Source organism: Phaseolus vulgaris, unplaced genomic scaffold, assembly GCF_000499845.2.
Source record: "Phaseolus vulgaris cultivar G19833 unplaced genomic scaffold, P. vulgaris v2.0 scaffold_15, whole genome shotgun sequence".
NCBI classification, from domain to species: domain Eukaryota; kingdom Viridiplantae; phylum Streptophyta; class Magnoliopsida; order Fabales; family Fabaceae; genus Phaseolus; species Phaseolus vulgaris.
Window position 1 is genome coordinate 63,369 of NW_027174084.1, and position 72,089 is coordinate 135,457.

Consider the following 72,089-nt stretch of genomic DNA (forward strand, 5'->3'; position numbering starts at 1 on the left):
ACAAGGTGCTTAATTAAAAGTGACATATTCTGAATTCAATGTATCTACCTGAGGATCATCACATGCGTTCTAAGTCATTACATGTGCATGCAATCTAAGAGGCTATGCTTTGTCAATTGTGTTTTGCACCTCCAAAGGTTTTCCCTCACGCAATATCTTAGCGTAACGCTCACAGTAACACATTCTCAGAGATATATAAAACTTTATCTAAGTAATCAGAAGACAAATTTCAATTTGTTATGTGCTTTTTTTTATAATCTATTGACTCACTCTTCTATATTTATCTTTTGCAATAAATTAATACAAAGACTTTTTTTTTATCTCTACCAATGTCAAAATTGGTCTGTCTAATTAAATGTCGGTTTATTCCACAACTTGTTTTTAGAATATGACTTATTTTTATCTAACATCACAATTCTCGTTAATTGTGAACAGAAGAAAATGTGATAATCTTTGATAAAATGAGAGAAAAAAACTCATTGGTGTTTTTAATAATCATATAATAAGGAAGGTGACATTTTATAGTCACTTAAAATGCTTAGTTCTATCATAAAATAATAAATTATAAACAAGATAAATGATTGATCAATTGTCATACTAGATAGTAATAAAATGTTGAAATTGAATGGGTAGATCAATAAACAAATAAGAAAGTCATTGAATCTAATGAAAAGTCTTGAAAAGGCTTTATACTATTAGATTTGTTTTTAATATTAATTACTCTTTTACGTCAACTATAATATTGGTGTAGATTTTTCTGATATAAAAAGTGAGACATGTTTTACATCAATTATAATATTAATATAAATTACACCAATATTAAAAGTGAAATATGATTTACATTAATTTGAAAATTGATATAATATATGCAAATATTACAACAATTATAAATACTCACCGAGGTTACAACCTTGATCAAAACAAAAAATAGAAAACGTTGACAATGACTAATGTTCGTTCTTGTAAAAAAAAATTGAAAATTAGATATCAATTTAGAATTTAAATAATTGATATCTAAAATCTCGGTAGCAAGTTAGATATTATTTAGAAACTATTTATCAATAATAGAAACTACTCTAGATATCAATAATTTTTTTAGTCTCTAAAATAATATCTAATTTAGTCAAAATAGTAATTAATTAGTTTTTGTCTCTAAAATTTGTTTCTATTTAATGGTTTTCTAGTAATGTTATATCATCAACATAAGTCAATGTTGTAAAATATATGTTGAAGTGAATTTCACATATAGTAAATTATCAACACTAGATTGCTTATAAATGATAGACAAAAGTATAGAAAATAGGGAAAACACAAGAATGGAGGGTTGAATTGTGTTTTAATAATTATTTTAAATTTTTCATAAATATCATTTGATGAAGATGATTCAGATCATAGTTTATATCGTACATGTACATGTAATCTATCATTTATTTTCTTAATAAGATGATATCTCATGATATGCATGAGATGTAACTTTTCATTTGAAAAATTCACTTGTATTAAAAATGATTTCTCAAATACATAATTTTCACAATGACTCCCCCTCTTACATTAATATAGACGACAATAACATGCAAAATAAAAAATAAAGAAAAGGAAAATGTATACAATATTTTATACTAGTTCATTTGATCAAGTATACTACATTTCATTCTCAATCAATAGATTGAATTTCACTAAGGATACTAATGCTACAAAGTACAATACAAGTATTTTTGGGATTATAACCAGTTATGACTAACTCAATGAATAATGTTTGAAAAAGGAGTTTTGGGCTAGGGTGATAGATAGAGTGAAAAGAAGACTGAGTAGTTGGAAAGGCAGACTATTGTCTATGGTAGGGCAAATTTGCCTGATCAAGTCGGTTCTCTCTTCTATCCCTTTGTTTTACCTATCTCTTTTCAAAATGCCTGTTGGGGTGACAATAGTGAGTGAAGGTGTGTGGGATGCGACTCTGATGAAAGAAAGGTAGTGTGGGCTTCTTGGAAAAAGGTGTGTGAAGCGCGGGAGGATGGAGGGCTTGGCGTCATTGACTTAAGGATTTTCCACTCGGCTTACTCGGTAAATGGATTTGGCGTCTGGGGTCGGATAAGGGTGGTTTGTGGAAGGAGGTAATTGATTCCAAATACGGGGGTTGGAGAAATTTGAGAGCGGGAAGGGGAGGAAGTTCAGAATCCCTGTGGTGGAAAGATTTAAGGGAGGTGTGGAGCTTAGAAGGGTGGGGTCAGAATTTTGAAGATGTCGTGGCTTGGAAGGTGGGTAATGGGAAGGAAGTTATGTTCTGGGAAGACAATTGGGTGGGTAAGGGGAGATGAAAAGTGTTTTTCCGAGGCTGTTTTCACTTACCCCCTGTTTGCTTCCATGGATGTACTGTTCAAGAGGAAGGATGTGAGTGGATGGATATCCATGGTTTGGATCAAGGGATGTGCAGGGAAGTGAAGGAGAGGATATACCTGTGAACAACAAATATCCTCTCCCCTCAAAATGAAGAGATGTAGAGGGAAAGTCATGTCAGCATCCCTTATTTCCAAATTTACCCTCATTTGAATGTATTAGTATTTTAAAAAATTTATTGTACAATGTTTAAAATATATATATATATATATAATATATATATATATAAAATGAAGAAACAAATCATAATAAATTTTAAAGAAGTTTTAAGTTTGTTTATTATTTTATAAAATATTATAAATCAGTGTAAAAAAAATATAGTTAAATAAAATCTTCCATTTATATATTAGTTATTAGAGTAGATCAGGTGATACCTATTTGTCAAGTTCTAATAAGATATTTTATTAAATGTGGTTGGATTTAGTTTTTTTTAAAGAAAAGAATATAATATATCTAATTAAAATTGAAAATATTACCTGGGTTGGATCATGGTCATCACCAAAAGATTATACTAAACATTTTTCATTTTATTTTATACTAAATGTTTAATTTATTTAATAAAAAAAATCCCTAAAAACAATCCATCACTTAAAATAATTTTATTCTAACTTAAATTATTCATTAAAAACTGAAAATATAATTAATATATTTTCACGTATTTTTACATAATGTATTAATAAAAACTACACTTTATTATAAATATTAGTTATTAAATAAATTTAACTAACACAAATATTTAATAAAACAAAATAATAATAATTAATTATTGAACTATATCGGATTATACTACTAATACGTTTTTATCCTTATTTTTTATTATAATTTTTTATGGAATCATTTTCTATGGTTAATTAAGTTATATTTTTGTTACTGTTGTATTTTTTAATTGCTTTATTGTGAGGTTTTTTAATATTAAAAAATAGTAATTTTTTATTTTTATAGGATGTGATTTATTTTTTAATTTTATAGTATATGTTTAATATTTAAAGAAATTATTTGAAATTCTGTTTTTTTATATGTTTATATTAATATATTTCTATATATAGTTATTATGTTTATGAGTTATAATTTATGTTATTATAATTTTTTATGAATTTTTTTTATTGTTAATTACGTTATATTTTTGTTGTTGTGGTATTTTTTATTTTTCATTTCTAGAGGGTTTTTAATATTAAAAAATAATATCTTTTTATTTATATAAGATTTGATTTATTTTTCAATTTATTACTTGTGAAGTTCTGTATTTATTTAATTTGTTGAATACATATTTTTTTTTCTAATTATAGTTTTTATATTATACATATTTACATTTAACATATATTTTTTAAATTATAATTTTTAAATCTACGAAATGTGTGAAAGTTTTTCATTTTTAAACAAAAAACTACTCATTTTATTATTAATTTTTTAATAAGCAAGGGTTAATCTGTAAAGTAACATTTCACACCTTTAAAAAAATTAAAATTTCCTCATAACCATCACATCACTCACAAACTCCCATAAACTTTCCTCACACATCCACCCTAACATACCCCAATCCAAACACCTTTATTTTCTTCACACTTTCCTCACACATCCTCACACATCCACTCCTTCAAATCTTCACACATCCCCTCCCTAATCCAAACAGAGCCTTAGTGTCTCAAAAGCTTCTACGGTGGCAGAGGTAGGGGCTTGGAACAACAATGTTTGGGTTTGGAAGTTTGGTTGGAGAAGGAATCTTTTTGAGTGAGAAAAGAATTTAGTGTGTCTACTGTCTCAGGAAGTTCAGGGTGTGAGCTTGAATTTGGAGAAGGAAGATAGCTGGGAGTGGAAGGAAGGGGAGGAGGTAGGGTATTCGGTTAAAGCTGGATATCTCCGTCCAAGGGGGGGCCGAGTAGGGGAGAGAGAGGGGGAGTTTATGAAGTTCTGGAAGTGTAAGGTTGTACCTTTTGCACATGTTACGACTTGGAAAAACGTGGAATCACGGTGGTAAGTTCTGTGTGTAGTTTTTGCGGGGTGGAGGAGGAATCTCACACTCATCTGTTCTTTGAGTGTAGTTTTGCGTGGCGAGTGTGGAACCTTTGTTGTGCTTGGTTGGGTGTGCAAAGTGTGTTTCATAATGTTCCACTGCTAAATTTATCTCAGTTTAAGTTGACCAACGAGTCTGTTTCGGTAAATGAGGTTTGGGGAGTGATTTGGATCGCGGTCGTCAACGAAATCTGGAAACATAGAAACAAAGTAATATTTAGAAGGGGTGTAATAGATGTATTGGAAGTATTCACTTTGGTGCAACTAAAGGCATGAGCTTGAGTTACTTCCAAGTTGCAGGATGCGATATTTTCCTTCTCTGATTGATGTGTTGATCCTTTGGTCTGTATGAAAATGATGTTTTGATGTTTTGTTTGGGTATAAGAGTGAGGGTTGTAGGCGGTTCTTTCCGGATTTATTTAAGTTTTTAGGAGTTGACAGGGTGTGTGTTGTGGAAAAGGTTAAAGGTTGTATGTTTTGTATAAGGGTTGGGTCACCCCTAAAGTGACTCACATTTATTCATTGTTGATTACGGATAAAACAAAATGTTTGAAAACATAATTATTCTAGCTAGGTGCTTGAATATTGTTTGAGAACATAGTCATTCTTGATTCACCTCTTGAATAATGTTTGTACCCGGTTATTGCTGACTAAAACTGAGTATTTTTTTAAGTCAATTATTCCTAGTAATGAATATATTATTTCTCAAATAATTAGTACTGATTAAAATAAATAAATTATTTGATTAATTCATCAACTTGATCACTCGGTCACTTAAGAGAGAGGAACAACATTTTGGATGTATATAAAATTCATTTATGTAAGGTTTGCTCTTTTGTTGTTGGGTTACATGTTATATAACTCAACATTTGTTAATAAATACAATGCACCCTTTTAGGATTTATATTCCAATTTAAAATCTACTAGCATCGTTAGAATAATTGCAAATGAATTTGTTAAATCTTTTTTAACTTCCATAATATGTGAGTGGAACCTAATCTATGGACTATGAACTATGATAAACAACCGCAGGCAGAAGCATTAAGCAAAGTGTTGTATTCGTATCCATCGGAATCAGAAAATGGGAACAAACGGGAAGCACAGTTAATTTTGCCAGCTCCCTCACCAACGGGTAACGACTTTACCTGTCTTACGTTACATTGTGACTTTAGTACGTGAAGTTGGATTAAGATTAATAGTGATATATAATATTGGCACAAATTTGTGTGTTTGTGTCGTGTTTGTACTATCGTTGGTGTTGTTGGTACAATGTTTTGCATGCAACTATAAACTATTGGAGGAGCAGTTGCAGCGATGTGATTATTGATGGGGGAGAGTGCACATGGCAATTAGGTATAAGTCACGTGGGAGCCCCGAGGACGAGACAAGTTTGGCGAAAACCTTAGTCAGCAAAACCAAAGACTTGCTAACTCACACAGACACACACACGCGAGCCTCGCATGGCCCTTCTAATTCTGGCTCGACGCTTGTCGTGTTCGTTGTGCATGCCACAACACATGTGCCAAGGTGCTACGCTATCAACATGCCCATTCACCTCTGTAGGTTCAACCACGTGGCTGCGACCAACCCCTTGACTTCAAGGAACCACGGTTTAGTTTAACTTTTGGTCCTTATATATATCAGTATCATGAATCAAAATAAAAACTTCAAAATTATTTATAAAGTGAAATCAGCATATGCATAACTTGTAGAAAATTCTATCAGATGGGACAGTGCTGATATAGAAGCATGACTTGCAGAGTGTGTGACACAATAAATGTATCCAACTTGCAGTTGTGGCTTGCAGCCCTTAGTTATTACTTGCTTTTAAGAAATGACAGAGACGTGGCACAAAAGAAAAAGGCTTCATTTGAAATTATGTATATCTAAGTGTGAAACTTTACAGTTAAATAGAGTTGTAATATATAGTTTTTACCATGGAATCGTAGATTTGTTTTGTGATTAGTCTACAAGAACACTATGGCTAGAATTAGAATATTTGTCTCCTAGACCAGAACATTTGGTGAGTGGAGCTTACGAGAGAAAGTTGATTAAGATGCCGAAAGTGGGTTGTTTAAATGCTATAGATGTGATAATGGCACCAACCAATGAAGTGTGAGGAAAGATTACTTTAACATTGGATCCTGAAAAGGTAACTGGAAACTGATTGACAGTGAATGTCTTTGTCAAAAAGCAAACCTTCGTTTTCAACATTTATTTGACCATATTTATACACATACGAAAAGTTGGTTGGAGTTCGGTTTGACTGAACCCCCAAGAAAGGAGGAAAAAGCAGCTACAAATATAAAAAAAAGGCTTAAAAGGGCTTGAGAGTCCAACATTTTGGACATCACAGTCACAGAATGATGAAAGTTTATATTTATCTTCTTGCAGAGAGCAACCACTAATCAGGGTCCTCTCACTGATGGCGAATGAGTAGGTGGGTGGCGGCAGAAAAAGAGCCGAGATTTTAATATGGTGTTGTTCCCTTCTCAGCAAGTAATTCAGTATGAAAACGAATACATAAACCCCTTTTCTGAAGAAAACAAATACTGCCTTTACAAATTACAAGTATTGATTTAGTAGGCGTTCACTGAAAAGGAAAAGGGGTCAAATTTTCAAATTAAAGAAGAAAAGAGATAATATGTATATGTTTCAACCTGAAGTTTATTGGAGATATCGTTAGGTTCAATCACCGCTTTGAAGGTCGGTACTTGGTCACAATTTTGTTCTTAAAAGATGATTTGATGGGTTAAGAGAGGAGGAAGTATATAAACTGTCATAAATTCCTGAACGATGTTTTTTGGCACAAGGGAACAGTTAAAAATGGAGTCAAACTCTTGTCTTTCTATACATGGAATGTGCAGTGACAGGAGAATTTGTAAGAGAGAATGAAATAAGTAAATCTGCACTATAATAATTGCTAAGTAATGATTACATTATTTTATTTTTACCTTCATGACTCAAAAGTACTCACAGTATATTCTTCTTGTTCAATCATAATAAAAACTTCCTGATACGTAGCTATATGTAACCTTGGTAGGTAAGATCACAAACTACTCATGACGAAGAATGTATTTGAGTTGCAAGATAGTCACTCTATCTTTAAGAACTTTCCAATGAAAACAGACCATTTATAGTAAATGAAAGATTTCAGTATCTATAAAACGTTATCATGTATAGTAAATTGGATCAGACAAACGAGTTTCCTTTCTTCTTCCTCTCTCTGTATATCAAAATGATGAATAGTGCTTAGGTGAAGTCAATTGTAATGGTTTTAGGCGTTTAATCAGTAAAAATGTACAGTATTTAATGCATATCATTATTGAGTGGAGTAGTTTGAACAAAATCTCCATCATAATGATTTGAACCAGTGTGCGATTGCATGGGGATGGTTATTGGTAAGGGTTTGTAAAGGTAAAAATGGAATCAAGGGAGACAAAAGCAAGAAAAGAGAGAGCAAAAAAAAGTAGATGATATTCTTGTATACACTTTTGTTTCCCCTTATTAATTGCTCAGACTTTGAATATTCTTATGGAATTCGGGACAAGTTTTTGAATGTAAAGAACAAACGGTGACCACGTGAAAGATTAATGATTACAACGGAACAAGCCAAACTATAAGATGTTTTTCACTCTTATTATCATTATTCTACCCATTCTTAGTTTAAATCGGTTTTCTGCGTCTTGAAAGGTAAAGTTAAAGATAAAAGTTGTATTTAATTTATTTTTAACCTTAACTCCTCTAAGTAATTTAGGATTATTATATATGAAACATTTTATATGTAGTAATTTAGTTACTTTTCTTTTTCTCATAAACTTTAATTAATTACTTTCCTTTTTTACACGATTCTTGATTTGTTTCGGTATAATATGGATTATTACAAGTCTAATATCTGTATGTAATCTAAGAGTTAATCTTTATTTTAAATCACATTTAGAATATGTGTATTACGCAGTATTTTTAAAAATTACACATAAAACAATATTTGAGGATATAAAATATACGAGCATATGATTTATTAATGAAAAATACTGTAAGCTATCTCTTGTGATAATGGAAACTGTTACTCCAATTTAAAATGAGGGTTTTTAATAAGTTAAAATTAGTTTAGATAACAGTTAATCTGAGGAACTTCACATATAAATTTTAAAATATTTTTTTTTTAACTTGTTCACGAGTTTGTTTAAATATACTATTAGAACAGTTACCCATGATATTTGTGTATTTCTTTGTTGTCCTAGATAGTGTACCTTGTTACATCTCATCAGAAATGACAAATTCTTTAGATAGTACACCTTGTTACCAAATTTATTCTTAGTAGTATATGTTAGGGTTGTGGTTTCAGTGAGTGAATTATTTTTTATTTTGAAGGTTGAAATTCAATGTGATGGATATTTGAGGTGATTCTTGGTGGTTGTGATTGGAGGTTACTCTCAAGGTGCTTATTTGAGATGATGAAAATTATTATTTTTTTCATAATTTTTTTCGTATTTTTATTTTCGTTTTCGTTTTTAGTGGTAGGTATATTCCATATCCAATAATTCATATCAAATTGTACATTATGTTATTCATTTTCTAATAACATACCAAAATGTATAATTCAATATGTATAGTCTAAATTCAGTAATACATATCAAATTGTACAATCGAGTATATTATTAGAAAATAAAAATCAAAATATACAATTCGATATGTATACCCTGATCATACATATCAAATTGTACAATGAAACGGTTGCAGTGTTAGGTTAAGAGAGAAGTAGGGTTTTAAAAATTTTAAATAAGGGCAAAATTGGTATTTTATGGAGATGTGTGGAGGTGTAGAAGAACCATTGAAGTTAGGGAGAATTTGTCCTTGGAAATTTATGTAATTTTGATGATTGTTTCTTCCTGCACCTTCATAGGTTCTTTTGCAACCCCGTCAAAATATATTTTTATTCTTCTTGTGCCACCCCATATAGTAGCTTCCAGATTATGTAATCCGGTCACACATTTGAAAAAAGACTTATGGATTATGTAATCTAAAAGCTAAAAAAGATTATCGGATTACATAATCCAGAAACTAATCATGCATCTGAAAAAGGTTTTCGGATTATGTAATCCGAAATTTTACAAAGTGGTATTTTTGGAAATATAAAAATTTATGGAGGTGAGAGAAGAATATATGGGAGGTGCAGGAAGAAGCAGTCATTTTGATCGACCCAAATAGCTAGCCCACTAGAGAGTGTTATGAATTTCGGGTTGGGCCCAGAAAAACCCATTGGGTTTGAGGGCGAGGCAATAGCGGAGGAGAATTGCAGGTATTAGATGTTGGAGTGTAGTAGGAACAGAGAGAGAGAGGAAGAGAGAGAAGTGAAGAAAAAATGAGGCTGTTCGATCCTTGGTCTGTTTTCTTCAAGCGTGAATGGAAGCGAAATTGGCCCTTCCTGGTCGGATTCGCCGTCACCGGAACTGTGATCACCAAATTTTCTCTTGGTCTAACTGGTAGATCCACTTTCTTCTTCCCTCATCACCAATTCTCCTTCTTTTTTTTCTGAAATTTATTTTGTGTTTTGAATCTGATTTCCCCTGGCTTCATTTTCACAGAGGAGGATGCCAAAAATTCAAAATTCGTCCAGGCACACAAGAGGTAACGCTCCCCTCACCAAACCCTAGCTTTGTTCTCACGCATTGTGCCCTTTTTATTTTCCCTTTTCATATGAATGTCCTTCTCGTGTGTTCGATTGTCGATATTCAAATTTCAAATCGTTGGAGTTCAATGCACATATCTGATACAATATAGCAGATTCTTCATGTGCTGGAAATCGGACATTCTTGTTTTTAAGCTATAATGTGTGTATGTTTTTTTTTCTCAGCAATCAGTTGGGTAGAATTGTGCATGAATTCTGGTAAAATAAGAGCATCAGTGGTTGAAAATATGCTTAATCTGGCCCACGTATTCATGATATTTGTTCAATTGACGTGGTTGATTTAATCTAAAAGAAAATGCCATACTATTCCAACCATGTAATGAACGTACTACAACAATTCAAATCCTCCCATACTCATTTTCATATTTTTTCTCAGTCCCATTTCTTTATAGAGGTTAATTACTGTCCATCCTCATCTCTAGTTTTGTTTATGTGGCCCTACTAATATACTAAAAGTGTGATGGCCCTTAAACTTGATTGACATGCAAATCTTATATTGTGGATGTGCCTAACTGTGCAATTTTCAAGTTCATGGATGCGAATTATTTAATACGCGGTTTATTTGTTGAGTTATTACTGACTCTTGTGATTCCGATGAAGATGAAAATGTGATATTATATATTTTTGAGAGATCATGAGGTGTTTTAGGTTTGGAATTATCATGACCTAAGAATCAATTTACAATAATATGAATGATTGGGTTTTCTTAGTAGTTGTTCTTGACCTTAACCGAGGAACTGAATGGTAAATATCTCTTTAAATATTTTTGGTCTTATTTTACAATGGACTTGATGTTTGAACCACACATAAATTTGTAGATTCAATTTTTAGGATTTAAGATAATTGTTTGTCTAGTTATCTCATAATTATCCACACATAAATTGGTAGATTCAATTAATTGGATGCCATGCTCTACCTATTTTTCCAGGTGACTTTGGATTGGAAGATTTGCACTGGCTTTGCACATTGTATTGGATGTGTTGAGAGAGCTTTGTTTGTTTTAGTTTTACAAATTGTAATAAAAGAGATGTTGTACAATCTCTCCATGTTCCTATTTCCATTTTGGTTGTTTACTTAAATGTGCTTGAGTAATTCATTCCAAGCAGTTATGACGAATGGTGTCACTCTATGATTACTTTAATGTGATAATTGTTTGGGACTTGGAGTTTTTGTTCTTGCAATGATGCTGAATTGCTAACACCTAAGGGAAAATAGTTGTATTAATCATGTGATTTTTTGGGACTTTCTGTAGTTTGTCCCTCAGCAGTTTTTAATAGTATACCGTAGTTTTCTGAAATTAATTATGTCAAGAGTGCATATGCTGAGCATACTCTTTTCTAAAATTTTCACCAAGTCTTTTGCATGGAACATTTATGCTGTTTATATTTTTCCAGGTGATTTGCACTGCCTTTGCACATCGTATTAGATGTCTGAAGAGAGCTTTGCTTGTTTAAGTTTTGCAAATTGCAATAAATGAAGACGTTGTATGTTATATACACTCCATTTTCCTATTTCCATTTCAGTTGTTTACTTAAATGTGATTGAGAAATCCATCCTAAGCAAATCTGAAAAACTCAGCAGCCTTTTGTCCTATAATTTATCCGAAACTAATTTGTCATGAGTGCACATGCTGAGCATCCAGTTCTGAAATTTTCATAGTTATTTGTTCTTATTCTCTGTTTAAAAGTTGATTTGATGCTCTGAAGTGTTGGGATGAGTCCATTTGCGGATTTGACCAAATTATGTTTTTAATCTGAGTATGAATTCGGTTATGATAATAAAAGTTATGGTTTTTTAAAATTTGTATTGTTGTTGGAAATACTTTAATCTTCAAACAATAAATTCGAGAAAATCAAATGATTTTTTGTATTGTTGTTAGTTCTTAAATAATAAATTTGAAGGAAGAACTATATGTTTTACTATATGTTTTCGTCTCTTTTTCACCTCCACCATGTTACTCAGCCATTTTAATTTTAAACAACTTAACTGAAAGATCATGCTTATATATTTAAAATAACCTTTATACATTTAAACAATTCTTTGATGGACTTGTTTGATGTGATAAATTTTGTAAAAATTAATTTAATACAGTAACTTTTACAATAACATATTTTTACAAATGTACAGTAATATATCAACGAAAACCTATTTATGATCATCATTAGAAACTGTGATTGATAAAATAAATAAAATATTACATACTTTAGATAACACACGTTAGGGGACTAGCTGGCTGGGTCGAAGTTGCAACATAATTGTGGATTAGTTTTGTTTAATCAGAAAAAGTGAATGCGACCTTGGATTAAATTTTTGGTCCTTTAAGCCGACCGTAATAATAAAGAAAGAATGAAAGAGATAAGCTTTAGAATTATGATAACTTAAATGCTGTACAGGAGTGGCAATTGGACAGGAATGTTTGAAAATACTTGTGGTTCCTGATGCATCATCATATTGGTAGGCAAATAAAGAACAGACGTAATTGTTTGATTACATTAGAGGCTCACATGGAATAGATAAGCTATACAAGTTTTGTCATTTTTTAATTACTTTTTAAGCAAATCAAATGGCCAGTTTTAGGCATCATTAGTTTCTTACAACCTATTAATATTTAAATATGTTCTTGGAGAGAGGAAACTTCTCTTAGTATCATGACTTTAGGTTGTGATCTTTCCTTTCTCTATTTTTTTTCGTTCGTAGAGATACTTCCAATAACACTCTGACATTTAAGTTAATTTTGGATACAATTTTTTTCACTTTTAACCTTAAGGTGTTACCTATTTATAATTGTGAAGTTGGATTTTCTAGTGTATTGGTGATTAATTCGGGTCCAATAAAACTCCATTGTTTCTTAATCGTGTTTTATGGATGTTTATCTCGTAAATACTACTAATTATTTTGCTTTGGATAACAATAATATGATAAAAAGAGAGACGCTTTAGTATTAGGAGCATAACAAAAAATGTAACCGTTAAATGATTAAATTGTCCATTTATAGACAATTTTAGAGTGCAAGACGCAAGAGCTCCATATTTCTTTCTTTAGAAAAAGGTTTTAGCCGTCAATAATCTTCAATCCAAGAAATTTTTTCATCCCTCAGCTTGGAATAAATCTGGCACACCTCCAACTTCACAACCAGTAAGCTGTTGGATCATTATTCTTGAGACCTTTCCTCTCATCATCTCCACCAAACACATGGAATTCATCACAATTAAGTTTAGGTACAAATTACTGTAGTATTTGACTCATTTCATAATCTTGAAAAGAAGAAATAATCCTAGAGAAAGACAAACATTTACTATGCTTATGAACCAATCCACCTAAATAAATTGACTAAGTGCATTATTTGAGACACCACTAGAAAACCATAAAGCCAAGTTTTACCTTATAAAAAGTCGTTAAGATGAGTCCATGACAGGCATTAATAATGAAACTTTGTTTGCAAAACAAATCAGTTGACTAGGATACTTAAGAGGGTGAGGTAATTAATTACGATGAATAATAATGAATCCAACATTATTGGGCCGGTCCGCATCACCGTCCAGTAAAAATTCAAAGGGTAGGTTTGGTCCAAAAGGTGCGAATTGATTGAAGGGCCCACAACGCCAGACGCAATTGGTCGGTGATCAGTGATTAGTCCACATCATGTTGTACACGTGGCATCACAAGAGCGACCTGGAGGCTCCTCTCTCCGCCACCCTAGACTGTAGACAGGTGGCAAAGTGTTTGAATTTTCTTCCTTTTTTACCTTAACTTTGTCCCTGCTGCCTTAAACTCTGCTAACTCTAATGTTGTGTAGTGCTATATAACAACCGTAACCACTACACAAAAATTCACAACCAACTACTTCAACTTTAGGCATTCATTCATTCTCTTCTATTCTATTCCAAACTCACAACAAGCATAGAGTCAGAGAGAGGAAGAAGAAAATGCCGATTTCTAGAATTGCCGTTGGAAATTCTTCGGAGTTGAGCCAGGTGGACGCGCTTAAGGCTGCTCTTGCTGAGTTCATCTCAATGCTCAATTTTGTTTTTGCCGGACAAGGCTCTGGCATGGCTTTTAGTAAGAACTTCTACTTAGTTATTAAAATTTGTGTTGGTTTGAACATGCATGTAGTAGTAGTAACAACAATAATTCTACAGACTATTTTCAAAATCATGCATATGTAGCATGTAGAACAGACATTGACACGGACACTGATACAACACGGACTCCGTTGGGACAGAGAATCCATTGCTGTCACGGCTGTGCTATCGAAGGCTCTGCTCTGGGAAAGTCGGGACACAAAGATACGTGTAATCTCTAAAATAAATGTAGGACACGAGAACACATATATATATATATTATATAATTATGAATTATATAAATTGACAATAAAGATTTATGTGCACAAATATGTTTCAGATTATTTTTTGAAACAGAAAGATGTTTTTTTTTTATGACTGATTCAAAAGTAGTTTCTTATTTTTATAATTATAGTAAAAAATTATACAATAAATTTGAATTTTTAGAAAATTAATGTATTTTTTTTTAAATTGTGTTAGAATCGTACTAGAAGGGTCAGAAATTCAACAAATACTTTTTGAATTGGATACTTTACGGATACGTATCCTATAAGTGTTCATACGAGTGTCGTGTCCGATATAAGTATCCCTTACTGACACGTCATTTAAGAGGAGTGTCTTAACTTCGTAAGCATATCATAGTTTATATATAATTGTTTATATATAATTGGTTGATGGTATTCTCAACAATGAGAATGCATGAATATTAAACATGTAATTCTATTCTACATATCACTCTTACTCACCTTAATTGTTATGGTTTGGCAGATAAACTCACAAACAATGGTTCAACAACACCAGCAGGTTTAGTGGCAGCGTCACTGTCACATGCATTTGCACTTTTTGTTGCTGTCTCAGTTGGTGCAAACATTTCTGGTGGTCATGTGAACCCTGCTGTCACTTTCGGTGCCTTTGTTGGAGGCCACATTACTCTCTTCAGAAGCATTTTGTACTAGATTGCTCAGTTGCTTGGCTCTGTGGTTGCTTGCTTGCTCCTTAAATTTGCCACTGGTGGAATGGTACATAACACAACAACAACTCTTTTTACTTTGTTCAACATCATTCGTAGCTGTCTTTTTTCTTTGTGTTAAATTTGAGACATATGTTTTGTATGTTACATTGCAGGAAACATCTGCATTTGCACTTTCTTCTGGTGTTGGAGCAGGGAACGCTCTAGTGTTTGAGATTGTGATGACTTTTGGTTTGGTTTACACGGTGTACGCAACTGCAGTGGATCCAAAGAAGGGTGAGATCGGCATAATTGCTCCAATTGCAATTGGTTTCATAGTTGGTGCTAACATCTTAGCTGGTGGTGCATTTGATGGTGCATCCATGAACCCTGCTGTGTCTTTTGGGCCTGCTGTTGTGAGTTGGACTTGGGCTAACCATTGGGTTTATTGGGTCGGCCCATTCGCTGGTGCTGCCATTGCTGCTGTTGTCTACGAGATTTTGTTCATCAACCCAAACACTCATGAACAGCTCCCCACCACCGATTACTAGAGTTAACATTCCTGTGTTCTTTGCTTTGCATTTGCTTGTGTTTCAATTGTTGATTCCCGTGAACTTTGTAACACGCATGAACATCTTTCTTTTTTTGTGCTTATCATTATGTAATGTTCATTTCATCTTATATACTAGTGTTAGCAAAACTTCATTGCCAGTTAAAATTTATGATTTGAGAAATATCTGGTCTCCACATAGGCCAAAGCCTCTTTCAGACAAGAATGGCAAATGCTTAACCCGTATTCTTTATGATGGAAATTTTTGTTTGTATTGAATAATTACGTATTTACATTTCATTGTATATAAGTAGGTGTAATCTCAACGAGCCGCTTTTATGGATTAAATTAGACTTAAAGTTTATTTTTTAATAATAAATTATATATTTAATATTTTTATTATTTTTTATAATTATTTTATAATATTTTATATTTATTTAATTGTTATTTGATATTTTTATTTGATATTTATACCATTATAATTTTTTTCTTTATATTAGATATTGAAGAAAATATAATGTGTATAAATTTGACATTAAATATTTGATAAACTCGGAGTAGAAGAATAAGTAAATAAAATCTATAAAATCTCAAAAATTGAATTTAAAACAAATCATATTTTATAATACAAATAAACAAAGTGGTGATAAAATTGGAAATAAAATTCAAAAATCTAATATATATTATTATATTTATATATAAAGTGGGTCGTTGAGTGAATGGAAATTTTGTATAGAGTGTCAAAGAAACATTTTTCTTTGTCGTTATACAAAATGTTATCATGTAGTGGCATCAATTTTTTTTATCATGCCGATATTGAATAAGTATTTTTTTATTTAAAAAAGTGAGTTATTTTATGATATAGAATTGTGTTTATTTTAAAATAACATGGAAATGTTTTCAAAAAACTTTTTAATATTTTTAAATAAAACACTAAAAAAGTAAAATTTGAGTGTGTTAAACATAGTCCATTATTATGCAATCATATTCTAATCATATATTTATTTGATAGGTGAGTCGAGACAGATTCATGGGGTTTAAAAATCATAAACCATGTTCCTATAGTCGACAGTTTTGCTCAGAAACAGATATATAGTTCCTGGACTCTTTATATAAAATTTTACTAAAAAACATTTTTTCCACAAAAGAAACTTTTTTTAATATTTGGCTTTTTCATGATAATTGAGAAGTCTTTCTTTTCTTTCTTTTTTCTATTTTTCCTACGGTGTTTTCGTGAAAATTAAGATTCATCAGCAGTAAATCATAGTTCTATACGTCCTCATTATTAAGCTTTATTTTAGAGTTTGTTTATCATTCCCTTCTCCTTGTGCATCCAAATCAGCACATATTTGTGTTGACATCACGCACGGTTTGTCGTGTGCATGTAATTGATTTTGATATATTCATATTATTTAGAGGTGAATTTAAGTTTAACTTAATTATATGTTTATAAAATGAAGTTTGGATTCATTTATCTGTACAATTATATATTATGGATGATTAATTAGTAATTTCATAACTACAAATTATCATTATAATAGATTTTAAATGATTTTGATATTATTTTATGTTGAAGATTTCACATCAATTGGAAATAAGAATATTTCATTATATATAAGTGGATTAAGAATATTTCCTTATATATAAGTGGATGCAAACTTCATCCTATGAGTCGGTTTTATGGGATTGAATTAGACTTAAAGTTTACTTCGTAATATGATATTAGAGTTATTTTGAACTTATCTTGTTAATCTTATATAAGGTCGGGAAGATACCCACTTATATTATATATAAAAGAATGAATGAAGCATGAGATGTTGGAGAAGGTTGATGAGATTGAGATTGAAATTAAAACTAAAATTGAGATGCAAACAAGTGGTGGATATTTTACACTGAGAAGTACCAACTCGCTATCCTATTGGATCTTTTTGAAAGTAAAAGCACTGAAACCAACATTGACATAGAGACTACAGTTATGCCTAATCTGAAATTATTACAGCTGGGTCACACTCACTACCTAATGTGAATGAACCCTTCCAAAAGCTTAAAGACGCAACGCAATGCTATACAGGTTAGACTTTAGCTGCCACTGCCACACATATGCTATCACCAAAATATTGGTTGGAAAAAAATAATAGAATATTATACTGTTAACCGCTTAATGCATAAAAATATGGCTCACTCATGGGGCAAAACAAACTTTCCTCATCCATCACCCACAGAGGCTCACAAGAACAATACTCCCATGATGATGGAGATGGAGAAACCACTTCACCGTTCCCATGAAGAAAACTGTTGTTCTCTTCTGACATGTCAATGTCTTTCCATATATCATCCATAGAGAACTCACCTTCACCTTCATCTTGGCTTGATCCTATCACACTAGGACCTCCAGTGTCATAAAAGCTCTCTTCTCCTGCCTTCTTTGAACCATGTGGTTCCACTGCATGTTTCTTTGAGGATACTGATATTGAGGAATGAACACTTGAAGAAGGTGTCGGTGTGAATGAAGCAGCTTCTCCTCTCTTTTTGTCCTGAGCCTTTTTCCTCATCAGAGTCCTCCAGTAATTCTTAATCTCATTGTCAGTGCGCCCTGGTAACTTGCGAGCAATTCTTGACCACCTGCATGTCTCAAACTACCTATCATTAGACTTTGAGACAAACTTTGAGTCAAAGGGTAGATAATGCAAAGCACAAAACTTAGTCATAGTGGTTTCAGACTGTTGATTCGAACTTTTACCTGAACTGAACATCTGCATAATAAAAGTTTTGTATCAAAAACCATACTTAAGTTACTATACATTTATCTACGTTTTGTTGTAAAACAACATGTCAGAAGACACGGCAACTAAGTAAAAACTAGTGAAGTTCAGATAGATAAAAAATAAATAAATATGAATTAATTTTAGGGTAGTTTAACCTTTATACACAGAAAAATAACTCTTGTTCTCCTCCGAAACAGGCTGAAAACTTCTCTGATTAAACTCATACACCTATTATAGTGCTAACCAACAATATATCAAGTATATCAAGTAATCTTGTATGAACAAAGGATCAAGATAACAGTTAGAATAAGAGAAAATAAGAGAAAGAAACAGACTGTGACTTGAAAGTAATAGTATTTGCTTATGGTCAAACCTATTTCCCCATTTTGAGTGAAGCTCGAGCACAAGGCGTTCTTCCTGGGGTGTCATCTTTCCACGTTTGAGACCAGGATGAAGGTAATTAACCCACCGTAATCTGCAACTTTTACCTGTTCTATTCAAACCTACAACAAAGTCATGAGGTGGTTAAAGCTAGGGTGCTTCTTCCATAATGCCTAATGCCTATTTTTTACTGTCTCCCGCCACCTTCAAACCTGATACCTTAGCAATAAAGTCCCATCTACGGTCTCCAAACAAACCAACAAACGACACCAATTTGAAGTCTTCCTGTTCTGTCCATGGACCTTTACGCACTTCCTGTTGAACCATTTTCAAAGCACACACACACCACTACTTCTTCTGGAAATGGAATATTTTCTCTCCAGGGCTCTTTCTTTCTTTATCACTTGCGGGCTCCTATGCAACCATTACCAACATTTATATACGCCTTCTCACGTATTTTTTATAAGCCATTTTGCATATCCACCGTTCATTTGGTCATTTTCTCATGATGACATCATCTGCTACGTGGAAATAATCAGAGTAATAGATCAGTATCTTCATGTAACTTTCACCTTTTTTATTTTTTTTCTCCTACGCACTGCTTAATTTTCATGTTAAACTTATCTGACAGATGTTGTTCTCCCCCACTTCCACCTTACCCTCTAGATTTCCAAGCCCAAGTTTGTGATTAATTAATGATATCTTGTAATTCAATACTTGGAGTTGCCTTATAGGTGCCTCAAAGTTAACACAAAGACAAAATTAATTAGCAGCAAGTCTGTAATATTGTATATATTTTATTTCTATATAGTATATATATGGCCCTTTAATCCTTTATGAATAGTCCAAAAGCATTTATTATCATATACTGAAGACTTTTTTGAGGGGAGAATGATGTCTTGGCCTTTCATCGGGGGTGTTGAACAGTTGCCTAGCCTAAATCTCCTCTCAGCATGAAGAAAACAAAGAAAAAAAAATAACTTAAGATTTTTGAGATTGCATGTGTTTTATTTATCAAAATAAATGAAAATAAATAAATAACAACTCCAGGTAATCTAATCCATATACATATCAAATGTATTAGTTAAAAGAAAGAGTTAATAACTTTGTCAGAATCATCTAACACAAAATTAACGGAAACACTTAAACATAACACTACCATCACAGCACTTGAAAAGAAGGTTGCACTTGAAAAGAAGGTTGCTTGTAGAGTTAATTTGGAGATACGAGATATTGGGGTCGAGAGTAATTTGTGTTGCTTGTGCACGAGGTTAGAGGAGTTGACAAATCATTTGTTCTTCAAATGCAGAGTTGTTTGGCTAATTTATAATCTTTATTATGACTGGTTAGGAGTGAAGTCAATGAACTTTATGGATCATGGTCTCATTTTGAACATTTCAAGATTCTGGATGCGCCCACTTCAGATAATCTTATTATGGGTAACGTGTGGATTACGTTGGTTAGCAAGATTTGGAGGCACACGAATAATTGTTTATTTAATGGTGGAATGGTTGATTACACTGGAGTTTTTTCTCTGACACAAGTTAAAGTTTTGTCCTGGATCTCATCAAAGATACCGTCAACTAACTTCTCATTCTCTGATCGGTGTCTAGAATCCTTGGTATGTATGCATTCGATTTAGTATTTTCTAACCCTTGTTATATTTTTTACTCTTTAATAGGTAGAGCTAGGATAGATAGTAGGAAGTCATTTTGGTTGATATGTAGATGGAAATGTACTCTTTGAACTTCTTTATTTTGTATAAGGGTTGTTAGACCACTCCTGAAATGGATTCATTTAATTTCAATGTTATTTGTTGATAAAAAAAATACTACCATCAAACCTTTAAAAACAAAAAAAAAAAAAAAAACTAATTGAGACTTTAAATCGATATCAATGTGTTAAATATGGAGTGGAGAAAGAATGGTGTGTGGGAAAATTCAAAACTTGAAAGGGAATTAAGTTGACAGAGCAACCATGTATGTAGCTTGATGAGGAATTTGATGGATATTAATTACGGCTCTTGACTTCTGCAGAGGGCAAGAGAGAAAGAAAAGAGAAAGTAGAAGAGGACAAAAAAATGCAGAATAGAGGCAGAAATGGTTTAGATGTTTTGCAGACAAATATAATATTGAAAATGGATAGAGATATTAGTGTAGAAACTATCGTTAGATAAATCTAGCATCCAAAGTTTGTGTGTGGTGCCCTCAGCAGAGAGTGTAGCACTATATGTTGGGCCAGTTTAGGTTATTAAATAATAGGATTTTCCAACTTGATGCATGCCTCAGATGAACGTGGAAAGGTTTAAAAAAAGAGAGTATAATTTCGATTTTCAAATTTGACTTTTTTTAGCTAAGATGTTTGCTAAAAAAATATATTTTTTCTTGAACTTAGTTTAGTGCGAATTATTAATAATGATTTTGTAACTTAATTGTATCTTTTAAAAATAATTAAAATTTCTTGTGTACTCATCAAGCCATGAGTTTTATAAGAGGGAGTTGATGAATATCTTGGCTTAAGTATCATCGTTATCTACACCTGAAATTCAAATAAATAGAAATGGCTTGTTTAATTCTATTTTCATTTTTATTAATTTTAAAATTTATTTTCTAAAATAATTTCAACTTTCACATTGCAAAACAATCAATTTGTCATTCAAGATATATTAAGTTTTGAAAAGCTTTCCTTATTTTATTTTGAAATCTAAAAGCAATTTCTCACTTTTTTTTTTCAAAATTACCTTGAGTAGATGCAATAATTAGACCATATAAATATTCTAATATAATATTTTGACTTTAACTAAAGTTAGCTGAAAAAGAAAAGCAAATATGAAAGAAATAAAATTAAGTTTTGAGTTTTTTATATGCCAAAAAATTAATTAATATTATTTAAATTTATTTGATTGAAAGAAGATAAATTAGTAAAAAAAACAAAATATAAATATAATCTTGCATGAATTAGTAATATCTAACCAAGAATACAAACATGGAAGGTTTAAGAAGTAAACTTAAAAGGTTTTCCTTTGAAGCTCATCTTACATGATTTTAGTTTTTAAATTTCAATCAATAAATCATTCTCACCAAAGTTATCAATTTTTTCTTCTTCTCCAAAACTTGTAATTCAACATTTAAACCCTAAACCCTAAACTATAATTTAAATAATACAACTTTTTTAGTACTTCTTTCACACTTATGAAGATGAAGTCAGTCGTTGTGGAAGGTGTCACTCTATTGTTATCAATTTTTTTATACAATTTATTATATGAGCAAGTTTCCTACATCAATGTGCATGTACACTTCTATTTCTATATATTTGCAAACTTTTGATGTAATTTTTTATAGGAAGACTCCTCTCACACCTATGCACATACCCATATAGTCAAATTTTTTATACATTTTTTTGTATGAGTGTGTCTCCCACACTAATGTGAAGACAATCACACCCTTATAGCCAAATCTCTATGTAAATTGATCTATATGAGTGTTTAGATATGTAATACTACCGCTTTGTTAAGACTAACTATGGGTGTTTGTGTTTTATTTGAGAGCATCTATAACATTTCATGCCTTGATACATGTTTGGAACATCTATAACTTGATTGCACAAATTGATGATTTGTAGCTTGTATTCGAACCTTAATTATTTCTAACTCAACTTAATGTCTTAAGCATCTTCAAATTAGCTTTGAGTATCTTTACCTCAACCTCAATCTTTAAGAATTTCTATTTCAATTTCACGCCTTGAACAAATTATTTATTAACATGTATGAAATCATGTTTAACTCGACTTTATGTTTTGAATATCTCTAACTCGACGTCACACATCAAACATATATCTAATTCAACTCTAAATTTTAAAGATTTTTATTTGAACTCCACATCTATCACTAGTTTGACCTCACTCTGTGACTCTCTCTAACTCGACATCATGTCTTAATTAACTTTTTATATAAAAAATTATAAAAACCTTGCATTATTATCAGAAGTATAATGAATAGTCTTAGTCTACAAATTCCTTAGTCGATCTACCTAAGAAGTTCAAATGTTTTTTTTTTGTTATATTAAATATTAGACTCTATTTTAGGTTAAGAGATTAATAGTTCTAATATGAAAAAAAAATATTAAAAGTTTAATAGCAAAAATTTGCAAATTAATCATTCAAATAGTTATACTAAAAGTTATACATCGTTTATATCAAAAGTTAATCACTCTACATTATACTAAAAGTTATAAAGAGTTTCACCATTCTAAATGGTAAGAAAAATCATACAACCATCTATTTTAGGAACTTCATTGGCCTAAATTATATTAAAAATTCTTAACTCAAACAACAATTTTTTTCATAAAATATTTTAAATCTTATATAAAAATGAATTATGCTCTTAAAATTTTCTATCAACTACTCTACTAATATTTTGTGAATTATAAATCCATGGATTGGAGAACATACATAAATCTACTAATTCAAACAATGAGTACTGAAAACAAAGCAAGGAATTATTAGAAAATCAATATTCATTGATTTGATATTAGTTGAATTGAGTGGATTTTCGTGAGGTAACATCAATTAATTACATTAATGTGATTCCATAATAATAAACATAAAATATCTATAAGAGTATTTCTTCAATACTAATTAAGGGTAATGTGAAATTAACTAATTTTAATTTTTTTTTCTCTTAAAAGACTTAGAGGATTTTTTTTTCTCTTAAAAGACTTATAAAGAGGAGGTATTGTCCATTTGAAAAAAAAAAATTGTTAGAGTGAATGGTAACATTTGAGGAGGTATTATCTGTTTTAGAATTTTTTCACAATTTTGTTTTTAAAAAATTTATTGGTGGATTGAAAAATGATGAATATATAAATTGTCTTTTACCTATTTAATCGGGTTACAGAATAAAAAAAAATTAGTAAAATTATTGTTTCTTTAAACAACTTTATTTTTACTATTTGAGTTTCAAGAGTGCAAAACATACTCAAGGCTCTGGTGATTATATATCTTAAAAGAAATTCACCACCATCCTAAATTGTACCCAAGTTTGTGATATTGGTAGGGACAAATTAAAAGTTTCGAGAATCTTATTGCTTTTAAAAAAAAAATGTGTGTATTCTTCTTATATTTTCTACCTTTCAGAATCCATCATCACCGACAAAAAGAATGAAACACGGTTACATCATTTTTAATGAATGGAACAAATCAATTAATAGATAATTATATAAATTAATGATTAAGTAAATAGTTAGTTAGTCGAATTTCATGCCCTGCACAACTTAGAATTGATAATTTCTTATTATTTTTCTTCTTAATAACATAGTTCTCAAAAATAATATTTACTTTATTATAAAAAAATCATTAAATAAAAAATCACAATTACTATATTAACTAAATTATATATTATTTTAAAAATTAAAAAATTATAATTATTTAAAATAATTTTATTATTAATAAAATTATAATAATAAATTTTATTAATAATATAAATTATTTTAAATATAATAATTTTTTAATAACTGCACACATCCAAGTGTTGAATACTTTTTTTTACTGACTTGAACGTCAGAGTGTCTTCTGCAGGTACTTTCCTCATTTGGCATTCACCCGAGATTGAGAGCCGAATGGATAGCGTGAAGATTAGAAGAATCAATGAAGCTTTAGCAACTTGTTAGAAGATAGGAAGAAGACAAAGTTCTCAATAGTTCTCTAGGTTTCATCCCCTAACAAGAATAAAAATTAATTTTTATTTAATAATTTCTTTTAATGGTAGTATATATAAGGTAAACACATATTTGCCTGAAATTACGAAACCAAAAACCATGATTTTGGCATTTGACCCTTGCTAATCAATCATTTAACCAAAAGCCATGAACAGTGAGATTGTTTTGGCTCTAGTGAGATTATTGGAGGCAAAGAAAATAATAAAAAAAATTGTAAATATAAGGTTGATTTGAGAGGGTGTAAGTGGAGTAGAAAACAAAGCAACATGGAAATGATTGCATTGTAATTGGATATTGAACTCAGGCCTGCCGGCCTTCTTCTCTGTGATTGGAAATGTGCTACAGATTGAGATGAACAACATTATAATATTGGTGATCCACAATTCACACAAGCTGATAAGTAGATATGCAGAGTGGAATATTGCATCATTTGTCTGCATTTATACTAACACCACTCACCATTTTTGTGGTCTTCAATGTTGTGGGCATCCTTTTTTTAAGATAAAGATAAGATTGTATCATAAAATACTAACCATACTTGCGACGTCATTCACCAGAATAAATAAACATTCCATCTAACTTTTTCATCAAATTCAAACCTCTGATTCTTATTTCATTGGAACAAGTAGACGATTTGGAGCATGGGATTGGAATAATAAACAATTCAACGTTCAGAGTAGCCAGAAAGATCTGTTATTAGTGACATGGATGCCACCATTTTGTGGGCTGAGCACTTAATATTATCTTCAACGTTCTCTGCCTTAGGGTTTATTACAAGATAATGGAAATGGTCCCCTACGTGTGTTCTGCTAAATAAATTAACTAAAGCACAGTAACCACCACGGTGTGCAAGCAAAAGTAGTGTCATTTTTTTTGCATTCTAGATGATGGGTTTTTCTTATATTACAAACTGTTTACTTAGTGAACAATGGTCCCAGATTATGACTCTCTTTCTTTATTTTATTTGCATGTGACATAGACTTGGATATATATATTCTGACGTTGTACCAATACCAAAGATGCCATGTACATTTCATATATGATTTAATTATATCAACCATCTTCTCAGTATTCATGTTTTAGTTTTTGGCTTTCTCTGATATCGATGAAGAAAATTACTCAATTTTGGTGTTTTTAGGTGTGATGCAGAAAATTAAGGAAGCAACCCTTTCACTCTGGATGTGCTTTTTTTTTTCTTCGTGATTTGATTGGTTTACCTTGATTAATTACTATTTTGAAAATCTTTTTATTGTATTATTCATTATAATTATTTTTGTGTGGTTGAATATTTTCATAGCAGAATATTTTATGGATGGTACTAATCATTGATTTTAAATCTTACTTGAGATTAATTTTGCAACCTATTAGTTTTGCAACCTATCTAATCTAGGTTTAAAATCAATGATTTTTAAAGAGAGCATAGTCAATCCTTTAAAAGTGTTTATTTTGGTTCAATTAAATACTTGGTCTTGAGTTACAGTCAAGTCATACGAGTAATTTTTCTTTTCTAACAATGTTTTAACTCTCTGATTTGTATGAGGATGATCTTCTGATATTTTCTTTTCAGGCGTCTGTTTTAGTTGGTTTTTCTGAGTCCATTCAAATGTTTTTTTTCTCTATAATTATCTCTACATTTGTCGATAAAAAATTTAAATCTTAACTTATACATGAGAATATCTTTTACAAAATACATTTTCACCATTAAAGAATGAATCTCTTGCAACAAAGACAACTAGAACCATTTAGAAAGACACAAAAGAATTCACAATTTTATAATTTTTAAGTAAAACATATTCAATACAGTCTTATTATATGAATAGTATTTTTGGTTTTGGAAATAAGGAAGCACGTTATTTGTCAAATTCTGGAAAAATATGAACGTTTGTGACTATTTTGGGTTGGATAGACAGGAAAAGGGGAAAAAAAAGCAAAATTATAGTGAGTGATAGAGATGAATATAAGATAATAATAATAATTAACCATTTGAGGTTCTAAAGATGGCATACATTTGCACACATGACACATGCATGCATCCTTCTACTGCTTTTTGCCATTCAATGCTTCATTGTCCATTAAGTAATTAAAATTATTTAACGTAAGGTGTGTCTTATAATTTAACTTTATTGGATTGCAAAACAAGTACACAACCTATAAAAATCTTTTGCACAAGGGATTTAAATATGATGTTATTTTTTCTCAGCCATTCACTCTCACCTTTGCAAACCACTCATTACTGATATGTGAGAGGGCATATCAGCTTTGATGGATGATTAAACATAAAAGTGTTTCTACTTGAGAAAGCAATTTTTTTACAAAAATCTCAAAACGAATAAATTTAAGAAAAGAAATCACAATGAGTAATTACAAAAATCAAAATAAATTGTTAGATGTAATTTTATAAAACTTAAAAAATAGAGTAAAGCCGTTTTCACATAAAATTTTCAATTCTTAAAATTATTGGAAGATTTGCATATATAGAATTATTCTCTTCTGTATATTTCTTTTCAATACACTAATTTTTTATCTACAGTTCAAACTTTCTGTTCACCCCAGACCAGAATCATTAGTGTTTCCATCTGAATACTATCACATAAGAAAAAGTTAATTAAGATTCAGGTTGTTCATTATTTTAATTTCAAACACTATATTTTTATCTCTAATGTATATGTCATGTATTCCTTGTGAAAAATTATGATTTCTATTATCTTCTTTCATCCTTCTAGAGCGAAATGACAGATAAACAAAATTTACTCTATATACGAACAAAGTTTAAATCAACTGATTGCAGTTTCAGATATGCATCTGTTCTTATACATACTTGTGTTTGTGATCCATTAATTCTAGGAGTTGATGTCTTGTGGGCCACAATAAACAACATCTAGAACTTGAAAATAGGCATCTGGTTCCATAATAATGCCAATTTCAAACGTTTTTATGATCAACTAATGTGATATACACAGCATGATACACAGTGTTACTGTGGATTTGTTCAGGTTTGCAATTGCAATAGCTTAGGAAAAAGGTGAAGAGGAACTAAGATGGCACGTCCACCGTTCATTTGATGAAAAAGGGAACCCTACATATAACATAACTGTGATGTCATCTTCCTCCTTCACCTTGGATGTGACTGCTGAATATGGTATCATATAATAATGATTAATCAATGAATATACCATGACCACATAACCATATTCTCTATTGCTCTTCGTTCGTGGACACCACGTACTTATTAAACATTCAAAAACAAATCTAATTCCAAATTTGGACTTGAAAAGTTGAGATGAACACCAAATATATCAGAATTGTTGTCGTGATATCTATGCTTCAAATTCTGGGCTGATTCGATTCTATGTGCTTCTGGAGTTGTACTTGAAGAAAGAAATATGAATAAAAGAAAAAGAAGGTGGTAGTGTGTCAAGAAAATGTTTATCAAAGTTGAAACCCTTCTTCCACCATGATGAGGAATATTGTGGTGAAAAGATAAAGTAGGAAAAGTTTCCATGGCCACAAAACATAATTCACAAGCTTCTCTGCTTTTGGCCCCACTTCTGAAGTGACTATAACTTAATTAGCTAATTAGAGTTATTAGATATGTTTGTCTGTTTGTGAAAATGGAAGGATGGGATTCTCAATAAAGATTCCCTTTTTTGGTGATTAAATTTCTACAGTAGAAGTCATATCATCAGATTTTTTGTTTTAGTTATCTCAATATTTTTTTTAACATCTTCTTGTACATTCTTTATGACATTCACATTTTTGTATTTTTTTAATTTTCAGATTAATTTAAATGTAACCTGTTGTAAAATAATAAATAATTTTTTTCCTTTTATAACTTAAGATCTTAATTTTGAAATATTTCTTCATATTACACTAAAAAAAATCATGAAATATTACACTTAAAAAAAATCATGAAATAGAAACCAATTTTTAAAGATCAAAATAATTAATTGTAATAGTAACTAAATTAGATACCATTCTAGAAACTAAAAATAATTTTGGTTTTTAAATTAGTTTCTATTATTGTTAAATAGTTTTATCTAATTAGGAACCAAGGTTTTAGAGATCAAATTTAAAAACTAAATAATTGGTAGTTAAAACCTTGATTGTTAATTAGATATCAATTTAGAAACTATTTAACAACAATAGAAACTAATTTAGAAATCAATTTTCTTTTTAGTTTCTAAAATGGTCTCTAACTCAGTTACTATTGTAACTAATTATTTTTGTCTCTAAGAATTAGTTTATTGTAGTGTTAAATTAGCATCATTCAATAAGAGTTTCATATAAAATTCAAGTCCTAAATTAAAAATGTTCTAACAATTAATAAAGAATTTGTTTTAACTGTTTTTTATACAATTTTTATCTTTTATTATATTTTAAATTCACAACATATTTATTTTTAAGTACTCATATCTTATATATTCCATTATGACTTTGCACTTAAAAAAATTCTTATAATTAATATGTCACTAATACACAGAATTCAGTTTTTCAATTAAAATTGTGTAATTTTATTTTTTTAATTAAAATATTAAATAAAAAAATATTATATGAGATTAGGTAAATCGTGTCTCGTGAAGAAGTCGTTCAACAGTCTTTAAATTTGAAGCTAAAGTCATATTATAGTAGGATAACTTTGGTTAAAACATTACACTGAGATCACTGGTGCATAAAGAATTTACAACGGTGGCTATTTAGTCACATTTGTTTGCATTTGTTCGCATTTGTTATACGTGTAGTCTTAAATCAAAGAGATAAGAATGTGGTTATTTAGTCGCATTCTTAAATGGGATTTATAAATGTGGTTATGGTAAATAGTCGCATTTTTATTTAAATTTTGTTTTTTTTAAAAAATAAAATCCTGAAAGGCAATGGAGGCGGTAGAAGCAACAATAGAGTAAATACGACATAGCAAAAGAGAACGAATGGCACAAAGAAGAAAGAGAACTCGAAACAAACTTACAATGGCACAAAGAAGACAATGAAGACTCGCAGAAGATGAGAGGAACCACGAGAGCATAAACAAAAGAGAAAATGAAGTGTTAAAGAACCCTTCGCTAATGCAAGAAAACAAACAAATAAGTGAAACAAAAGAAATTTATAAGTCATTGGTGAAGAAGAAAGAGAGCAGATCGAAACGAACTTACAATGGCACGAGAACACAATGAAACTCGCAGAAGAAGAGAGGAACACTAGAGCATAAACGTTTTGAAAACATAAAAACGTAAGTGGCACGCTTCATAATTAGGGTAAAATATGATTTAAGAATGCGGCTATTAATAATAGCCCGTATTTATAAATGAAGTTAATTTAAAAAATGTCACCACATTTTGAATGATAATAGCCGACCCTAAAATCGCATTAAATAAATAATTATTGTTTATACATTTTATAAATTGTACATAAATAACACGATTTTAATATTAAATAAAAATAACTGAAGTGATGACTGAGTAACCAATTAGTAGTTGTTTTATTTAGTATTAAGTTCTGTCATATATATTGAAATTATATCATATATGCACAAGTTAGTCAATTTCATCATAAACATTATTTTACCCATTTTCATAATTATAAAATCAAACCTCAACCTTTTGTTGAAAATACTCACCAAACCCGATGAATAGCAAGTACAAACATACAAAATAATGATAAATAGTTAAAAAAGAGCTTAGTATTATAACAAAAGGTTAGTAGAGGCAGCCAGTCACATCCTAATTGATTTCACTACTGTATATTTTATAATAATGTATATTTTATTTAAAAACTATTTAAAGTTAAAATGAATAAAAATATTAAATTTTAATTCATTAAATAAGATAACATGTAAAGAAGGATTACATACCTTCACGCCAATGCCACAATGTCTTCCTAAAATATGTGAAAATATTAGACATAGCAGAATAACATTTTTGTTAACTTTCGATATGTTGAATTTCTGAAATATTTGGTGGAATTTTTTGAACCACACACTCCCAAAGTATGATGCTATATAATAATTTATATTTGATTTTTCTGTAGAGAAAATGTGATTTGACGAAAAACAGTGAATATGAAAATCTGTTTTTATTAGATGCAAGTGTTGATGATGGGACATTGATTGGTTACGTGAGCATTACAGTAATGGTGACACAAGAAGGATAAAAAAATATTTTCATAGGATGATAGAAGAATCTATAGTGATGCATGAAAAAACAACAAGTTTTTAAGAAGGTTATTCTTTGCAAAAAAAAAAATACACTACTTTGTTTATTTTGGTAGGTGTGAAAATGATTTATTTGGTGATTGGTGCATATATTGAATGTACATGTTGGTGTATAAATGGAAGGCACATGATGATGGAGTTTAGAAAAGAATAATGACATGCATGACTTTATAAATGATATAAGCGGTTGTAATTTTTCGTCACAACAACTGCCCCCACATCGTTTACCTCTCCAACCAAAACCTTCTTACATAGTTTCTGGATTATATAATCTGGACACGCATTTAAAAACAGACTTATAAATTACATAATTTGGAAACTAAAAAAGATTTTCAGATTACATAATCCGAAAATTAATTATGCATCTTAAAAAAGGTTTATGGATTATGTAATCTGAAAGCTAATTACGAATTTAAAAAAAGAGTTTTAGATTACATAATCTGAAATATTATAGAGGAGTATTTTTTAAAATACAAAAATTTATAGAGGTGGAAGAAAAAGAAACAGTCTTAAAAACTTTGGTGACCCTAACCCTAACATCACCAACACAATAAGCATCTGGGCTTTATTTGTTGCGGTGTATCCAGCAGCGAGCGAGTGTAGAACTTTAATATGGATTCAGGCCATTTCTTTTTCACTCCCATAGTTTTAACATTCACCCCCATGGGGTAGTTAAAAGACCAATATATTCTTAATGACACATATTTTTACCCTGCATTTTCTTCTTCTTCTCCACTCCTTATTGTACACTCCCTATACTACTGTTGTCGAGGCTCCTTCTTTCGCTTCTAATATTTCTGTACTTTTTAAAAATTAAATATATCTTAAATTGTGTAATTCGAAAAGATTTTTGAATAAGAAATGTATTAAGTATTTAAAATATATATTTTAGATGGTGTAGTCTATTTTTTTTTAAATACATATATGAATTTTTTATTTTTGAAAAAAATTGATTTGTATACTATGTTATTTATTTTAATATGACAAAAGGTAGTGTATTTCAAGGTACATAGAGGTTTTTTCTCAAAGTAGTGCTAAAATGGACAATCTTTTTTTATTCTCAAAATGAGTAAATCACCAACCGCAATGAAAATTTTGATAGAATAAAATCGTTAATCATAATAAAGATTTTGAAAACAATTAAAAGTCGTACACGGAATATACAATTCTAACTAAAATCGTATTCCACACGATTTTAATATTAAAATATATTTCAAAATATTAAATTTAAAAATAAAAATAAAAAGTCGTATATAATAAAATTAGATTTTATAAAAAAAAATAACTAAATAAGTTTTCAGAAAATATTTTTTTTATTATACATAAAACCTATTTCGAATTTTTAATAAAATTAATGATGTGATATTTTAATAATATAAAATAATTATTTTAAAAGAATTATTAAATTAAATTTAATCCATAATAAAAAATTAAGTTGGTAAAATCTAAATTCGAAATGCTAAAATAAAGCGAAAAATTAAAATGGGAAATGTTAACCGAAAACTTAATTGTCAGAGAAAGCAGAAAAATAGTACAAGAGGTGGATAACAATGTGTGGAATGACCGACAACGCCAGGGAGTACCATTCCACGAAAATGGTTATTTGCGTGATGAATCAACTTACATGCAATGGTACATCACTCGTAGCATTCGCTACCTCTCACATATAGACACATATGAAGAATATGTAAGTCCAATTTGATATTGTTATTTTTAAAAATTGTACATTAATTATTTTTTTAAACAACAGTACGACATGTCACCCATAGTCAACCACACTATTCTAAAGGTCACCCTCATAATCTTGAATCTTCATCAAATGTTGCATAATTTGAACAACAAGTCCAATTTCAATCCACTCCCAATAAACATGTCTGCCCAATTTCCCTCCCACCAAGTGCCATCAACTGACATCAATTTTTCATCCCAGGAAAATATTTATTCTCCGGTCAATCGCAAATGTTTGGTACTTCAACAATGGCATCACCCTTCGCATTTCATCTAACTCCTACCATGCATTGCTATTGACCCACAATGTCTTCAATGGGGTATGAGATTTCATCTGACGACAACGAAGAAGAAAACAATGATGATGAAAGTTCACCTCTGCTTAGACATCCACCTAGACAACGAAAAAGGCTCCCATATGGGACAGTGTAACATCCCTATATTTTTTCATATCTATAACCATAATCTGTATGAAATATTAAAATAAATATATAAACATAATACAAATATATCTAAAATTTAATTATTATAATGTTTCAAATTATCTCTCTCTTCATAAGACTTGAAACATTTACATAAATTTTAAAACAAAATTTCAAAAGAAAAATAAACATTTTCCATTATCCATCTCCTCACCGAGAAACTTTATCACCTGTAACATCATCTGCTCCCGTGTAAAATACACGATCATCACAGATCAAAGAAAAACAACCACAAAACAAAACAAAGGGTAAGCTAGATATTTTTAAAACTTATAACACAAATGAGTTTAAACATCAACATAAATTCATCATTTCTCATGCATTTCACATAATCATCAAGTGTCTATCAACAATTTCAATATTCATCTTTCTCATGTCAGACTTCTACTGACTCATAACACATAGACACTTGACTCTACTCTCGGAAGACTCGTGCGTTGACTTAGACTCAGAGATCTGCACCTGTCATACTACATCACTGTGAAATCCACACAGCTATGCGCATAATTAATCTCAATATCATCTCTCTCCTAGTATGACAGGGTTAATTCATATAACATGTCAAGTTAATTATCTTTCAAACAACTTACCCATTCATATGAACCTCCTTCGACTCTCACCACCTGAATAACTTCATCTATATGATTCCATTATCTCAGAAGAGTCAGGATATCTCCTTCTAGACGAATTCCTAGTCAATGCACATCCTAAACAATCTTAACACGGTATTTTCTTTCCTGAAAATACTATGTCTTGATTAAAATTCATATTTTGAACCTCAAAATATCCACCATCAAACAATCAAATCATACCAATGTTTAAAATTTCCAAAATACACAACAATTCATTGACTAACATATAAATGTCTAATTAAAGAGATTTTCAATTAACTATACATGAAATAAAAGTTTACATACTTTATAAGAAAAACTACATATAAATAAATAAATCAATCTTTTAAAAACAAATAAAAATTAGTTTAATATATTTTATTTTTATTTTTTTTTATTTTTTTAGACTTTAGCTTGAGCTAGAATTCGCTAGCTTGAGCTAAAATCCACCAGAGAGCACCCAGAATTTTAGCTTGAGCTAAAATTCGCTAGCTTGGGCTAAAATCCTCCAGAGAGCACCCAGAATTTTAGCTTGAGCTAAAATCCTCCAGAGAGCACCCAGAATTTTTCTAGCTTGAGCTAGAACTTGCTAGCTTGGGCGAAATATGCAGAAAAATTCTGCATAACTTAATATACCTATCATATTATAAATCAACATCTCATTCGATTCATAAATTATAAATCTACACATTACATTGGTAGTTCCTGTTCAACATGATACAATCACTCTCATTGAGTTATTATCTCCATTTATACATATATATGATTTCTAATTCTACAACCATTTAAATCAAACAACCAATTCTCAATCACAACACTTTCAATTTCAATCAAACTACAATCTACTCAAAACAAGAAATCTTGCAACAAAATTTGGAATTGGTGATCACGTCACACTCACATTCAAATCTTCTAACCTAGGTTCTATTGAAGATTTTAAACTAGCTTCCCTTACCTGGACTTTAGCAGATGCTCACTAAAAGCTCCAAACCCACCAAAAGCTTAAGGATACCATAACCTGCACCACAGAGTCGTGATCACAAATATAATTACATCACTAGGACCCTGAGCTAACATAGACTAATTCTGAAGATAAAAACCTCACATGCAAACTTAAATTAAAAGGCAACCCAACCAGATCAAAACTAACTCAAAGGAAAAAGAGCCAAGAATGAACTTACTCTATCTAAGATTTTGATCGATCAATCTTGTAGAGTTCGCTGCCATGAGTCCAATGACAGACTCTGATCATCAAACTGACAAAAGAGGAGGTCAAAATCTAATAAAGAAGGGAGAGGAAAGGAAAAAGGGAACAAAAATGAACATACTCTATGAAAGATTCTGATCGGTCAATATTGTAGATCTCGCTGTCAGGAGTCCAATGGTGGACTCTGATCGTCAAACAGAGGAGCGAGGAGGTCAGGATTGTAGAGAGAAGGCAGAGGAAAGGAAAAAGGAGTTTTTAGAATGAAACCTGAATAACTAAATTTCTATTTATATAGCCTTTTCACTTTAATAATAAAATATTCATGTGCCATTTTAATTGTACCATTTCTACTCTAAGACTATTTTTCTCGGTCCCTTACCGACAGAATCTCATAGATAGTTTATTCATGTTTACGTAGGTTGTTAAATTTTGTAATCTTTAAATTAAATTGTCATGCTATGTATTTTCCTTAATGTCAAATTTTAATGTTCTTCCGTTTTAACTTTTCGATTAAATTTTTTTAATTTATTAAAAATTCAAAATAATTTTATTATATTAAAACCCAAAAAGTTATATTTAATTTTTTAATTATATATAAAAAATTAGGTTATTTTTAATTATATATAATAAAAATTATTTTCTGAAAACTTATTTAGTTAAATTTTTTATAAAAATCTAATTTTCTTTTATTATATATATATATAAAGTTATAATAGTAAATTAAATTTATCTAATTTTCTATTATTATTATTATTATTTTAAATACTGAAATTTAATTTTCTTTAATTATATACAAAATAAAGTTATAATAATAAATTAAATTTCTAATTTTATATTATTTTTATTTTAAATACTAAAAAATATACATCAAAATTATTATATATTAAAATATTTAAAATACAATTATTTTTAATTTTATATATTATTATATATAAATGTAGGTTGAAATCATATTTTCCAATATAAGATTTTTTATTATTATTTTTTAAAATATTTAATATGTTAAAATGTATTTTATCTAAATCAAATGTGATTGGCGATTTACCCATTGCGAATAAAGAATTTACCCATTTTTGGAATATAAAAAAAAATACACTACTTTTTGAGAAACAAACCGCACATAGACCTAAAACGTCCGTTCGTAGGAGAATTCGAAAATCAGTCTCCCACCACATACTCACCACATCTGCATTCCTACCGCGTGAACCGCCACACTAACCCATTCTCCATCTGCTGCTCCACATAACCTCCTTCCGCCTTTGCTCTACCACGAAATCGTTTCTCTGCAAGGTAGGTTTTGCGATTTCGTTTCTCTATTTTTTTGCCCAAACTGCATACCGATTTTCTGCGAAATTTCGTTATGCGCATGGTTCTGAGTTTCTGCTAGCGCGATTTCGTTCCAGTTCTCCATAACTCGAGTGATGGTAGGTTGGATTATCGCAGGATCAGGATCAGTTCTTACATAATTTGCAGATAGGTTTCTGTTTATTCTATACATTAGATCAACAATCTAGTGGTTTGTAGGATTATAACCCTGTCTATATTATGTTTATGATCTTCTTTTTGTGTAACACTCTTAGATAAATTGCATCTGTTCGTATGTGTATAGTTTTGAAATGGCTCACCTTTCTGATGTATGCTCATGTGAGATGTATGGTTATGTGGGAATTTTTATCAACCATCTGCTATAACCAGACCACATTTACTGAAACCTTTATTAAATTTTTAAAGAGAATTTCTTGAATTGGTTCAATGTGACCACCGGCATTATATTGGCAAAGCAAGTTACCAATGTTTATGTTTGTTTGGTGAACTTGATTTTGGTCTTTAATTGATTAATTTCTTAAATTGCAACATTTCAAAGAATATTTAGAAAACTATCAGTTTTACAAGTAATTTGTTTTTGTCTTGAATTGAATTTGGCAAAAGGTTTAAATCTCACATTTGAAAAGTAGCAGCATCTCCTGTACATGATACTACGACTTACTTCGCAAAGAGTTATCAGATTGAAATTCTGGTGTCTAACTTCTTTCATTAATTCTCTCTGCTAGACTTGTTATAGGATTTTCTTTACATACTGAACTTTATTTTTGAAGTTTTGGTTTTCAAAATTGAATGTCTATCTTCCCTGTTGATTAATGGATGACTAACTGTATTGTCTGCATGTATTTGTTGTTTTCACATATATAAATGTTTATGCGTACAGAAGGGTCATCATGTCTTCTTTCACTTGTTGAAAATCTCTTTTTTATCCATTTTCTCCTGTAAACCTTTCTCAGCTGTTCCTCTCACTGAAAGCTAAAGATTTGACCAAATTCTTTCCAATTCCCGTTCTGTCTCTTTAGTTTATTATTATTTGTATATTATTCTAATTCACTAATTAATTAGCAAGATTATGAGCATATCTTGTGGTAAAAGTGAAAGATGATCACAATAATTACAAATTACTGGTTTGGATTGGATTGGATGGCAGCCATACACCACCATTAAGGGTACCAAAGTGATATTCTTAAATCAGATGTCACAATCAAGGTCCCTTAAACTTGCTGCGATAGGATTCTTCAGGAGCCATTTTACTTCTGTTCTCTGTCATGCAAAGTTTTTGTCTCATGTCACTGTTTACCTCTTTCTTTTCCTTTCTCAATTCCTTATTTTGTTGTTTGCCTATTGAATCTTCCAAACAAATTATTGCTCAAGATTCACTAACTTGTTAACACTTTTTTAAGTAAATACCCCTTGCTTGTAACATGAGCTATAATATGAAACATATTGGATGAAACTAATTACTTATGTCCATTAAGAAGTTCAGAAAGTATTATTTGCATACACTGATGTCTTTGCATACACTTTAATTGCTTTTATAATCTTTATTGGATTTGATCTTGCACCTTTCTTCTACAAAAGATAGTAATTTTCATGATATTAAACCAATTAACACCACCCTTCGGGTATGGAGTCATATTCACCATACCATCAAAGTCCAGAGTTTATTTATTATTATTTTACAATATTTAAATATTATTATTATTATTATTATTATTATTATTCGTTTTGTAATTGTGTGCTTTGTTTGATTAGAAACAGACCATCTTCCTTCCATGTTAATTGATAATTTGTTGAGTTACCAATATGTCAAGTTTGTTCACTATCTTTCAATAGTTGATAGATGTTCCGATATTTGATTTAAAAATAAATAAATTTGTTTTTAAATATTTTTGCATCAATTACCATTTTATAATATTTAATTGTTGGATAATGTTAAACTAATATTAAAAAAGTTGGGACCAAAATTTGCTGAGTTAAATGATAAGTTGCGGCCACTTATTGAAACAAATACATTATTGATGTTCTCTTTCTTTGTTTCTTTTTATTTAAAGGGGCTAAACATTCCTTTTCTATTAGGGCCCATATTGTGGGTCATCTGTGTTCCACATTCAAGCCCAAGTATGATAGGGTGCAGAAAGTCTTACTAAGCCCAAAATCTTTAATATAAAATAGGGCTCCTTCTCTCTGATTATGAATTTTGAGTTCAACCGCTGAATTGTAATTGGAAGCATCAATTTAAGCTCCATTGCGTTCAATTTTGTTTTATGCAGTTTCTTTCCCGCAATCTTTATACTGTTGAGATATTGAATTTTTTTGCTTTATTACCAATTTTGGCTTCTATTCATGTCGTAGCTTTCTTTTGAAAAATTTATGGAATGTAGTATATTCCTTCTCAGACTGATTGAAAAGGCTTTTTTAATTAGTTTGTTGGGTCGGAATCGCTTAACACTGAGCCGGTGAACATTGAAAGTAAATTATGCCGAGTAGGAGCAATGTCAAAACTCCAAAGATGGATGGGAACAACTCAAGTTCGAGCTTTGCCTCTCTAGAAAATAAGTATGCAACACTCTCCCCTTATTTTGCGACTATATAGATGTATGTATGAATTCCTATATGGCTCAACCTATAACTTGTTAATAGTTTGTGACTTTTGTTCAGTGTTCTGTTGTTAATGTTTTGTTGTTTATTTTTATTATAAATTCATTTTTAAAATTCTATTGCAGTTGTTATGAAGGAGAGCGTCTCACCAATATGCTCCAATCGATCCGTAGGTAAGATACATTTTTTCACATCTTATTTAGTTTATTATTCTTCAAACGTGATTTGATCCACAAGACCATTGTTGACTGAAGTTGAGGCGGTGGCCCGAGAGAATTTTAACCGTTTAAAGAGAGAACTACTCAACTACTTTTCACTTGATCTGACCTTATTCTGTTGAACAGGGAGATCCAATCTGCAAAAGTTTCAGATGGAAATTCCTTGCCAGAGAAAATATGGTTAAAGGTTAGGTTTATGAAACTTTGGACATTTAGATATGTTTATCAGGAAACATACATTCTCATGTAAAATTTCTATTGCTTCTTGCAGCAACAATTTTCTATCGGGGTCAATGATGTAACTCGTGTCCTTGAGCGCATGAAACCATACACTGAGTTAGAAAGGTCAGATCAGATCTTTCCTTTAAGAAGCAACAACAATAAAGGATCTTCAGTTAAGCTTCAGGTTGATTTCCTCTGTTTTACCTTTATAGGGGCTGCAACTAGCCAACCACGAAAAATTAGATTCTTTGTTTATGTTGATTCCTGCAAATTCTAATGGTTAGCCTCAATATTGTTTGTGCAGGCTGTGCTGGTAGCTTCTGACTGTAATCCACGATGGTTGACGAAGCATCTGCTAAGTTTGGCTTCAACCAGGAATGTGCCTCTGATCTTTGTTAGAGATAATAAACACGGTTCCTTGAGACTAGGTGAACTTGTTCAATTAAAAACTGCCATTGCTATCGGAATTAAGGTGAGATCTTGGCATCACACTACGTCTATATCATGTTTCTTTCTGCTATTTTTATAAAAATAAATAAAAGATGTTCTAAGTTTTTTCCCAAATTTTTTTGGATCTTGGTAGTCGGAGTCTGACTGTTCTCCATGTTTCAATGAATGCAGATTAAAGAAAGCAGCATAAATAAAATTATTGAGGAGGTTATTCAAGATGATAGATTTGAACTTCCACCTAACGGTCAAACTTCAGCAAAAATGTTTTGATGTGTGAAAGGATTTCTGTCACAAATGTAATTATTTTGTTACAGATGTCATTTAATCATAATATATTGGATTTATAAACAATACTATTGGTCTCACTCTTAATGTCGTTATGTTTTTCTTACTTGGGAATGGGGATGAAAATGCAGTAGAACGTTCCCTGCTCCAACACCAGAAGAAAGTGCAAATGGAGATGTTTCCTACAATGTAACATACCATACATATGCCTCAAATTAAACACAAAGAAAAAGGACAATTACATGTTGAAGAAAGTGAAAAGAGTTGTGTTATATACCATTCCACCAGTGGCAAATTTAAGGAGCAAGCAAGCAACCACAGAGCCAGAGCCAGCAACTGAGTAATCCATAATGTGGCCTCCAACAAAGGCACTGAAACTGATAGCAGGGTTCACATGACCACCAGAAATGTTTGCACCAACTGAGACAGCAACAAAAAGTGCAAATGCATGTGACAGTGCCACTAAACCTGCTGGTGTTGTTGAATCATTGTTTGTGAGTTTATCTGCCAAATACATGTTTAATATTCATGCATTCTCATTGTTCAGAATAACATCAACCAATTATATATAAACTATGATATGCATGATTTTGAAAATAGTTTTTAAAATTATTTCATGCGTGTTCCTATCATTGTCGTGCTTACCCAAGCGCAAAGTTCCAATGCGAAGGAACATTGTTAACAATTGTGTGTAATTTGGATTTGGTTTACATCCTCGAAAAAAAGTTGTATACGCTTCTACATCCACTAGAGAGTGTAGGGAAATGTTGATAGTTTTGTTTGTGAATAGAAAAAAAAAAAAAAGGTTGCATACACTTATTTTTTTTGTTTTTCATTTTACTCTTATAATAACAACCTTTTATTCTATTAAATTATTCTGGACATTTCGTAATTTCATAGATAACAATTTTCAAATTGATTTAAGAAACATTTTTTAATTTCTTTCTACTTGGTCCCTATTGAATATGAATATCTCTGGATAAACTCACATACCCACAGTACTTTCCACTTTCATTCTCACTCTTCTTTTTCTTTCTATGTTTTGATTAATCTTTTTAAAATGCTAATTTAACCTGTCTTATATCTTATGAAATTCTAATTGAAGTTTGTGAGTAGATGGAGGGGAAGGACTTAACATATCATTCCATTAATATATCTTTATTGATTGATTTATGCATTACTCTTTAAAAATGGATGTCAAAATGAAAGTTAAGAACGAGATCTATTATCATTTTCTGCACGTTCTCGGAAGTTTAAAGTAGGTGAAAAGTCTCTTAATTTATGGCCTATCATACAATTTGTTATATAAATAGGTAAATGTTCTTTTCCATTATGGATAGTGATGGTATGACCAATCATTGTATGTATGCTCTGGACCAAGTGAATATTATATCTTTTTTCGCTTTTATGTTAAGTAAAGATTATTATTTTGTACTCAACGTGTCCATTGAAAAGAATGGAAAAGGTTAGAAGATAGTTTTTGGTTCAAGATCTCCATTCTGAGACTTTGGTTCATGTTACACGTAATAAAATAAACAATGTAAGTAATAAGAGCAAATACTTACCCTATCTTATTCTATTATTATTACATAAACAATAAATTGTATGGAACATACAAAAATATTATAAGGTCTCTTTTCTTTCCTTTTTTATTCTTTTAAAATTCTGTAAGTTCCTATCATAATCTTCACTGTAATTTCAGGCAGAAAAATATTCTGGTTCCATATATGAATCAAACAAGATGGTTGATACCATTTTATTAGGTTTGTTTAATATGAAACATAATATTTCATTAGGTTTGTCTAATTAGTATTTTAGTATAAATATAATCACATTCCTGAACCAGATGCAGTAAATCTTTAGTTATTTCAACTGGATAGAATGTCATGATGTATGAGAAATGTTGTGTTCATTATAAGATTATGCTGCAAAGTTATTTTGCCAAGAAGACCAGTAATAAATTATGTTTATTTAAATATATAGTTTATTTAAAAAGATGAAATAATAATTTTATTAAAATTAATTATTTAAAAAATATATATATTTTTAAAGGAGAAATTAAAAAAGAGTTTTAACTTAGCATAACTACTACTCATCAATAACAATTAAATATAAATATAACTTTTAGAAATTGAGAGAAAATGATGAAGGAAAATGGAGAGAGGAGTAAGTCTTGATGAATAAAAGAATTTGTTGAATTTAGATTTTGCAGTGTTACGAAAGATATAGTTTAGAACTAGCAGGATAAAATATAATGGTATGGATAAATTGGAAAAAAAATACAATTTTGATACAAATAAATATTTTATTATTGAGGTTGATAGTAAGTTAATAGTGATATTCCTAAAATTATTCATATGTTTGTTTTAAAATCTTCTAACTAATTTATCTTTTATTGCCTCAAACTTCACAAAATCAAGCTCATCCATATCACATTATTTATCCACTTCATATAATATTTTACTCCAAAATTCATATTTCATTTATATATTCCACAATGACTAATGAAGCAATGATACTAGTAACCACAAAGTAATATAATATTTGATATTGTGGTACAATTATACTATGTGAGTATGGACTAAAAAAAACTCCACAAGTTTTACTTCTAGATTGTACTGTCAATAATACAAATTTAAGTTTTGTAATGAATTATGAATTGTCCAATTTAAAAGTGAAAATCAACTTTTGGATTGTTCAATTTGAATGTAAAAATAGTATTTTGAATTGTAAAATTCAGAAACTAATTTTTATTTTCAGTTTGCTTAATTTAGAATACTATTATAATTTTTAAATTGAACAATCCAAAATTCACAAATATTTTACATTTAAAATTTCAAATTGTATAATCTACAAATAAAAACTGTTAAATTAAACTACAAACTTACATTCTCTTCCTTTATTATCTTCACTTTACCACAAATAATGGTAACCAATATCCACTCCACATTTCTAACATCACCACCAAACACCATCACAAATATGAAATGTGTACAAACACTTCAAGAAGTCACAACATCACAACACCAAAACCAACAATCTTCTCCATTACCATTTAATACTACAAAGACAAATTTATAATTTAAAATTTATAGAGGTGCATGTGAAAATTATGGGGTAGAGAAAGAAATGACCTTGACTGGGATGGTGTTTAAAGACAGCAAAATTAGTCCAAATGACAAAAGAGTGTGCACAAGAGGAGACTACTTGGGCTTTATTATGGCCCATCTTGGAATATCAAATTATATGGGCAGTTTATTCCTGCACCCCTACATTTTTCTTCCTGCACCCCACAAGGTTACGCAAAGACAAAAGTGTCCCTATATAAATTGTACATTTTTTTTATATTCCGGATTATGAAATCTTGTATATTTTTGGATTGGCGCTTCTGGTAAATTTTCGGATTTGCGCATCTGGCAATCTCACAGATTGATGCTTCCGGTAGTACATGAATGATAGTGTTAATCCAAAATAAAAAATGAAAAATATTCTTAATTGAAAAAACCATTCCGGATCCGTCAATCCGTAATTCAAAATATGCATTCCAGATTCAGAAATCCATAATTGAAAAAAATCATTCTGGATCCACCAATCTGTAATAGAAACTAGGCTTCCGGATTCAGCAATCCGGAAATCAATAATTTATGTTGCTACTGAAACACCCCTCATTCGGAATGTAACATGATTCACTTCCGGATTGATGAATCCGTAGCACACTTCCAAATTCCGAAATTGTAGAAGTCAGTTTCGGAATTTACAAAATTGTGGAAGTGCAGGAACAAAAATGTAGAGGTACAGAAAGAAACTGCCAATTATATGTTGTCATCTCCACAAAACATTGAAAAGGGTATTCACAACTTGCATCAGTATTGGTTAGGAGGTGTGATAGAGACAAGCACAACATTTATTAAGTGACCTTGTTACAATAAATATGCACCAAAACAAAATTCCACACATACTTACATTAAAAAAGAAAGAATACAAATAATAGATATGAGATGTTATGTTACAACAACCAGCCAAAAAAATAAATGTTTTTTACTCTAAAAATGCCACGCTGGAATAACACGGCATTATGAAACTTTTCAAATTTAATTATTTATATTTTTCGTTAAAAATAAATTTAAATAATAAAATATTTGTTATATTTTCATTACTATTATAATTTAAATTTAGATATGAATACTATACATATATAGTAGAAAATAACACTTACATTATCTACTAAATATAATCTCATTATCTTTTGATAAGAAAAACACTGCAACGAATTATTACAATAGGATAAAAATGAACTCGCATAAACAATTTTCATGGATATAATCTTTATGAATTGATATAAGATGTTATATATATTGGTAACGTAACCTTTTCTTAATGATTTTTTACAGTATATATTTTTATCAATATGACTGTTAAATTATGTGATATCATTTTAGTAACAGTGGTTCATAGATCATTCAGACATTTAATCTAATAGTACATAATTACATATTTAAACATTATATTAATGTTAAATAAAATTGGAACAGTAAGTGTATATATTAGATTAGATTATATGATAAAATTTAATACGTATACAAATTATTAAATGTGTCATCTTATTGTACATGTTCATTGGTTAAATTAATTTATATGTTATCTTATTTAATATATGGTATGTGAATTTAACGAGAGGGTGTAAATAGTATAAGATTATATGATTAAATTTGATCTTTAATTTAGGTTTGATATAGATACAAAATGGCCTAGTATATATTAGAGGTAAAAACAAATGGAAAGGAACACAATTTATTAAATAAAAAGTTCTTATAGAAATTTCAAAAAATAAGATTTTTTTTACTTTATTTTTTTAATATAACTCATATTAAACTTGTGTTATCACATGAAAAATAACATAAAATTAAAAACAAAAATAAAAAATACTGAAGGACTAAACTAAACTCATGTTAAAAATAAAAACATAAAACATTACAAATTCTAAAAACAGTCTAATCAATACACCATCATTTATCTTTAACAATGTTAATAAAATTCTATGACACTATTGCAAATTACTATTATTACTTTTTCTTAATTTGACCTGCTTTATAATCTATTTTATTGATTTTCACTCTAACTTTAAAAAAATATATCGGTTTATGAAGATTTAAATTAATTCATCATTTTCACTTAATTCTTTCTTATTTTTTTTCAAAAACAAATTCTTTTATCTTTCTTTCCCACCTTTCAAAGTTGTAGTTTGACTCTCTTTTACTTTTTTTCTTTGTGTTTTTTTCTTTAATAAGTGCAATCTAGTTAGAAAGTATAATGGTACAAGAATGGTGAATTATAAGTCAATTAAGGGGGTTTGGTGTGTTTTGCTTTTACTTTTTGTTCTCACTTTTTTTAAGTCCACAAGTCATCTTAACTTAAGAGAAGCTAATGGAAAAGGCTTGTATGAATTAAATTTGCCCAACAAGACACCTAATATAATCTTTTTTTTTTGCAATACTATCAACAAAAAAATTGTAGTAATTATAATGTATATATAACATACTAAAACTGTATATTTAATTAAACAACACGTGTCGCACAATAAAACTTACATTTATCTAAAAATGAAGTAATTTAATATTTGCCTTTAACATAAATAGTGTTTGGATATTTCAAAATGAATAATATTTTTCCTTGTTTTACCATCATTCATAAATAATTTATTTGGATACGAATTAAAATAATGACACAGCTAGTAGAGTACAAGTTCATGTTTACATAGTAATTGAAGCATAAAATATAAAAAATAATCATTTAATATTATACAAACATTTTTCACATACAGTGATATAAATATTTCTCTTTTATGTATAAACAATAAAAAAAGCATGAGATGAATCCAAATTATCTAGCCTTGTAAATAAAATGGAAATATAAAATATATAACTTTGATAAAATGATTTAGTTTTGAATTATAATAAATAAACCAGTAATATTTAGTTTTTAATTAATTTATAAAATGTCAATAGTTATATATTGAAAATATATTTATAAATACTCATGATAAATGCTAGAAACTAGTTGAATTAATTTTAGAGATTTTTTTTTAATTAAGATGTTGAATGGGAGTTGAAACAGAGCAGAACTTTAGTAGATGAGGGTCAATTTTATATTATTTGTTATATGCATTTTTTAAAGATCTTTCTTATCTTATACAAAATTTTAGTTTACAAACAAATTTGTTTTAAAGTTTATGTTGTAATAAAAACCTTCGAAAAATTAATAAACATAATGCAATTTTGTCTAAATAAGTGTATTAGTAATTATAAGTGTGTCATATATATGTATTATTGGCTTATTATATAATTACGTATTTATAATATAACATAATAAATTACTATTTAAAAATCTATTTTTATAAGACTTTTTAATAAAGTATACATTCATCTTTCAAAATATTTATAGTTTGACATTTCATGTTTGTCAATATGCTTGATAAGAAAAATAATAAATATAAAACTTTAATACACTAATAAATTGAACATAATAATAATTCAATATTTTTTTAATTTATAATTATGTAAAAAGACTTTCCTTATAAGTTTTAAAGGTTTTTTTAATGACCTAAAATATAACATTTTTAATCAATATTGTTTGAATTAATAGATGGAAATTAAGAAAGTGAAGTGTAGCTGTTTGGATTTGGTAAAAAAGAGTATAAATAAATGATAAATACATGAAAAGTGGTAATTTATTTAAATGAGTAGAAATGAGTTGATTTTTTTTTTCATTGATGAAAATGTCTTTGTCTTACATGAGTTTATATGCCATGTATTCAACTATTAATTTTTCAGTACATAATTAAAGAAGATTTGTAAATAAATATATGTATCTAGAATTAAAAATAAATAGTTAAATAAAAAAAATTCGAAAAAACAAAACTTTTCCCATCAAACCATTTATATCAGTTTTAGAAATATTGAATGAAAAGGGCTCTACATAGCTACCCATCCTTATAAATTTTTAATAATGTAAAATTTAATATTTAATAGTATATGAAAACTAGTTGTTTAGAAACAAATAAAAAATAACCTCTGTTAAAATAAAGAATGTTATAGTAACGTATCAAATTATTTATTATAATTAATAAGTATCAGTTTTTAAATATTTTAGTATTACATAAACAGAGCTTTAATTTATATTTTTAATATTTATTGACCATTTTAGTATATAAAATTAACATCAATAATAGGTCATTGTTTCAAATAGACTTGGTTTAACTTTTCTTAATTAAAGTTTCAGATTATTTTTTTGCGAATGAAAAAGAAGAAGTTCTATTTAAAATGTTGAACGATTATAGTATAATTTCGTTTCTTAATATATATAAAAAATAGTAGTTCAATTTTTAAAGATAAAAATAATAAAATTCTCAAATATGTTTATATTTTTTAAATTAGTGATTGCAGTCTATTAAATTTATAGTATAATAAAAAACAATATTTTTTATCTTTACGGCTTCAAAATTTATATAAAATGTAATTTTGTCTATTATATATGAAATATATTTTACTGTTAATATTTCTTCGCGTAAAAAATTACAAATAAATAAAATTTATATGCAATATCTTTTAAATATTTTGTTCGTATTATAAAAATGTAAAAGTTAGAAAAAAAATTTACATGTAATTATCTTATTTATAAAAAAATAACAAATATATCACTTAATTGAAATATGTACTGAAAATAATATAATTATCTTAATTTAAATTATTCTTTATTATCTTAATTTTCTAAATTCATATTTTTCTCTTTCAGCGTTAAAATAATTATAATTAATAATAATAATAACTAATAAAGAATTATAAGAGAATGTGAACACTAAAACTAGATAATATTTTTAAGGATTTAAAACATATTTAAGTAGACATTTTTTTATTAAATTATTAAATATAAAAAATGTTAATTAAGAAAATTTCATTTTACACTTTTATATAAAACATTAAACATATATTATTACTAAATATTCTAAGTGAGCTTGATATTTAATTTTAATATTTAATGATGTGTTGGGTGGATGATAAATACAGAGGCAAAATAAAGAAGAGATAAAAATAAGGAAATATTGATTATAGAGAAGAATAGAAGCATGAAAAATTGTTTAAAAAAATGAAAAGAGTCGAGTAAAAAGAAAATTGTGCCATGTAGATTATATTGTAAATATCTATACTATATATAAAAAATTCTCTGTCATAATCGTTTTTTTTTATATAAATTTTATTCGATTATATTCTTATTTAATATATCTCATTTTATTAATACAATAAAGTATTTTGTCATTTTATATGAATTACTTAAAAAATAAAATTATTTTAATTTTTTTAAAAGTTAATATTAATATACAATTTTTATATGACTTCTCCACTTTTCCCTGAATTCTTTATTTTAAGACAACAACACCAAGAAAGAAAAAACATACTTTTACATATTTTCACACCAAATCTCACATATAAAATAAAATAACTTCAATTTTCAATCACTCATTGCACTCATTTTTTGTTTTTCAATTTCTACTCATCCAAAATTATTTCTGTTTGTAAGTTAAATTTCTATCATAAAAAAATTAAGTAAAAAAAAAAATGCCAACATTAAATAATCAATAAATTATAGCAAACATAAGGTAAATTACTCTTTTTTTATTCTATTATTATTATTATTAAATAAACAATAAATTATAGCAAACAAAAAAAATATTATAATTAATAATAATATTTTTAAACCGCCCAATAATATTAAAAATTTACTTTTTACTTTACTTTTAATTAAATAATCTATATATTTTTTACTCTATTTAATATTTATTTATTTTTTATCAATAACGTACTTTGTGTTTCTATTTTGTCTTCTTTATCAAACACCACTGAAAGAGACAAAATCACACTTAGAAGATAACCGTGCACCGTGAAGTTAAAGAATTATTGGTCTATTATTATATCAAGTAAATATTTATTGTAAAAATATTAATATTTAATCTCTATGGGATGCATTCTCCTTGTGAATTTTAACATTTTCAGTAAAATATATAGGCACTTATTTTGAGTCTAAGTTTAGTTTATATTTTAGTACTTCTTAATTTTCTATTGTTTGCAAAATTTTATACTGATAATACTTAATTATTTTAAAAATTACATCGTAGATCTTGTAGGAGAAACAATAATAAAAATTAGAAACAGTGAAGTACATGCAATTTCAATAAAATTTAGAAGGTATTTTTGTAATTTATTCAAATATTTTCTGTTACAATAATAATATTATTAATTCTTTTAGAAATTTAATTAATATACTATTTTGAAAAACATATAGAACCAGCGTAGAGGTAGAAATTTTATACTCTCCACCAACGGAAATTATTATTAGTTAATTTTTAAGGCAACTATTATAAAATTAATAAATGTATCATTAATTAAAAGTTATTATTAATACATTTTTTAAATTAATTGTTATAAAAGTTAATAATTTATTATATATAAGTTCATCTCAACCTACAAAATAATTTAAAACACAGAATAAACGATGTTGGAAGAGAAATATTTATTTTTGTGTTTAAGATTTTCAATCGAGTCACCGAAATAAAAGAATTATAGTTTATAAAGGTTTGTGAATGATTTCTTGATTTTTATGCAAAGAGTGTATGAACATAGTTATGAAATGGAGAGAAGTGGGTTGTTGATTTTTATGATGATGCTAAAGGCAGCATTTTTTACTGAGATATTTTATGTGTGGAAAACAACTGAAGTGTGTTGTGTTGTGTTGTTGTGTTGTGTGTGTAGTTTAATACATAGGAATGAAGATGGTGAATTGGTGATGTTGTTTTATTTTTTTCTCTGTGCCCCATATGATACCATATCATATCTATGTCTCTGTGTCCCTCCTCCCCTGAGAAAGTGTTGACACATTGTCTTAAACCAACCCACATGTGTTGGTGTTGTTTTTGGTGTTGCTTGGATTTTGCATCACTTACCTTACCTTAACCTTAACCTCAACCTTAACCTTAACCTTAACCTTAACCTTACCCCTTGTTTTGCATTTACCATACTTTTAACTCCCCTCTCTTCCCTTTTTCACTCCTTTCTTGCATGCTTTAAACAGACACTCATACACCACTCTTTGCTCCACAACTGACCATTATTCCTACTCTCACAGCTTGTTGCCATCATCATTCTCTGGTGAGTGTTGTTGCTCTTCATCATGAGAATGAATCTTCTCTTTGTTTTTTGGTTTTGTTTTCTCTTAACCCTGTGAATTCTTGCAGCCTTTGCCTCCCGAATCTCGAGAGTATAGGTGATTCGATTCACTAGTGATGGGTCCTGTGAGAGGATTGAAGAAGAAAAGAAAGCCAGAGAAGAAGTATGACAGGAATGGTTCCGCTGCTTCTGGGTCACCCGAGGAAGAGGGTCCTGTAGATTGGTGGGATGACTTGTCAAAGAGGATGAATGGTAGATTTCTTTCTGTTTTTCATTGTGTTCAATAATTCCTTTCATGTTTGCTCTTCGTTTTTTATGTTTGCTGTTGCTTTTGCTAATGAATCGTGGCCTGCTATGCTGAATGCCTTGCTTTTCTTCTCTATTTTACAAAATAACAGCTTTGCTCCTTTTGTCATAGGAATTCTTTGCACACTGTATCTCAAATGCATTTTGGTATATATGTTAAGGATCCCTAATTTGACTTTCAAGTTGTTTCTCATTCTTATCGTGTTATCTTGTCTTACCAATCAAGGAATGGTTAATCACATTATATAATAGCATTATAATAAACCCTGCACAGCTTTGTGTATCATGTAGTTCATTATGGGTGTATGCCAGAATCCAAGGAAGAATCGTACTTTCTTCTTGGTGTTGGGTACAGCGTGTTTGTTTCCACATCTTCATAGGTTTTAAGCGTGTCCATCAGAAACAATAGGTTATAGCTTCTGCATAATTGACCCAATTTGACATAGTTTTTTCAGAATACACGTGTATTGAGCGTGTGTCCAAAACACACTCTGGTTTTGTCTGTGCTTCAGTTTTATGTCAGTCAGGTGTGATACCAGACTTAATATTTTGTAACTTATTCATGCTTGCTACTTTTTTGTAGTTTGGTTTTCAAAACATATGTAGCACATGTATAAGATATGTATTTATTCCCTTTACCTTCTGATGTAGGGTGCTTTACAACTTTTTTTTTTTAATTTGAGCTTCAAATTTTCATTAAAGCAAAAACAAAGTTACTACTTCTGGCCTTGGTATGGGTAACCTCTTACCTCTCATAAATATTTTGCAGGCAAATGGAAATGTTTCTAGTGGTGTTAAGTTGTAGTTCATGCACAATATTTTGGGCTTTGCTTTATTGCGGTTCTTCTCCATTCACTAGACTTCCTTCTTATAAAGAAGGGACCTGAATTTTGTTAACTGTGAACATGGTTTTTTAGAAATTCTATCAGAAAGTTGCAACAGATTAATTTAATTAACATAATAGTTCAAATTCAGTGTTTTGGTTCCTAAAGCTTTATAGCTTGTTCATTGTATTATATCTTGTTCTATTCAAGTGATTAAAGACATAATTATTGCAGCCTGATGCTTGCAGTTGGCATGCATAGACTATTATTAGATTCCCTTAGTGAAAGAAAGAAACTACAGGAAAAGAAAAGGGGTTGTGAATTATGCAGGAAGAATAACAGAACAGGCTTTATCTTCACTGTATCTCCTATTAGCATTAATGCTTCTCTGGACTGTTTCTTCAAAAGGGTTGATGATGCTTGATGCTATTATCTTTGCTTTTTGGTTTGTTTTTAAAAGATTTTTATTGGCTCCTAACTTCCTAAGCATTTGTTTGAAAACCAAATAAGGAGGAAAAGAAAATGAAAGGATGGAAAATAAGGGGAATCAAAATGAGGAAGAAAAAAAACCAATGTACCTCAGGGCCAGAAGGCTCCTCCCTATGTGGAGGTATGGAAAGGATCATTTTGTTTGGTCTTACCTTTACATAAGCAATTAAGCTAAAAATGAGGAAGAAAGTAGAATTTTCCCCCCATCATAACCTGCAGCTAAAGAAAAACAAAAAAAAAGAGGTTGTGCAAAAGTATGTTTCCAGAAAATTTCTCAGTTATTAGTTATCTCAAGGGAAAGAAGAAGGCAATCAGCAAGCAATATATGAGATGTGTTCCCAGACTTTATACAGATAATACTGTGGAGTGAATTTATATTTTAAATAGTAAGGTAAATCATGCACAAATATTTGTTGTTCATAAGCCAACAATGTCAGACTTATTTATGGTACAACTTTTGCAAGCAGAGCAGCAGATCATCTGCTTTTTGTTTCAAGTTTTACAGCCATGATCTGATTGGTTAGTTTCAAGATGTAGAGCTTTGTGTACTTTTGTTACGCGAGATAGGTTTCTGTTTATTCTATAATTAGATCAACAATCTAGTGGTTTAGGATTAGAACGTTATGTGCAATGACCATCAATTTTTTTGTATGAGAAGGTGTGCTGAGTAGGTATTTTTCTGTAGTGTGAGATAAATTATTCCTGACAAGCTTGATATCTGCTTATAAATGTAACCCTGTCTATATTATGCTTATGATCTTCTTTTTGTGTAACACTCTTAGATAAATTGTATGTATCTGCTCGTATGTGTATAGTTTTGAAATGGTTCATCTTTCTGATGTATGTTCATGTGGAGTATTTTATCAACCATATGCTATAACCAGACCACATTTACTGAAACCATTATTAAATTTTTAAAGAAAAATTCTTGAATTTGTTCAATCTATTATGCTTGAGTATGTGGCCACCAGCATTATATTGGCAAAGTTTAAGGTTTCTTTTAACCAATGTTTATGTTTATGTTTGGTGAACTTGATTTTGGTCTTTAATTGAATAATTTCTTTAATTGCAACATTTCAAAGAATATTGAGAAAACTATCAGTTTTGCAAGTAATTAGTTTTTGTCTTGAACTGAATTTGCCAAAAGGTTTAATCTCACATTTTGAAAGTAGCAGCAGCTCGGGTACATGATACTATGACTTTGTAGAGAGGGTCTATTTTAAGTTAGACAGTTAACATGAGGTTATAAATAAGGAGTTGGTGATAGCTGTAATTTCAGGCAAGCAGAAAAATATTCTGGTCCCATATTTTTCAGTGAAAAAGTGTAATAAGAATCAAACAATGCAATAAAAAAGATGGTTAATACCATTTTATTCCGTTTGATTTTCATTAGGTTTGTTTAATATGAACCAGGATACTTCATCAAGTTTGGTGACTTTCACTCCGGGATCATTGATGATTCACTTTTTCATGTTGTTGCTTTGAGTTGATGTACTTATAGTAGCATCCATATAGTTCAGTTTGTTTCAGTACCCAGAACTCTATATTTTACAATGACAGATGAAATACTCTGTTATAGAATTGTTAAATATAAGGACATACATTATATTTTCACATCCAATCTCTAATCTAATTAGTATTTTAGTATAAATGTAATGCATTCTTGATGGAACTCTGGTATATTATTGTCTTACACTTAGATAATAATTTTGTTAACTGTATTATTTTCACATTCCTGCATGAACTTGATGCAGTAAATCTTTAGTTATTTCTATGTGAATTTCCGTGTTCAACTGGAATGCATCAGTTTGTTATTATATTAATCTTTGCTTAACTATACAATAAATAATCTACGACCTTCACTTAGTATTTTTCTGCCCCTCTTATCAAAGGAATCTCAATGATTTTTCAAACAAATTGAAGGATTGTGATTTTTCTTTTTGGAGATTGTAAAGGAAATTTGTCATAACCAAAAGCCTACATTATTCACATTCAATAGTTTGAGAAATAACTCAGGTTAATTGGCAGGTCTTCAGCAGTCTCCTTCAAAATGTTTGGATAACTTCCAGTCTGTTTTCAAAATCTCCAGAAAGACATTTGAGTACGTATGTTCTCTTGTTAAGGATGACATGATGACGAAATCTGCACATTTCGTGTTTACAAATGGCAAGCCATTGTCTTTATGCGAACAAGTAGCAGTGGCACTGAGAAGACTGGGATCTGGTGAATCACTGGTCACAATTGGTGATTCGTTTGGACTAAACCACTCAACTGTTTCACAAGTTACCTGGAGGTTTGTGGAATCCATGGAAGAAAGGGGTATTCACCACTTGCGATGGCCTTCTACAGAAATGGAAATGAATGCAATCAAATCCAAATTTGAGAAAATCCGAGGTCTCCCTAATTGCTGTGGTGTAATTGATGCTACTCACATCACAATGTGTTTACCTGCATCTGAACCTTCCTGTAATGTGTGGCTTGATCACAAAAAGAATCATAGCATGGTCTTGCAAGCAATAGTGGATCCTGACATGAAGTTCAGGGACATAGTCACTGGCTGGCCAGGTAAAATGGAAGACTGGTTGATATTTGAGAGTTCAAATTTCAACAAACTTTGTGAAAAGGGTGAGAGATTGAATGGAAGCAAATTACAGCTATGTGGAGAATCAGAAATAAGAGAATATATAATAGGGGATTCAGGTTATCCTCTATTACCTTACCTTGTTGTCCCCTATGAAGGGAAAGAACTTTCAGAACCAAAAGCACAGTTTAACAAACAGCATTTGACAACAAGGGTGGTGGCACAAAGAGCACTGACAAGGCTGAAGGAGATGTGGAGAATCATTCATGGAATGATGTGGAGACCTGACAAACATCGTCTGCCAAGGATAATTCTCGTTTGCTGTGTACTTCACAACATTGTTATTGACTTGAACGATGAAGTGCAAGATGAACTATCTTTGTCACATGATCATGACTCAGGTTACCATCAACTGGTTTGTGGAGCTGTAGATGAGAAGGGAGTTGCACTAAGAGAGAGTTTGTCTCACTACTTGACTGGAACATTGCCTTCATAAATTTTGTCTTTGATTAGCTTTGGTTGCTCAATGAATTTACTAAATTATTGTATTTTCTAAGAAAACATATTTGATGGTATAGTGGTACCTTCCCAATTTCTAGACTGCAAATAACTTGATGGTGCATAACAGGGTGAAATTGCAGGGTTATCAAATTGTGATTGAGGATAAGGTGAGTGAGTGGAAATTCACTTCTACATTACTTCTCTGAAGATAGTTATTTTTAGTGGAATAAAGGGTGATGATGATTACTGTTGAAAACTATTATGATCATTTTTGTACAAATTGTGAGTACTCATGATTATACAGTACAACAAAAAAACAACTTTAGTGTAAGAAAACAACTTTAAATTAACTGTAAACAATTATTGAACTAGTATATCATAGATAAAACAATGCCATTTGGAAGAGCTTCTATGAAACAGGTTAGAGATTGAAAAAATTGACATTTAAGTTTTTTTTTTTTTAATATTTGAAGTTTATGCTGAAATTTATTTATATAATTTATTTCAATAAGTGTCCTAACTAAATTTATAATATATATATATATATATATGTATATATATATATATATATATATAATAGTATAAAAACAATACATTATAAATAAAAAATATTTGCTTCAAAAAGTATCTGAATGAATTAATCTTTATATTCAGAGCTCAGATTAACTTTCATTAATACTTATTCTCTAGTTCTTACTTGATATACTTCTTATATCTAGACACACAAATCAATGTTTATAGATAAACATAAAAATTAATCTGCAAAAATCATTTATATGAATAACCTTATAAAAAAGATTAATATTATATTATAATATATAAATTTGTAAAATATTATTGTTATAAAATTCGCGGGAAGAAATCATTTAAATTATGTCAGGTTTAAATAAGGTTTTAGGTTATTAATAATATATAATTAATTTTTATTTTGATTTTTTTTAAATGTTTTCAAAAAATAAAATTTTGATTTCATATTTTATTAAATGAAAGGTAAGAAAATACATAATTTTAAATAAAATGCGCTCCTGCTAATATTTTAATAACTGTACAAATTTCATATATTTTTGATAAAAATATTCTAATTTTTTATCACGCAATCTTAAAAGATTTGACATTTTTTTCACTTAATATAAAAAAAGTCTTTTTATTATTTTGATTGTTCTGACTGCAAAACATATATATATATATAGTACACTAATAATACTTATATTTATATATTATCTGAATGTAGGTGTCCAGATATGTTAATCTAAATAAATATATACACTTTATAAACTTGAATAAATTGTACATTTTATTTTCTCGATATATTATACATTTTTATTTTGGGCATTCAATTATTCATTTTAGAAAGTATTTAATAAATTGTAAAATTTATTTTAAATTATCAAAAAATATTTATCGATGTTTTATTTCTATTATTACAATAATACTTTTAATTTATCCATAAAATATTTTTAGATTTCTTTTTTATCACATAATTTATTTTTATTGTAGCAACCAATAAGTTCTCTATAAGATGTAATGCATATATCATATTCTATATTTTGTGAAAACAAATATTAGATACATAAAATGAAAACAATCATATATTAAGACTTTAAACGTCTTAAAATATGTCATATTTAATGATAAACTATTTTTTTTATAGAACTTTAATCAATATTTAGTGTGGTAAGTGATTTATCATGGACCATGCCTTCTTACACTATGGATGGTGTGTTGAAAAGTGATGGAGTAAAGAAAATAAAGAGAGAGAAAAAAAATGTAAATGAAATTGATTTAGATTAAAATATTTTATTTTTATAATTGATTATACCTTAAGTCATAATCATTATAATTTCATTTTTAACCTGAATTGTAGATTGAAACCCAGCATAAAAAGTTATGTTCTCTTACATTAATCTCAACTCAATATTTTTTTTTTTTCTTTATTCTTTCTTCACACCTTATGTTGGTGAGATACATAATAAGTTTCAAAGTAATTTCATCTTTACACCTTATCATATTCTATATTTATTTTTCTTTAACTTCTAGTGTGAACAATTTTCAACCACTCCCACTGATAGTCACTATATATATGTACTGTTGTTTGTTGAGAAATCATTGTGCACAAACAGTAAGGATCAAAACAAAGAAAGAAAAACTCATGAAAAATAAAAGGATGTATGTATTAATCTGTGTATAGAAAAAAAAAAGAAAAAGCAAGGACTCTGGAGTGTCTATTGATGATATGCATTATATATTCATCTGTTGATATCATGGGTCTGATGGGTCTGATGAAGATATTAGTTTGATAAAAAAAACATAATTAACAATCTCCCTCCCTCTCTCTCATGCTTAGAATTTTACTTATTAAAAATTAAATATTATTAAAAAATAGACTTTAAGTCTAACTCAACCTATTTGGAGATAAAAAAAATAATTAGTCACTATTTTAATTAAATTAGATACTATTTTAGAGATTAAAAAATTATTGGTATCTAAAATTATTTATATTATTCGTGAAAGTATAGGAAAATTTATTGGATCTTTCTCTGCGTTTTTTGAAGTTCAGATTGCTCTGGTTGATGAGTTTTATGGGGTTATACATGCTATGGAGAAACTTTAAAAGATGTGACTTACTAATGTTTGACTAGAATGTGATTCTACTTTGGTTTGTGTTGCGTTTACGGCTAGGACTAATGTTCCTGGGATGTTTCATAATCGGTGGAATACTTATTTAATTACTATGAAAAAATCAGGTTTAGAGTTACTCATATTTCTCATGAAAGGAATGTGTGTGCTCATAAGTTAGCTAATTTATGATTTATTCATAGAGAATCTTTTCATTAGTATAATAGGCTATCATCTAGTCTAGTCTATTTTTAGAATTCTATATGAATATGTATCGTCTACCTATGTATTGTTTTTGTTAACATATGAGTTTTGGTATAGTCCTCCATATATATATATATATATATATATATATATTAATAATATTTTTTTTCTTTCATGCGATGACAAATGATTGTTGTTACTTGAGGTGTTAGCATAACTGAGAGATGTCAAGTTGCATAGTGATACCTAACATGACAACTTTTATTTAAACAAATAGTTTCTACTATTAATAAAAATTTATAAGATGAATTTTAAATTAATATCTAAATTTTAGAGACTAAAAAATTATTGGTATCTAAAATGATTTTTATTATTAATAAAAATTTACAAAATGGTTTCTAAAATGATATCTAAATTAGCTTTTAAGATTTTAGGTACTAATATTTTAGATTCTAAATTAGTCTATAAAAAATTAATAGACTAATTTAGAATATAAGTGATAAGTAATTAGTAGTTAAAATTTTGGTAGCTAATAATTAGATATTAATTTAGAAACTACTTTATAAATCTTTATTAATAATAGAAACTATTTTAGATACTAATAATTTTTTAAAGTTATAAAATGGTTTCTAATTTAACCAATATAGTAACTAATTATTTTAGTCTATAAAATTAGTTTTTATTTAATGATTTTTTTTTATATATAGTGTTAAATGTTTTTTTTCTAGTTCTCTGTATTCTTAATTTAAAAGGTGTATATGAAAAGGTTCTTTCGGTAGTTTTGTAGTCCTTGAACCTATTTAGAGTAATTTTGTGAAGGGTCGTAAGTTTGAAGTGGATGTTATATTAAAAAATTTGTATAAGGGTAGAAATATTTTTAAAATATATATATTTTAATTTAATTAGTTTTTTATTGATAAAAGAAAATCTTAATTATCCAGTACAAAGTGTAAAAAGATAAGAAGACATTGTATTTTGCAAGTAATAACAACTAATATTCGATATTTAGTTTTTGATGATGAATGTAATGACAGTTTGTATTTCAAGGACATCAATAAAGATAGGAGAAAAATACTTGTTAATCTTCATGGGCTTGGACAAGATGTTGGAAGGAAAAAAGATTCATTGAGATGGAGAAGATTTTATATATCTCAAGACATATGAACAACTTGATAATGCTGTTTTAATGATCTGTATAAAAATTGGTTTAAAAACTGAACTGGAAACAAATGTCTATTAGTCTAGTGTTGATTTACATAGGTGTTATCTCTTCTTACTAAAACATACTTTTTGTGTCTTGTACTACATGGAAGGAAGGAAACGTGTTGATTAAATGAGATGTAATCGTCATGACTTTTATTATTTATTTATTTATGTATAATTGATTTTGATATTGATGATAGAACCAATTTATGTAAGCTCTTTCTATGCGCATTATGATTTATTTAATTATTAAATCATGAAAGTATTATAGCTCATACAAGTGAGAGAATGTTAGAAAATTATATAAATTAATTTTATAATGTGACTCATATGAAATAGATGTTGGACTTTCGACCTCAAAATTATATATATATATATATTATGATATCTAATGAAAATCTAATTTGATGAAGATTGGGAAAGAATAAAAACGGATCATGTCTCTGCAAATGAGATTGTCTCACTGGTTGGTCATCAAGAAAAAATGTGACAATAACAGGAATGCAAGAGATAGATTGAGAGAAGGAGATTAAAGAAACTGCTTACATAGGGACTCTCATGGATCAAGGTAAATACTTATCTCTATTATAATGAATGTATGAAATGTGAGAATCATAGTTTGTAAGATCCTTATGATGATGATGTGCATTATTGTTTATTACTGTACACTTTTGATTTTACATGTTGCCCTCTATGCGGTGTGGAAGAGGAGTCAGTAAGTCATCTCTTCTTTGAGTGTAGGGTTTCTTGGAGAATTTGAGGGCTTTGTCTCGAGTGGTTGAGGTTTTCTTCGGTATTTCTTTGTGATGCACAAATGCTTTTTAAGATGTTTAAACCTTTAGGTTTGAAACATACTACTATTAGGTGTTGGGGTGGGATTCAGGTTGGTATTATAGGTAAAATTAGGAATAGGAATAGGGTTGTTTTCAAGAATTAATGGACGAATTGATCTGGTTGATGTTTTTACTGTGATACAAAGGAAGACATGGTCTTGAGTTACGGTAAAGGAAAGATTGACTGATTTCTCTTACTCGGATTGGTGTTTGAAACCTTTATGTTGTATGAGGTATTTGAGAAATTGATGTTAGGTGATTTATGTTTATTTATGTTTAAAGTTTTGACCAGGTTTGGAAGTTTTTGTGTGATTAGATTGTTGGTTTCCGTAATTTTCTTGCAGGTTTAGTTTGATATTTATGGCTCTTGGGTGTTTGATTTACTTTTGCTTCTTGACAAAGATCATATTCAATTGTTGGAGAAGGGTGTAGGATGATATTTATTTTGTGAGAACGAGTCTCCTTGGAGAGATGATGTATTTTTATTTTAATGTGATTATGCCTATATATCAGTCTCGTCATGTCTATTCTATATCACTTTGGTTGATATTTTGTAGAGTATGTTGAATTTTCAGTTAGTTAGGTATTAAAAAGTTTGGTTTAGATTTTTTTTATAAAGATTGTAACTTCCTTAAAGTGTTTCATTTTATTTTATTTATTCTTTATTGGTAAAAGAAACTAATATTATATTTATTTTTAATACTTAGATTTTCTTTGGGAATTAGGGTTTATAGAATGTATACAATTTGGCAAAGTCTAGTAAGATTTTTTCTTTTACTTACTATAACATGGATATGCAAATTTATAATAGACAAAAATCAGCAATAACATACATACATCTATAACATATTATTAAAAAAATATTAAATAAAATTTAATTTAAAAATAAAAAATAATTAACTACTATATTAACTAAATTACATATTATTTAAAATATATATATAAAATAATTTTTATTATTAATAAATACTTTCTAAATTAATATTTAATTTAGAATTTAAAGTAGGTGATAGTTAATTAAATATTAATTTAGAAACTACTTATTAATACTAAAAATTATTTTAAATATCAATAAATATTTTAGTTTTTAAAATAATATCTAATTTAATTAATTATTTTTTAATAAAATTAATTTTTATTTAATGATTTTTAAATAAATATCTTTAAAAAATACAAAATACATATATCTATGTAACAAAACAAATAAAATTCTTTGAAACTAATAAATAACATTCCAGGCAAATAAAAAAATAAAATATATCATTTAGATTATAAATTATATATGATACTATTTAAAAGGTTCTAAATATCTAAAATAACCAACAACTTATACTTAACAAAACTTAATGCATATTATTTCTTAACTTAAACTAAAATTCTACACATGTTATGTTAGACCAACCGAACTTAGTTATATTAGTAATAATTAATTAAATTATAACATTAGCTAACCGTTGTTTTCTATTTCATATCCTGCTTAGTTCCAAGTTGTAAAATATGTAAAAAATTTACTAAAATATGTAAAAAAAATTACTAAAATACAAAGGTTAAAGTAGTTGTAAAATATGTAAAAAATTTACTAAAATACAAAGTTAAAAGTAGTTGAATTGTTGAAGATTTGGAATGGTTCTTATTGAGAATATATATAGTTAGAGTCACAATGATGAATTTTTTTTTTTTCATGTTATAATATATGAGAATAACTTTATGTTATGATTACCAACCAAATATTAGAAAAGTGTGTGTACATGTGTAAGGGATATGCAGAAAAAAAATGGATTAGTTATCTGATGTAGTGTAGGTTTAGTATAACTATGAGCAACACCATTTACAACATGACATACAATTGTAAAAATATTCTAATAATCAAGTTATACTTATGCATACAATTACTAGAATAGGACTGTAAAAATATTGTAATAATCAAGTTATACTTATGAAGTATAAATTTTGAGAATGGTGCAACTAAGTTATACTTATGCAGTATAAATTTTGCATTATAAATTTTGAGAATAGTCTATAGCTACAAATGCAGACATATTATAGTATTAACCTAGTATAAGGATTTTTGGTTCATTAAAAAGGCTACAGAAACTAGTTTAGAAGTTGTGAGCACAGAAGAGAGGGTTTCTAATTATAAAAATATTGTTATAGTATCCTTTAATATTTATAAAACATTTTATTTATTTATTTATAAAAGATGTTGATTTTGATGAAAGGTCATTGGCAACTAATAACATATTTTGTTTTTGACATATTTCTCCCAGCTTAGAATATAATTTTCCTTTATTATTGTAATGTGTTATAAAACAATAAGATACAGTTTTGTGTCATAGCATGAAAAGATTGGCCTTTTAAGATTGGTATATTTTCCAAAATTCTAACAAGTGTCCAATGTGGCACTCAAAACAATTTTCTCCTATTTAATTCTAAAATGTAATTACATACTTCTGTCATGTGTAAGCCGATATTACTGAAATGAAATTTGGAAGCAAAAAACCATTTGTTTAAACATTAAAGGAATGCAGAAAGTTGATAATACAAACATATGCATATAAAGACAGACCAGTTGACACTATACAGTCTCAAGATTGAACTGAAATGAAGATGCAAGAACTACAAACATTACACAGTTTAGAAGTTGCTTTGATGTGCAATCGAAAAGCAACTCTATTATACAAACTACATAGTTTAAGATAAAGTTTCGCGGATAATCTCGTTCTCAGCTACAACCTGCACTCCATGGTGTTGCACATTCTCACAGTGAACCCTGCAAAGTGGAATGAAAAACAACTAGGTACTTTCTATACTTGTAAAAACCTTTAAACATATGAAAGAAGTACTAATTTATTTAAAACTTACCTCAGTTATTAGGTCCATTAACTCCATTACGGCCGATGGATTGTATAAATGTTTCCGACCACCTGAGCCTTTCAGAATCTGGCATAGGACAACCATCGATTACAGCATTCCAGGTTACTGATGGTCCAGACAGAATCCAGCTTAATTTTGCTGGTGGTGGTGTAGTTAGGTTATGCACGGAAGCTCCGCTGCTCTCTGGTTTGATTTTCTTCTGATAATCCAGCTTAACAGACTTCTTCAGAAGACATTCAATTAGTTGCATTTTATACACAATTGGTTTTTTATCACTATAAAGTCTTTGTAGTTTTGAAACTCACCCCAGATGAAATACCAGATGGAATGCCAGATGGAATAGAGTGTTTCCATGACATTGGAGTGATTTTCTCTTCTCTTGCTACTGAAGAGGGGTTGCAGACAGATTTTCCGTTATTAACACGAAGTCTTTTCTCTCCCGACATAGGTGACTGAATATGAAGCATACAAATTAAATTTAGTAGTGTCAAAACCATGCAGATATATGTTGAAACCACCACAGTACTAATTGTCAAACCAGAAAATAACTTTGTTATTTGGTTTTTTCACCTTGGGGGCTAGTCCAGCACTTGCACTTGTATTCTCATTTAACAAGAAATAATCTACAGCTCTCAAGGAACTTGATTGCTTTCCTACTCCAGACTCAATAAGATTCTGCAGAAAATATAACTTTAGATCAAAACAGTATGAGAACATTAAGCTACTAGTCTGACTCATATGTTGTAGCTTCAAATCAAGAGTAGCAAATGAACAATTAGAATTTAAAATTGCCAAAATGTGAGTCTGTGAATCACAGTTGTGTCTAACATCCAGCTCATTTGGCACTCATACTCCTGCATCAAACCAAAAAGATAGGAAAGAGTGGAACATTCACACTATTGTGAGGTAACCAAACTGGGGTATGCTACAAAAAAAGATGTACAGAACCCACACCTAAAACCTAGTTGATAAGAGAGGAAAATTTTCATTGTTAGTGGTCTCATTTCTCAGATTTAATCAAAATATAGATTGCCTTTTAGTTAATATTACTTTTACAAAACTGAATGTAATTTTCATCATATATATTAAAGCAAAAACGTCACCAAAGTATACATATTTGGATAATCAGTGCAAAATAGAAATGTCATACTAAGTCAGCTTCTTCTATTAGTGTTAGAGAGATTTCTCCATGGCAATCAATCCATTGGTTTGTCCGAAAGAGGTGCATTCCATTGAGTTGTGAAGATATAAAATTTATGTTATCTAAACAGGAAAATGTTTAATCATTTCAATGTTATTTTGTTGCCACAACAAAAATAAACAAAATATAAGATTAGAACTCACAGTGTTTGCTTTTTTTGGCTTCGATCTTCTTCTGGCAGGAAGACCCTCTCCTGCTAGATATCTCTGAACAGATGACAAAGAACGAAACTGCCTTCTGGTATGCGGTTCATAGTAATACTAAACAAACAAAATAACAAAAAAAAAACATTACAAATCAAATCCTTGCAAAAAAAAGGAAAGATACTCAATCTTTAATATCAAATGTGCTAAGTGAAGAAATGAATCACATAAAAAAAAAAAAACAAAAAACTAGTCTTCCGATTTTGTGTGTGTTGATTATCATAAATGGTAAATAGAAGTAAATTGTCTACTTAAAGATAATAACTTTCTTCCTTGTGAAATCTAAGTAACCCTTGTGAAAACCCTCATCAAATAGATACTTATTCAAGAGATTCATTGCTTCCCAAATAGATTTTATTTTTTCTTAAACATAAACTTGGAGATGAAGTAAACCACACACTTTGATGCTCATGATTATGTACCAACCTGTTAATCCAAAAAAACATTAATTATTTGCACAAAAATAGCAACACAGGAAGGGGAAAACGTCAGATTAACCCCAATCTAGGGCCAAAAACTATTTTCATACACACAGATAAAGTGATGAAACTCTGAGCAAGTACTAAAACAGCACCGTTTTGCACAACCACAACACACAATGCTTCAGACGCTTCCAATAACACTGTGTGCAGTTGCAGAGAGTTATTTAAAGTAATGAAAACAAAAAAACAAAAAAAAAACTTCTTGAACTGTATCATTTCCCTCTAGATGTGGTGGTTTGAGTAGATGCAAAACTTAGCGGTAACAACACTGATAGATGTGAGTAGATAAGAGTGATATAATATGCATGCATGCATGAATAAACAATGATAGATGAGTGAAGAAGATGAGAGGTATACCCTATCAACATGCGTAGGGTTATAGCGACGGGGTCTTTCCTCCACAATCCAACCATCAGGAAGATTAAACTGTGAGGAACTACCACCAATCTGCAATTCCCGTGAAAGGGTAGGTTTGCGACTCTGCTGTGGCCTCTGAACAATGTTGACAAGCTCTCGCGACTGTTCTTGAACTGGATTTAGCATTAACTGAGAGGGTTTCCACGCCATGCTAGGATACTGTGTATGCTTTGCTGCTAAGACTGAGAAGAGTGTGAGTGAGAGTGTATTTTGATCTGCGCCGGTTCTCTCATATATATCACAACCAAACATATATCTCTTTATTTCCAAAACTATCCACGCTTCTTACGTGTATATGTTTACAATCCACGTGTCTTCTATTGTAATTAATAGTATATAGGTGTATATAGGGTAAGGGAACTGAGACGTCAATATTTTGAGAACCGATAACTTATTAATTAAAAAGAAAAAAAATTCAAAAGATTCTATAATATTATATATTATTTTGTTTTTTTTTATATTTTTTAACTTTAAAAGTTGATAATGACGTTTTTTATATTTAGAAATTAACAATCTACTAACTGACATCTTTTTTAGTTTGATTATGGAAGTAGATAGTAATGTTGCTAATCTTGATTATGGGAATGGATGGTATCATTGCTGTGTTACTACATTAAATAGGTTTGACTTGTAATCTTAACTTTTTCTTAATCCTAGTGTGGAGTTTGGCTTTTAATAGTAATAATAATATTTAGTTTAGGATATATAATAAAACATGTCATTAGATTTAACCGATGCGACGATGGTTTAGGTTTATTTATGTCTTTTTCTTTACCTGCAGTATAACATGTAGTAAATAGTTAAATGATTATTAAAAATAATATATTATAAAAGATGCTGGGTGTAATTTTACTGAGAAAGAATAACATATAGATATCAAGTGAAAAGTTTCATTGCTGATAAAAAAATCAAGTGATGAAAAGTTAATATATATGTTAGTTCATTTTATATATTCTGACACAATTAATGGATGTATATAGAGGGAATCATTCACTAAACTCTAAAATCACTAAACTCTAAATTGCTCAAAACAATTTTTTTTTATCTCTCTGATTGTAGTCTGCAAGAACATTTTGTTATGAACAGAAGAACATAAATGAGTAATAAAAGAAAAAAAATTATAGAAAGATTTTTTTAAATGGTTAGAAGTTATTTAAGAAAGTGTCATTGATACAATTGTTCAATACATAATAAGTCCTTATATAGCTGATTAAGTGTAAAATTTATTGTGTTTTATTTTGGAGCATTATTTTATAACTTTTTAAATCATACATATAAAATCTCAATATTCAAGTCTTTTTAAAAGAAAAAAATTTACAATAAAAAAGTTATTGAACATAATTACACAAATTAAGAACAAAAGTTTTCCTCCACTAATATTAACAATAATGTAAAATAAAAAGAACTTTAGTATAATTCTTCCAACTTTTTGAGAGACAATATATAACACCTGAACAAAGCAACAGGTGATAACAAACAATAGAATAAGAATAATTATAAATCTACTACATTCAACGTGTATCAAATAAAATTAAAAAAAAAATCAATAATGTTAAATTTAAAACATGCATGGTCATTAACATGAGTAGCATATTATAAATATTATAACTTTAATAAATATTATAACTCTCCTAGTATCCTAGTATTATTAAAAAATAGACATATTTATTTACATAGTGTGAAACTTCAAAGGTTTATATTAGCTTAAGATTTGTTTTATTTTAAATGGTTATTGATCATCTCCTTCTAAATTTTATATATATCCTATAACATTTAATAATAAATATTCCACTCCTATATATTCATACTAAAATGAATAAATAAGTTTAAACTAAGTAAAAAAATTCATATGCCAAATGAAATGAAGGTCATTAGGTAGTAATTGTCCATTAATAATAAATGTCATACATTGCAATATTTTAATCTTTTAGTGTAAAATATTTCTACATGACCAACTTTAAAAAATTTTACAACAAAAAAAATAAATATAATATGGTAAATAAATAAGGAGAAACCATTACAGATTACAGAAAAGAAAAGTTAATAATAGGACCACTTTTTGTGTCAGGAGATATTAATAGGAGAATACAAGACCAAGAAGAGTGTGTAAAATAGAACGACAAAAACTGTGTACATTGCACACAGATTAAGAATCTGCATGCGGCACACAAAAAAAGAAGATCACGTGTGCGAGTCTTTTCATTCTTTCTCTTACCTTTTCTTTATTTTTTGACCAGTTTCAAACCATTCGTATCTACCATTCAAAATACAGTTAAAACAACAACTTTAAATTAATTGTCTTCCACACTCATTACTAATGAACACTCCATTGAGTTCAAAATTTAAATCTTTTTACACTCATATAAAAAAGTATATTCATTCTACTGTTTGTTTGGTTCATTTATGTTGAATTCATGATAAAGTAAATTGATTTATAAATCCATTTAACAAAAAAAAATAATCATTTAATTTTTTTAAAATGTTAAATTAAAATTAAAATTCAGAAATTTGTATTACATTATATGAAAATTTAAATTTGAAAAACAAAAATAATGTTAAAATATAACAAAATTGGAAATTTACACTACAAACAAATCATGAAATTGAAATCAATTTTAGAAACAAAAAATAATTAGTTGCTATAGTGACTAAATTAAAGACATTTTAAGAACTAAATAATGTTTTGTTTTCTAAAATAGTTTCTATTATTGTTAAATGGTTTTTAAATTGGTATCTAATCAGCAACCAAGATTTTTGCTACCAAATTTAAAATCTAAATAATTGGTAGTTAAAATCTTGATTGCTAATTAGATACCAATAAACTATTTATAAATAATAGAAGCTAATTTAGAAACTATTTTTACAACTAATTATTTTGTTCTAAAAAAGTGGTTTCTATTTGGTGATTTTAAAATTAAGAGGTGAGTTGGTATAATATTTTAATGTTTTTAATTTGTTATGCATTATGTATTATATGAAAATTTTAATTTCTAATTATAAATTATTGATTTATATGCATTATATTTTATTAAAAATATAAATAATGTATAACTGTCACAATATCTATTTAAAATGTTATTTATTTACAATTAGCATTTTATAAATAGATTATATTTGTTTCTCTACTCTCTCTTTTTTTAAAGACTCCTCTACCTAATTTAGACTAAAAGAAGTTAGTAGTGAAAATTTTGGATAAAAATCACTTTTAATTATTTTTTATGAATTTTACACAATCAGCTGAATAATACAAATAGATTAAACACAATCTGTTCACCAATAAAAAAAATCATTAAAAAACCTAAATTTAGAAACAAAATAATTAATCATTATATTAACTAAGTTAAATATTATTTTAAAAATTAATAAACTATTAGTTATTAAAGTGTTTTTAATATTAATAAAATTTTATAAAGTAATTTTTAAATTGATATATAGATTAACTATTAAGATTTTAGATTCTAAATTAGTTTTTAAAAGATTAATAAATACTAATTTATAATATAAGGTAGTTACTAACTAAAAACTTGATAATTAATTTATCTATCAATTTAATAACTATTTTATAATTATCTATACTTATATATAAAGGGAATTATTCTCTTAACTTTCATTTTATTTTCTTCCAATTTTATCTTTAGACTTATATTTTATTTTATTATTTTAAAAATATATGAAAGGAGATATTTGTCATTTTGTAACTTCTTTATTTTTAAAAACTAAATTTTAAATTTTAAATTTTAAATTTGAATTATAAATTATGGAGTAATTGTAAACATAATTCAAAATGTTTTGAGTTACTCCTCTTTTCACTTATTCAACTAAACATTTTCCTTCAAACCTCATTCTTCTCCCTATCTTCTTTTATGGTTGAGAAAAATCACTTACACCATCCAAGAACCTCTCTCCGCAACGTCATTACACATGTAATAACTTTCTCAATTAATAGTGAACCTTCTTTCCAAAAGTGTAACTGTGTGTAATAATGACGCAGAAAGAAGAAGAAGAAAGTTTCATGTTTTCAACAAACATAACTCTTTCATCCTTCTTAGGTATGCACATTTTCTTTTTCACTTTACCAAACTTCTTTGTTACACTTTTTATGATTATATATTATTTATCATTATATTTATTCGTCCCTCATTTCTCCTCTCTTTTCTCTACAAATTTGTTCTTCTTTTCTTTTGCAATTTTGTTCTTTAGTATCTTTATACACTTTTTTTCCCTCTCTTTTTCATTCTTCATGGGTGTGTTTTTGTGTCAATATCATGCGAGTACACATCTAAATATTTAGTGTAATTTGTTGTTTTTGATTTATTCTCTTTTATTCTCTTTGAACTTTTATTGAGTTTTTTCAAGGAGTGAGAGAGATTTTAAATTTTGATTTTTTAATTTTGAATTTTGAATTTTGAATTTTGAATTTTTAATTTTAAATTTGGAATTATAAATTTTGAATTTTGAATTTTGAATTTTAAATTTTAAATTTTAAATTTTAAATTTTGAATTTTGAATTTTAAATTTTGAATTTTAAATTATGGAGTAATTGTAAACATAATTCAAAATGTTTTGAGATACTCCTCTTTTCACTTATTCAACTAAACATTTTCCTTCAAACATCATTCTGCTCTCTTTCTTCTTCAAGTGTTGAGAAAAACCACTTACATCCCAGAGCCTCTCTCCACAACGTCATTAAACATGTAATAACTTTCTCAATTAACGTTGGATCTAAGAAGTGAATCTTTTTTTCAAAAGTGTAACTGTGTGTAATAATGATGTATGAAAGAAGAAGAAGAAGAAAGTTTTATGCTTTCAACAAAAAGAACACTTTCATTCTTCTTAGGTATACACATTCTTTTCTTCACTTTACCCAACTTTTTGTTACATTTTTTATGATTATATATTATTTATCATTATATTTATTCGTCTTTCATTTCTTCTTTCTTTTCTCTACAAATTTGTTCTACTTTTATTTTGCAATTTTGTTCTTTCGTATCTTTATGCACTTTTTTTTCCTCTCTTTTTCATTCTCACTAGGTGTGTTTTTTTATCAATATTATGCGAGTACACATATGAATATTTTGTGTAATTTTTTTGTTTTTGATCTATTCTTTTTCATTCTCTTTGAACTTCTACTGAGTTTTTTCCAGAGGGAGTGAGAGAGATTTTGAATTTTGAATTTTAAATTTTAAATTTTGAATTTTGAATTTAAATTTTAAATTTTAAATTTTGAATTATAAATTATGGAGTAATTGTGAACATAATTTAAAATGTTTTGAGTTATTTCTCTTTTCACTTACTCAACTAAATATTTTCCTTCAAACCTCATTCCTCTCCCTTTCTTCTTCAATGATTGAGAAAAACTACTTACACCATTCAAAAACTTGTCTCCGCAAAGTCATTAAACATGTAATAACTTTCTTAATTAACGTTGGATCTAAGAAGTGCACCTTTTTTTCAAAAGTGTAATTGTGTGTAATAATGATGCAGGAAAGAAGAAGAAGAAAGTTTCATGCTTTCAACAAAAAGAACTCTTTCATTCTTCTTAGGTATGCACATTCTCTTCTTCACTTTACTCAACTTATTTGTTACATTTTTTATGATTATATATTATTTAACATTATATTTATTCGTTTCTCATTTCTCCATTTTTTCTCTACAAATTTGTTCTACTTTTCTTTTACAATTTTGTTCTTTAGTATCTTTGTGCACTTTTTTTCCTCTTTTTTTCATTCTTCATGGGTGTGTTTTTGTGTCAATATTATGCGAGTACACATCTAAATATCTTGTGTAATTTTTTGTTTTTGATCTATTCTCTTTCATTCTCTTTGAACTTTTACTGAGTTTTTTTCCAGAGGGAGTGAGAGAGATTTTAAATTTGGAATTTGGAATTTTGAATTTTGAATTTGGAATTATAAATTATGGAGTAATTGTAAACATAATTCAAAATGTTTTGAGTTACTCCTCTTTTCACTTATTCTTCTCTCTTTCTTCTTCAAGTGTTGAGAAAATCCACTTACATCCGAGAACCTCTCTCTGCAACGTCATTAAACATGTAATAATTTTTTCAATTAACGTTGGATGTAAGAAGTGAACCTTTTTTCCAAAAGTGTAACTGTGTGTAATAATGATGTAGGAAAGAATTTATGTTTTCAACAAAAAGAACTCTTTCATTCTTCTTAGGTATGCACATTCTCTTCTTCACTTTACCAAACTTCTTTGTTACAGTTTTTATGATTATATATTATTTATCATTATATTTATTCGGTTCTCATTTCTCCTTTCTTTTCTCTACAAATTTGTTCTACTTTTATTTTGCAATTTTGTTCTTTCGTATCTTTATGCACTTTTTTTCCCCTCTTTTTCATTCTCACTAGGTGTGTTTTTTGTCAATATTATGCGAGTACACATATGAATATTTTGTGTAATTTTTTGTTTTTGATCTATTTTTTTCATTCTCTTTGAACTTCTACTGAGTTTTTTCCAGAGGAAGTGATAGAGATTTTGAATTTTAAATTTTAAATTTTGAATTTTGAATTTTAAATTTTGAATTATAAATTACGGAGTAATTGTGAACATAATTTAAAATGTTTTGATTTATTTCTCTTTTCACTTATTCAACTAAACATTTTACTTCAAACCTCATTCCTCTCCCTTTCTTCAATGATTGAGAAAAACCACTTACACCATCCAAAAACCTCTCTCCGCAATTGTCATTAAACATGTAATAACTTTCTCCATTAACGTTGGATCTAAGAAGTGCACCTTTTTTTCAAAAGTGTAATTGTGTGTAATAATGATGCAGGAAAGAAGAAGAAGAAAGTTTCATGCTTTCAACAAAAAGAACTCTTCCATTCTTCTTAGGTATGCACATTCTCTTCTCCACTTTACCCAACTTATTTGTTACATTTATGATTAGATATAATTTAGCATTATATTTATTCGTCTCTCATTTCTCCTTTTTTTTCTCTACAAATTTGTTCTTCTTTTCTTTTGCAATTTTGTTCTTTCGTATCTTTATGCACTTTTTTTCCTCTCTTTTTCATTCTCACTAGGTGTGTTTTTGTGTCAATATTATGCGAGTACACATTTGAATATTTTGTGTAATTTTTTGTTTTTGATTTATCCTCTTTCATTCTCTTTGAACTTTAATTGAGTTTTTTTTCCATAGGGGTGAGAGAGATTTTGAATGTTGAATTTTAAATTTTAAATTTTGAATTATAAATTTTGAATTATAAATTATGGAGTAATTGTAAACATAATTCAAAATATTTTGAGTTACTCCTTTTTTCACTT

The 72,089-nt window shown here is 28.8% G+C and overlaps 6 protein-coding genes and 1 pseudogene across 15 annotated transcripts; 4 read left to right on the forward strand and 3 right to left on the reverse strand.

Moving 5' to 3' along the window:
* The first annotated feature begins 9,673 nt into the window (after positions 1 to 9,673).
* Positions 9,674 to 11,257, forward strand: LOC137817036 (ATP synthase small subunit 6-A, mitochondrial-like). 2 transcript variants are annotated; one of them, XR_011081908.1, is made up of 3 exons: positions 9,736 to 9,890; positions 9,993 to 10,035; positions 11,025 to 11,257. XR_011081908.1 is itself a non-coding variant. In XM_068620249.1 (2 exons), exons 1-2 carry the CDS (start codon positions 9,770 to 9,772, stop codon positions 10,037 to 10,039), a joined length of 168 nt encoding a protein of 55 aa, XP_068476350.1. In that variant the 5' UTR covers positions 9,674 to 9,769. The 2 variants fall into 2 exon arrangements, 1 of the variants encoding a protein (XP_068476350.1); XM_068620249.1 differs by lacking the exon at positions 11,025 to 11,257 and having other exon boundaries at positions 9,674 to 9,890; positions 9,993 to 10,039.
* Positions 11,258 to 13,918: 2,661 nt separating this feature from the next.
* LOC137817008 (aquaporin TIP1-2-like) lies at positions 13,919 to 15,710 on the forward strand (annotated as a pseudogene).
* Positions 15,711 to 17,492: 1,782 nt separating this feature from the next.
* On the reverse strand, positions 17,493 to 19,481 carry LOC137817037 (transcription factor MYB48-like). 8 transcript variants are annotated; one of them, XR_011081914.1, is made up of 4 exons: positions 18,795 to 19,229; positions 18,577 to 18,649; positions 18,397 to 18,409; positions 18,211 to 18,278 (listed from the first exon to the last, which is right to left on the reverse strand). XR_011081914.1 is itself a non-coding variant. In XM_068620250.1 (3 exons), exons 1-3 carry the CDS (start codon positions 19,127 to 19,129, stop codon positions 17,807 to 17,809), a joined length of 717 nt encoding a protein of 238 aa, XP_068476351.1. In that variant the 5' UTR covers positions 19,130 to 19,230; the 3' UTR covers positions 17,493 to 17,806. The 8 variants fall into 8 exon arrangements, 1 of the variants encoding a protein (XP_068476351.1); XR_011081911.1 differs by having other exon boundaries at positions 17,493 to 18,409; positions 18,577 to 18,924; positions 19,022 to 19,179; XR_011081912.1 differs by having other exon boundaries at positions 17,493 to 18,409; positions 18,577 to 18,924; positions 19,015 to 19,034.
* Positions 19,482 to 35,851: 16,370 nt separating this feature from the next.
* On the forward strand, positions 35,852 to 40,445 carry LOC137817038 (uncharacterized). The gene is made up of 8 exons (XM_068620251.1): positions 35,852 to 36,039; positions 38,499 to 38,631; positions 38,799 to 38,846; positions 39,018 to 39,078; positions 39,163 to 39,297; positions 39,418 to 39,585; positions 39,735 to 39,859; positions 39,980 to 40,445. Exons 2-7 carry the CDS (start codon positions 38,552 to 38,554, stop codon positions 39,831 to 39,833), a joined length of 591 nt encoding a protein of 196 aa, XP_068476352.1. The 5' UTR covers positions 35,852 to 36,039; positions 38,499 to 38,551; the 3' UTR covers positions 39,834 to 39,859; positions 39,980 to 40,445.
* LOC137817056 (aquaporin TIP1-2-like) lies at positions 39,941 to 40,365 on the reverse strand. Its single transcript, XM_068620280.1, has 2 exons — positions 40,126 to 40,365; positions 39,941 to 40,030 (listed from the first exon to the last, which is right to left on the reverse strand). Exons 1-2 carry the CDS (start codon positions 40,363 to 40,365, stop codon positions 39,941 to 39,943), a joined length of 330 nt encoding a protein of 109 aa, XP_068476381.1.
* A 9,234-nt stretch (positions 40,446 to 49,679) lies between the features above and the next one.
* Positions 49,680 to 55,028, forward strand: LOC137817066 (protein ALP1-like). Its single transcript, XM_068620290.1, has 3 exons — positions 49,680 to 50,047; positions 50,134 to 50,317; positions 53,713 to 55,028. Exons 2-3 carry the CDS (start codon positions 50,182 to 50,184, stop codon positions 54,759 to 54,761), a joined length of 1,185 nt encoding a protein of 394 aa, XP_068476391.1. The 5' UTR covers positions 49,680 to 50,047; positions 50,134 to 50,181; the 3' UTR covers positions 54,762 to 55,028.
* Positions 55,029 to 62,109: 7,081 nt separating this feature from the next.
* On the reverse strand, positions 62,110 to 65,016 carry LOC137817040 (uncharacterized). Of its 2 annotated transcripts, none has more exons than XM_068620253.1 (6): positions 64,740 to 65,016; positions 63,841 to 63,957; positions 63,067 to 63,171; positions 62,802 to 62,948; positions 62,485 to 62,716; positions 62,110 to 62,392 (listed from the first exon to the last, which is right to left on the reverse strand). In XM_068620253.1, exons 1-5 carry the CDS (start codon positions 64,947 to 64,949, stop codon positions 62,486 to 62,488), a joined length of 810 nt encoding a protein of 269 aa, XP_068476354.1. In that variant the 5' UTR covers positions 64,950 to 65,016; the 3' UTR covers positions 62,110 to 62,392; position 62,485. The 2 variants fall into 2 exon arrangements, with proteins under 2 accessions (XP_068476354.1, XP_068476353.1); XM_068620252.1 differs by having other exon boundaries at positions 62,485 to 62,719; positions 64,740 to 65,014.
* Positions 65,017 to 72,089: the final 7,073 nt, after the last annotated feature.

Excerpts from the sequence above, each read along its gene's own strand:
- LOC137817036 (XM_068620249.1), top strand. The coding sequence starts at position 9,770 with ATGAGGCTGTTCGATCCTTGGTCTGTTTTCTTCAAGCGTGAATGGAAG. Across the intron at positions 9,891-9,992 it reads ATTTTCTCTTGGTCTAACTG|AGGAGGATGCCAAAAATTCA; the intron begins GTAGATCCACTT and ends TCATTTTCACAG.
- LOC137817037 (XM_068620250.1), bottom strand. The coding sequence starts at position 19,129 with ATGGTTCAACAGGAAGTGCGTAAAGGTCCATGGACAGAACAGGAAGAC. Across the intron at positions 18,925-19,014 it reads CTTTATTGCTAAGGTATCAG|GTTTGAATAGAACAGGTAAA; the intron begins GTTTGAAGGTGG and ends ACTTTGTTGTAG. Across the intron at positions 18,279-18,794 it reads CACTCAAAATGGGGAAATAG|GTGGTCAAGAATTGCTCGCA; the intron begins GTTTGACCATAA and ends TGAGACATGCAG.
- LOC137817038 (XM_068620251.1), top strand. The coding sequence starts at position 38,552 with ATGCCGAGTAGGAGCAATGTCAAAACTCCAAAGATGGATGGGAACAAC. Across the intron at positions 38,847-39,017 it reads ATGCTCCAATCGATCCGTAG|GGAGATCCAATCTGCAAAAG; the intron begins GTAAGATACATT and ends TCTGTTGAACAG. Across the intron at positions 39,298-39,417 it reads GATCTTCAGTTAAGCTTCAG|GCTGTGCTGGTAGCTTCTGA; the intron begins GTTGATTTCCTC and ends TTGTTTGTGCAG.
- LOC137817056 (XM_068620280.1), bottom strand. The coding sequence starts at position 40,365 with ATGTATTTGGCAGATAAACTCACAAACAATGATTCAACAACACCAGCA. Across the intron at positions 40,031-40,125 it reads AATTTGCCACTGGTGGAATG|GAAACATCTCCATTTGCACT; the intron begins GTATATAACACA and ends GTTACATTGTAG.
- LOC137817066 (XM_068620290.1), top strand. The coding sequence starts at position 50,182 with ATGGGTCCTGTGAGAGGATTGAAGAAGAAAAGAAAGCCAGAGAAGAAG. Across the intron at positions 50,318-53,712 it reads CTTGTCAAAGAGGATGAATG|GTCTTCAGCAGTCTCCTTCA; the intron begins GTAGATTTCTTT and ends GTTAATTGGCAG.
- LOC137817040 (XM_068620252.1), bottom strand. The coding sequence starts at position 64,949 with ATGGCGTGGAAACCCTCTCAGTTAATGCTAAATCCAGTTCAAGAACAG. Across the intron at positions 63,958-64,739 it reads ACCCTACGCATGTTGATAGG|TATTACTATGAACCGCATAC; the intron begins GTATACCTCTCA and ends TTGTTTGTTTAG. Across the intron at positions 63,172-63,840 it reads AGCCAAAAAAAGCAAACACT|AATCTTATTGAGTCTGGAGT; the intron begins GTGAGTTCTAAT and ends TATTTTCTGCAG.